Here is a 72,089-nt window from a genome sequence, read left to right as displayed (position 1 = left end):
AGTAAGTACCTGAACTCAGTGGACTGAATTCTATTACAGACTTTTAATAAAATCTCAAAAGAGAGAACAGAGACCTGGCTGTTCAAAAATGACTACAGTCAAACTCTAAACTTCCCACATCTTCAAAATACCAAAAGTACATTAATAGCAAAATTTTAGTTCTCAAACTGTAGCTCAAGAGAGGGTTCCTACCAATTATGAGCAGTGTCAAGGAAGATTCACTCTCATTGAATAGGATAAAATAGAAATTATGGACAAAGCTGCATATAGTAAGCATGAGAAAGAAGAAAATATGTAGCCTAGCAATTAATCTAATTTTCTAGAGAAAAATAACGAAAAAGAAAAGACAACAGAGATTCCAGAGGGTAAACAAACATTACACAAGGAAAGGGAAATTAAAAAAAATTTTTTTCTGCTGTTAAAGCTATAAAATTTGTTTTTATATGATAAGCACACTTTGATGTAATAATATTATATCACAATGTCCCATTTATGGAACAATGTCCCATTTATGGAAATATATGAATTTTATATTTATAATATACATTGCTCAAAACTCTCAAAACTGAATTCTCAATTCAGGGGAAAGGGATGGTGTAATGAGAGCAAATAAAGAGAAAAGAGGCAAAGAGATGAAAGCAGTTAAAGATAAAACAGAGGAACCAAATACTTGTTATCAGAGTCCCTGAGGCAGAGTACCAAAAAACTAAGAAAAACTATGAACAAAAGTATAATTTAATAATTTTCCTAAAATAAAGGGAGAAGTGGGTTTGGAAATCAAAGGAACTTGTGTTAATCTAGGAAATCGTGGTATAGAATGACCAACATTGAGGCATATACTTCTTAAGTTATTGAGCCACATTGGTAAAGAGTTCCTTAGGTATTCAGGTAGACTAAAGCAAGTCACTTAATAACAAGGTGAATGAGAAGCAACCTAATCAATGTTGTAAGATGATTGAACAATTTCCATATTGAGGAAAACATTTTCCTGTTCAGTTTTAAAGACATCAGACTACCCAAAATATGAAAGAATGAGAGACTAGATTCTTTTTAATACAATAACTGGCAGTGATTGCAGTGTTCAGGTAACAGATGATGGCATATTGGATCAAGATGGTAATTGTAGAAATGGAAGAAGGTGGAAGGAGTCAAATTCTGGATATATTATGAATGTAGAACTAATGGGACTTTTCTGATGAATGTTGGCTATGAGAAAGAAGAGTTGAAACGATTCTAAGATTTATTTTTGCCTGAGTAATTGAAAGGATGATGTTATCATCATTTGAGATGTGAAGAACAATAAATAGAGTATGTGCTTTATTTATGTATTTACTCCTATTCATTCATTTATTTACTGTTTGGTTTGTTATCTACTGAAAATATAGTTTTGGTCATGTTAGATTAGAAGGATTTATTAGACATCCACATGGAAGTGCAAGTAAACAATTGGATATATGAGTTTGGAGTTTAAGAAAGACCACAGGACATGAGTTATTAGGGATCCAATATACACTTGGTTTCAAAGCTATGGATGTGAGTATAAATAGAGAAGAGGAGCAAAAGATTGAGTCTTGGAACTCTACAATATTGAAACTGAACTACAAACTGAAGGTACAAGCACAGGAAACAGATTTGTGAGGAAGTCTGGTGTCCTTGAAACCAAGTGAAGAGTTTCCAGGAGAGAAGGATCAATTGTATTAAATGCAGCTAATGGTTCATGTAAAATAAAGACAAATAATTTAGGATGGGATTTAGCAATTTTGAGATCTAAGATCATTAACAAAGTGATTTCAGTAGAGTGGTTAGAGTAAAAGTGTGATTGGAGTGTTTTTTGCTGTTGTTGTTTTGTTTTTGAGAGAGAGAGAGTGGGGGAGGGGCAGAGGGAGAGGGAGAGAAAGAATCCTAAACAGGATCTGCACCCAGCGCAAAGCCAGATGGGGGGGCTCAAAGTGGTGCTCAATCTCATGACCATGAAATTATCCCCTGAGCCCAAATCAAGAGTCCCATGACTAAGAAACTGAGCCACCCAGGCACCCCAGGAGTGGGTTTAAGAAAAAATGGGGAAGAGCATTTGGGGACTGAATACACTAAAAATAATTTATTTGGATGACAGATGCAATTTTTTTCAAAGTAAAGGGTCAATCAATACTGTATAAAATGGAGAAATAGTGTTAAAACACAAAGATTCCATTTATTAGTGTTTATTAAACTTTTTAGATCTTTTAGGAAAAACCATAAATAAATTATTATTCATTCTATTTTAACTATATCTGAAGTTTAGCAATTCACTTAGCTTTGCTTAAGATTTTTCTTCTATGAAACTCAAATGAAATTAATAACCTATATAATATGATACCATTTACAAATTTTTAGTTTATTTAATTTCTTTATGTGCATACAGAGATGAATAGAATGATGTTCACTTAATGTTAATGTTTTTGGTGAGTTACTCTGTTCCAAATTTAATAAATAATATATTTTACTTTTCTAAAATATAATAGATCATTCTGTAGTTAAGTTTTTGAAAAGAAAGCAACACAGAAAACATTACACCATGAAGGCAAACATATAATTAAATCCTGCTATGAGGGCCTTTAGGCTAAGTTTCATTTGCTGTCCTCCAACTTCTCCATCTGTGCCTATTAACCACTTGCACCCAATACGAAACACAGACAGGGGTATACTCCATTCAGAACTACTACATTTTAACTTTTTATCTAATATTTCTGACCAGTAAGTAGATGATAGCTACCCCCTGAAATTGTCAGAACTCTTTGGAAAATGTAACTGATTTAAATAAGTCACATTGTTTTGAATCCTTTTATGTATTTAGTGGTACCTAAATCTTCCAGGTATATTTATTGTTAAGAGTTTGTTAATAATAAATAAATATCTGTGAAAGTGAAATTTCAGCAGAGATATTTTGAAACAAGATACCTTGGGCAGGGTCCATGGGACATCATTTGAATTATATCATTGCTGTATAAAATCAGCCCAGCTTAGAGTGTCCCTCAATTTGTTATGTCTACAAAAATGCTACTAAACCATTGTCACATTTTCAGGGTGAAGAACCTGAGTGTCTAGAGTGAATATAAATGTCACCATATTTATAATTTTCTATACTGAATATGAATATAGATTCAATTGTCAGAATCACTATGTATACAAGCAATTCAATAATATCATTTTGATATAAGAAAGAACTGCCATTAAGCTGATTATAATGAAGTGTACTCCAGCCTTCGAAAATTCAACATCATTGTATATACCCTGCCCAAGGTATCCTGTTTCAAAATATCTCTGCTGAAATTTCACTTTCACAGATATATATTCTTTATTAACAAACTCTTAGCGATAAATATACCTGGAAGATTTAGGTACCACTAAATATATAAAAGGATTCAAAATAATGAGACTTATTTAAATATAATGATGTTGAATTTTCAAAGGCTGGAGTATACTTCATTATAATCAGCTTAATGGCAGTTCTTTCTTATATAAAAATAATATTATTGAATTGCTTGTATACATAGTGATTCCTACAATTGAATCTATATTCATATTCAGTATAGAAAATTATAAATATGGTGACATTTATATTCACTCTAGACACTCAGGTTCTTCACCATGAAAATGTGACAATGGTTTAGTAGCACTTACACAATGGATTACTACTTGGCAATGAGAAAGAATGAAATAGGCCTTTTGTAGCAACGTGGATGGAACTGGAGAGTGTTATGCTAAGTGAAATAAGTCATACAGAGAAAGACAGATACCATATGTTTTCACTCTTATGTGGATCCTGAGAAACTTGACAGAAGACCATGGGGGAGGAGAAAGAAAAAAAAAAAAGTTAGGGAGGGAGCCAAACCATAAGAGACTCTTAAAAACTGAGAATAAACTGAAGGTTGATGGGGGGGTTGGAGGGAGGGTAGGGTAGGTGATAGGTATTGAGGAGGGCACCTGTTGGGATGAGCACTGGGTGTCATATGGAAACCAATTTGACAATAGATTTCATATTTAAAGAAAGAAAAGAAAAGAAAAGAAAAGAAAAAGAAAATTCAACATCAGTGAATTTTCAAGGAGAAAGAAAATTACATCCAAAATTTATTTTTTAAATTTTTTCGAGAATCACTAATTCAAGATGTATTTATTATTACTTGTAGTTTACTCAAATGGAGCTAAATGTTTACTTTAAACTTCTACTGAACATTTTGAGAACAGAAAGATGTGTAGTGTGACATGGTACAGGCAGGTTTTTCTTGGATTAAAGAGAACAACTTATAAAACAACAACAAAGAATTTTTGGAAAAGAAGTTTCTACTAAGGGATGTTATCTTTTTATCCTGTTTTTTGAATTCATTCATCTCATATGCCATTAAAATTCTTCAGTAATTCAAAAGATGATACTTTGAGTTATAAGTCTTTGATAAGTTATGGGGACTGAGATGTTCTGTGGTGAGACAGAAATGGACTACAGATGAACAGAGCTCTAAATTGTAGAGAAGATGCTGGAAGGTTTAATGGAACAAAACCTTTCATAACAATTTTGAAATATCTCATACATAATATCTAAGTTCTTACTAAATCTGTTTTCTGCATTTTCTTCTATTATTAATTCAAAATTGAAATGTTAATCTCAAACTTAGTATTATAAATCCCATTTTTAAAAAATTTAAAATATCTATTTATTCTGTTCATGTGAGCTAAGAAAATATGACTAAGAAAATATGTGACTTAAAAATTTTCTGCAGAACTTTTGTTAATTGGTTTAAATGAATAATCAGGATAAATAAATAATCAGAATAATCAGGATAAAACATTTGACTGATACAACATTTAAAATCGGGATTAAGCACAATATAGATAAAGAGATGAGACCATTTGCCAATGAAGACCCAAAAATTACCTTTTGAGGGAGTAATATCTGAAGAAAGAAGGTCAAAAAAATAAAAATGAACATGTTGGTGGCATTTCAAACACTTTAGAACCTGATGAAGGTAATTTTTTTCAGTCTACTATGGAAAATACATTTTTTAGCCACAATGTCAAAGACATGGTGGTGTGCTGGAACTGAATTATAACTCTAAGCTCCACTCATGCTGAACTTTTGTGTATTCTTTATCTGCTCAGGCTGGCCATTAAACCCCTTTCCCAACAGGTTAGGCAGGCTATAAACAACAGAAGTAAGCTACTGACAAGCTTCAATAAATTTTCAAATGAAGAGCACATTTCCATATGCCATATATCATCAAATAAATATGCTTTCCTTCTTTTCCCCAAATCCAATGTGTCACATATTTCATGTACTTTAGTTAAAGACAACCCAAGTCTCCAAAAGTAGCAGTGAAACAACTCTAAAGAATTACTTGTTTTTGCATGTCAATATCATAGAAATTATATATACATTTTTGAAATAACCAAGTATCAATGAATCTCACAGATATATGCAAAATGTTCAAAACATTAGCAGACTATAGTTTGGTTATATGGGTCATATCTTCTCTAATTACTTTTTTCCTGCATTATTCTCAGGTTAAAATTCTAAGATTCTTATACTTGTTGAAAATATAACTATTGTTTGTTCATAATATAATTTATTCACTAGATAGTGTTGCATCCACATGAGTCCTGAAACAGAATGCTACGGGCACCAGTGACAGTCACAACAAAGTTTATTGCAATGAGAGGCAAGGCCTACCGATTGGGACCCACACTCTTGATCAGAGTGCAGCCTCAAACAGCCGGGGTACAGAGTTTTTATTGCCAACCACATCATCTTATCATCACCTGGGAACAGAACAAAGAAATAGTTCCCAGATGGGGGTGGAAACAGTTCAGACCTTCTGTGGTTAAGCCGGTTAAGCGGTCAAGCTGCAACCAGTTGACCTCCTTGACCCTGCCTCTGGCCCACTTTTTGGAAGTTCTCAACATGCCCTTGCCCCAATCCAATCAAACACCAATCCAGTTGATTTCTCTTGAATTTTTGTTCCCTTGATTGATAGGACAAGGCTGTTATCTCTTAACCTACAGTGTCAAAACAAAGCTGTTATTTCCCAAGGCTACAGGTTAGCCCTACACTACAATTTAACCCTTACACATAGTACCTCATAACTTAAATTTGGATAGTCACATCCCAAATATACGTCTTCTGGTCAATAATTAAAACCTATTGATTACAGAAAAAATCCAATGGCCACACTAATTCAGCACAAATTTTTACAATTATGAGGAAAGTCTTGCTTCAAAAAGGTTAATTGCTTTTATAATATTATTTGGTGTTTTGAAAAATGTAGTTCTTCATTTCTTATTTCTTATAGATAAAGGTATTTGCTTATTTGTTTTTTAGTCAAAATCATAAATGCAAATTTATGATGAATCACAATGCAGTTTTTCTTTCTGATTGAATTTTCAAAGATGTTTTAGTTTTATAGATGATTTTTCTAATCTATTCATTCTAGAATCTTTTTGTTTCTCATGATAATAGACCTAATTTTCTTGATTTTAAAATTAAGAAAACTGAAAGATATTTTTATCCTGCTCTCCTCTTCTATTGTAAGACCATTGTGGTTTGATATCACTTGGCTACATACAATTTGATAGTTTCAATGACATGTGTTTTAATCCATTTAAATCTTCATGAGATTGTTTGTTTTTTTTCCCTCAGATAATGAGAATGGCTGGGGTGATTTAGAAGGCCTATTTTTTTCTCCAAAAAATGACTAACAAAGGCCACATGAAGGAAATCCTTTGTTCACTAAAAATGCAAATCTTTATATAATGACTACATGAATGTGTATATTTATCAGGCTATATTTGCTAAAAGCTTAAGCACTAATTGGCTACTCAAAAAATAGTCTAAATATTGGAGAGAAAAATTAAAACTTATCAGAAAATCTATGAAATCTTTATAGGGCAAAATAAAAATAGACGAAAAAAAGTTATCTAAATTGACAACCCATTTCCACTAAAAATTTTATTCTGTCAAGCATCCTTATTTACTTTTTTCTCATAAGAGATTTGTAAATTAGTTACATTTACCATTTTTCCTTATGTGAATATTTAAATTATACCACATTCCTGATGTACATTATGATTATAGCAGAATAAAAACTTTGAACCATCCTGTATATATGATGTCATTATAAACAAATAATATTTACAAGGCATGAAAAGTTACATGAATAAATTATGTGTATACATGATTCCTGCATTAAGGAGGTTTAAACTTGAGTTCCTGAAGCATGACATAAATAAAACACATAAAATAACAAGGGTCATGTCATATGATAGCATGATAAATGACAAATAAGAAACGTTAAAAGAGTTTTAATATGTCATTAATCTTTTGGTTGTGGAAAATTGAAGAATAAGTCATGAGAAAGAAGAAATTAGCATGATTGTTGAAAGACACCTGGGTCTGAAATATAATAAATCATTGGAGAACATTCTAGCCCAGAAACACATGTGAAAATTTTGAGATTCAGAATCATTTTGGCTGCTATAAATGGCTTCTTTGGGTCTATGTTTCCTTATTATAAAATAGATTAGTGTTAGATTAGATAATGTATGTGAAATGCTTAAGGGTGCTAAATACAGAGTAAATGTTCAATATGTGGATTATCTATATTGTGAAATAAAATTGTAGAGATAGTTTTGGATTCCACTAGAGAGAACATTTAATGCCAAGCTCTACAGTTTCAAGCTTATTCTTTATACCTTATTTCTGTAGGAAGTTGAAAATTATTGGGGTGCCTGGGTGGCTCAGTCGGTTAAGCGTCTGACTTCAGCTCAGATCATGATCTCATGATTCGTGGGTTCAAGCCCCACATCAGGCTCTGTGCTGACAGCTCAGAGCCTGCATTCTGCTTTAGATTCTGTGTCTCCCTCTCTCTCTGCCCCTCCCCTACTCTCTCTTAAAATTAACTTTAAAAAAATTAAAAAAAAAGAAAATCATTATGACTTGTTGATCAGAGAGTGGATATGTAAAAAAACAAAACAAAACAAAACAAAAAAACCCCCAGGTATCAGGAAGATTAAGTCACCCTACCCTGCTATTGGCCATTGAAGCAAAAACATGGAAAAGGGCAGTGTTTAGGGACAGTTAGTAGGCTATTTGGCAGAGACAGTGTTAGTGGACAGGAACAAGCAAGGATAGTCATTTTAATAAGTATTTGTGGAGTACCCCTTAGGAGCCATATACTTTCTATACCCTGGAGATAAAATAATTAAAAAGACAACTTGCTTCCCAAAATGCCCATGAAGCTATATTTTTTATTTCCTAGTACAAATTACTTTTCTGTACCTCAATTTCTACATCAGAAAAGTGGGAATAATGATAGATTCTTTCTCATAGGGTTACTGTGAAGATTAAAAAATATTACACCATTAAAGCCCTTTGGACATTGCCAGACATGTATGTGTTTGTAGCTATTATTATTATTATTATTATTATTATTATTCAGAAGATGATAGTACAAAGTATAGAAGCCAAAGTATAATTGCCAGAGAAGGCAATTAATAGTTAGGACTGGAGCATCATAGGTGGGAGGAAAAGGAAAGACTTCACTAAAGAGGTGATAAACAACCACCGTGGATCAGCATAGTTCACTGTAACTTTGGGATGAAGCCAAAATGAAAGCTGAATCTTAAGTCTACTAATATTTAGTGAGTTACTTAGTCTCTCTGTGCCAGTTTCCATATTTATAACATGGGAACAATGACAGTACCTATTTCAACAGATTGTGGTAAGACTCTAATGTAGGTTTGTGAATACACACTAGTATACTAGTGCCAAGCCCCTAGACAGTACTTCAGAATAAGGGAGCTGTTATTACTAATAACAAGATTTTGAAGGATTGCTAGACTTTTTCTAAGCATACCAGTAAGAAAGTACATTCTGAGCTGATGAACAGCCTATACAAAAGCACATAGTTTTGAAGATTGTGTATGGCATTGCTTGTAAGCTTAAAGGCAGGAGGCTAATGGTAGGGGAATCCAGGTGTACAAAGTTCACTTTGGAGAAGGGATATTCTTTTTAAAAAATTTTTTTTTCAACATTTTTAATTTATTTTTGGGACAGAGAGAGACAGAGCATGAACAGGGGAGGGGCAGAGAGAGAGGGAGACACAGAATCGGAAACAGGCTCCAGGCTCTGAGCCATCAGCCCAGAGCCCGACGCGGGGCTCGAACTCACGGACCGCGAGATCGCGACCTGGCTGAAGTCGGACGCTTAACCGACTGCACCACCCAGGCGCCTCTGGAGAAGGGATATTCTTAAGGACATGCTCAATGTCTTGCTCCATCCGTGAGGCAATGGAGAGGTAATTATGGGGTGTTTAATGGACAGTAATGTGAAGTGTGCAAACATCAATTTGCTGGCCCAAAGTGAGTGTATTGCAAATGGTGAAGGTAGCCACCAAGTGCAAGAAAGGTTTGAGGTTTGGAGAATGGGTATCAGTTAAGATGATTTTTAGGGATTTTTTTTTGTTTTTGTTTATTTACTATTTCAGCGTGGGATGACAATAACACTTGAATTAAGGCTGGAGATGGATGGGATTGATATTAAGAAGGTAACATAGATGAGTGGAGGAGAAGCAGAAGCAGTAGATAACAACATGGTTTCTGGCTTTAGAGATTAGGTGGATCGTGGTATCATGAATTAAGGAATATGAAAATATTTGCAAATTTACGGAAAGCAGGATGATAGTCATATTTATAAAGGCTGAGTTTAAAATTCCTCTAGGTTGTCAGGCCTGGTAGCAATATAAAATAGGCAAGTTTTTTTTTTTTTTTTTAACATTTATTTATTTTTGAGAGACAGAGAAAGTATGTGAGCAGGGGAGAGGCAGAGAGAGACGGAGACACAGAATCTGAAGCAGACTCCAGGCTCTGAGATGTCAGCACATAGCTCAATGTGGGGCTCAAACCCACGAACTGTGAGATTGTGACCTGGGCAGAAGTCAGATACTTAACCTACTGAGCCACCCAGGTGCCCCTAAAACAGGCAAGTTTTAAAAATAAATTTAGTTACCTGCATAGATGATTGGTTCATTGGAGACATAGAATATATACCAAAGATTTGTACCAAGCATTTGGTGATATAAAATTTAAGCTTAGGAGAGAGTACAAAGATGTAGTTACAATTGGACCATGAGAAGTTTTACATTTCTATAGGAGACATTGCATAGCAAATAACAGACATTTAAGGACTGACTCTGGGCTATGGCCTAAAATGAAAAGAAGTGGATTCACTACAAAATGCATAAATGGAATGGAGTAAGCCAACACTAGGAGAAAATATGGACAGTGCAGCATCACTGTGGTTAGAGCACAAATTCTTACAAGCTCCATTTCTATTTAGTCTCTATTTTATCTCCAAGGATTAAGATGCTCAGTTACTATTTGCTAAGTTGTTGAGTATGTAGATAATGTTTTGGAGATGAAAATAACCATGCCTACTATGTGCCATATAGGATGGAATTTAGTTAGGGGCTTTACTTATGTTACACTGTAATCCCAACCATAATCTTAGGATGTGGGCACAGCTATTCCCATTTCACACATAAGGTAAATGAAGTGTAGAGAATTTAAGGTAAAATGTGTATTAGAATGAGAAATCGTTCTAATTATAAAGCTCAGGTCCTAACCACTGAACTGTATTATCACAACAGCATGTTGTAATGACAGCACTAGACCAGTGATCAACAGACATAGGCAGTCATTAGATGTTGTGATTTTACACTCTTGATTTTAAAAGTAGGATAAATACTGCAAGTGATAGTACTTCAAATAAGGAGAAGTTCTGTTCTAATAGAAGATATTACAAGGAAGTGATGGCTGATCACCTATGCCAAATGCTATAGACAGCTCAAGAGATAAGCTTTAAGAAAAGGTCATCGCATTTAAAGATCAGGAAGTCACTGGTGATTTCTGCAATGGCAGTTTCATAGAACAATGGGGACAAACTTTTGAAATAGTGGATTAAAGAGTGTGCGGGGAAAGGATAAGGCGGTAAGGGAGGTGAATGTAGTGTATGTTTGAAGAATTTTAGTTGTAAAAACAAAATAAATGGGATAGCAGTTTGTGAGTAGGTATCAACTTAAGTAAAATGTTAAAGATAGCAGAATTATGAGTAGATTTGTAGATGAAAGGAAGGAGAAGAGAGCAAATGACCAAGGAGTAAAAATGGGAGCAGTGTGACAGAAAAGATTTTGTCATTTACCTCAAATATGTGGAAAAAGACTATGGTCTTTGACACTAGATGACAAAAAAAAAAAAAAAAAAAAAAGATAGACTGAAAATAGGGAGAATGATGATCTCTCACATTGGTGAGAAAGAAGAATGATGACACCATGCATTTGCTATCTTCTTTCACTTACCTAAAACAAAACTATTTCAGGTTGAAAAGGTCTGATCTCTTATTGTCATTCCAGTTATACTATAATTCCATGCCATAGGGTCAACTATGATATCAATGCATTGTTGAATACTTTTATTTTTTTCCTCAGCTGGCATTAATGCTATCAATTCTAAAATGATGTTTTAATTTCTAGGAAAAATAGACATAACTACTCAAATATAAACATAATACATTTGCCAGGTGTCAGCCCAAATTGCTTTTGCTTTTCACTAGTCGATCCTTCTGTTCACCAGCTTTACTTGTCCACCAACTCACAAAACCAATTTTTAATTCATGTTTCTACATAAACCATTTGCACTGATTGTAGCTTTGGTATAATGACCAAACCTTAGAATCAGTTCACCAAGTCATATATATGGCTTATTGTAGGGGTGGACAAAGAGAAGGAACAATGGAATTTTTCTTTAATTGGTTCCATTTGGAGATCTAGGGATTCAAATGCAAAAATGTAAATACAAAAGCAAGAGTGGTAGTACTGGGGACTGAAAATAGAAAATAGGCCAAAGGTAGAATTGAGACACACATAATGCCATTGGTAAGTGAATTTTTAGGCTGTTGGCCCAGCCCAAATTTCAAAACATACTCAAGAAACTGAAAGTCATAATTGCCTACAATGTATTATCATTGCCTTCTTACAGGCTTTAGAACATATCTTGGAAAACATTTGGGTTTGTTAAGATGTCTCCCTAGTCAGAAATCAATGATTAGGAGTGCCTGGGTGGCTCAGTTAGTTGAGTGTCCAACTTGAGCTCAGGTCATGGTCTCAAGGTTTGTGAGTTCAAGTCCTGCATCAGGCTCTGTGCTGACAGTTTGGAGCCTGGCGCCCGCTTTGGATTCTGTGTGTCCTTCTCTCTCTGTCTGCCCCCTGCTTGTGCTCTCTCTCTAAAATAAACATTAAAAAAAGAAAGAAAAGAAACCATATAACTCATGTCCTAAGTCATTCTATTTTATAGTGGTTCTAGCTCTGGGACTTATGAAGGCAGCTTAAATGTGTCCTTCAGTCTGACAACTTTAAACAGGTTTCTTCCTGGCTCTAGGCCTTTACCTCCCTTTATATAAGAACATCTACCTTAGAAAACTTGCTATTGCAAATTCTTTCTCTGCTCCTGTGAGATCTACATAAATCTCATGTAATGTACATAAGCCTCTTACCAATTTTATTTATCTCCCAGTTTCTGGAGGATAGGGTAAGAACATATCTTTGGTGGGTGACTTGCTCCAAGTTATAAAACTACCTCCTGTCATGAAGATACAAGAAAGTTTACTTTTCCTTTGGTCAAAGCAATTGGCAAATCACTTGACCTGTGTTCCTCCTCTCACCCCACTGCTTAAAAATCCTTTCTCTGTTTGAGGTGCCAGGGTGGCTCAGTTGGTTGAGTGTCTGACTTTGGCTCAGGTCATGATCTCACAGGCTCTGTGCTGACAGTCAGCTTGAAGCCTGAAGCCTGCTTCAGATTCTGTGTCTCCCTCTCTTTCTGCCCCTTTTCCACTTGCACTGTATCTCTCTCTCTCAAAACTAAAGTAAACATTAAAAAAATAAAAATAAAAATAAATCCTCCCACTGTTTGTTCCAGCAGAGTTGTTGAGTTCAGACTTTAGTTCTGGTCTCTGTCCCCTGTTGCAATAGCCTTGAATAAAGTCTTCCTTGCATGTGTAATTGTTTAGTGCAGTTTTTGCTGTGACAAACCTCATGGGCCCTCATCTAGTATCTGATATCTGATATCCTTGTGGTTACTCAAGCCTATTTGAGTTTAAACACTGTACATAATTGAGTTAAACACTGTACAAAACCAATGGATTAGTAACTCTTTAAATTTTTTTTTTTAACGTTTATTTATTTTTGAGACAGAGAGAGACAGAGCATGAACAGGGGAGGGGCAGAGAGAGAGGGAGACACAGAATCTGAAACAGGCTCCAGGCTCTGAGCTGTCAGCACAGAGCCCGACGCGGGGCTTGAACTCACGGACCGTGAGATCACAACCTGAGCCGAAGTCCGACGCTTAACCGACCAAGCCACCCAGGCGCCCCGGATTAGTAACTCTTTAAAGGCAGAACTTCACCAACATAAATTAGTGAATATAAACCCTGAGTCCTAGAACACTAAGCCTTTGGAAAACAACTGAAATTTATAAAACAAAATCATTTCCTAAGACCCAGTATCCTCAAATTTATTACAATCATACTATTCTAAAATCTATCTTTTTGTTGTCCAGTTCTTTATAGCATGGCTTTATACAAGCACAATCACAGAGAAAGCATACTTTCCCCTCTGTTTCTTTTATCTTTTCTTTATGTTTAACTGATATATCAATTTGTTAAGCCTAGTATTGGGCATTATGTAGACTAAAAATTTGATTGAGTGATTTTTTTTTTTTTTTACTTTTCATCCAGGAAAGTAAAGTTTGACGTAGCAGTTTTATTTTTCTGCTAGTTTATCAGAAAGTCAATGATTAATAATGATTGAGTCAATAATTAATAATAATAAATTGTCTTAAAAATATTCTTTACTTGCAATTGGCTCATTTCTTTTGATATCATAGTGGTGTAAGAATTTAAAACAAAGGTCTATGTCTAGCATACTAGGTCTATTCTTGACACTATAGTCAAATATCTTTGATGCTTATACAGCCTCATTAGCAAATTTTTAGAGGTTGTCTTTTCTTTTAGGTTTTTTAGTTTTTATGTTTTCTGATATTAATTTTGAGCTGCTTGCACATTCATGGTTTTTACTGTAGCTTTTCCAGGTTGAAGAGATGCATCTTTGTCTCCAAATACATGTGCCTTCTTTTTGCTCGCATTTTTGTAAGTAACAAAGATTAGGCTCTTCTGAACTTGCATAAAGAGAAGACTTGGAGTAAACATTTCTAAACAGACTCACTGTCATTCTTTCTTTCTTTTTTTGAAACATATATTTTCTTTTAGAGTCTTTGCTCTTTGATTCTTCATGAAGATGTTCTTTTCCATGTTGTTTAAAGGAAGAAAGGGCAATAGTTGGTGTTAAAAAGTTTGGAGATCAAATAGTTCTGTGTTTAATTCCTGGCCTCTGATATCGGTTAATTGCATGCCCTTGGATAACTTTAAACTTCTTGAGTGTGTGTTTCTACATTTGTCAAGGGGGAGTTTGATGAGGTCATTTATATGAAGCACTTAGCAATGGGTATAGGCTCTTTAAAAATGTTAATTTATTCTCTTTTTAGCATCTCTGAGAAAATGAACTGATTTGATCATCAAATTGCCTATCCATCTCTTCCCTGGTATGAATAATGGAAAGAATGAAGAGTTGGTCACTCAAATTTAAGATTATGATGAATGACAGAGATGTGTTTGCTTCAACTCCATCCAACAAGTATACAACTTGTAACCCAACTCTAGATCTATGATTATGTCACCATTAATATCAGTTGTCACAATGAGTTCATTAGACAATACCCCAGGGAGTGCCTAAAGCAGCTAAACCTTTGGCAGGCCAGAAGTAGCTCCCTCGTGAGGCGACTTTTGGCTGAGGAGAGAGGAAACACTGTCACTCCTCTGAATGGAAATGACACACAGTGAATTACTTAAACTGAGACTGCCAGGCCAGCATAATCTAATGCAGTGATGTGTCATTATCACTCCTGGAAAATTAACCGCAGCTCCACACTTCTGTGACCAAGAGCAGTCTACTCACTCTCCAAAGAATATTTTAGAAAATATAAATTGCCTCTCCAACTATTGTGACCACTTTTTTTTTTTTCCAAAAGGAAAAATAGAATAAAAGCTTTGCAAGTTTGTGGAGGAGACAATGGATATTTAAAATAGAGTATTACTAACCATTTCCTTTTCATTTTATTTTTATTATTCTCATGTGATTTTGTTTTCAAAAGAATGTTTTCTTTTTACATGATTGGATAATGATATGAATTCAGGAAATTAGAATTAACACACATAAACCAAACTGAAAGGGACTTCAACTATGAATTTGAAAAATCTTTGTAATATAAACCTTTACATTGAAATTAGACCCCAGAATGCCTTAAAAACTGTTATGTCTAGGTGAGGATAGGAAACTCTTGGCCCTCTGGAGTAGCTGGTTTTTAATAGATGAGCATTTACTGTTGAATGAAAGATTAAGTGTCCTAGCCAGCCTCATTTATTCCAAATAATTGAATCAGTGCTAAAAAATTCAGGATTATTATGATGGTAACAGAATCTTTGTATAAGTCTATTTTTGTGAACATATATTTTCATTTGTCTTTGGTAAATGTCTAGCTATGTAATTTCTGCGTCTTATGGTAGATGCATGCTTAATTTTTTAAAGAAATTGCAAAACCTTTTTTGCAAAGTAATTGTGCCATTTCATGTTCCCACTAGCAACATATGAGATCTTCAGTTGCTCTATATTCTTCCCACATTTGGAAGAGTCAGTCTTTTTCATTTTAGCAGTCCTAGGGTTTGTGTGATGGTGTTTCACTGTGGTTTTAATATGCATTTCTCTAATGATGTTGAACACCTTTTCAAGTGATTATCAAGTATTTATATATCTTCCTTTGTAAGGTCTATGTTTTAGTCTGACCATTTTTAAAAACTATATATTATTATTGACTAATAGGATTTCTTCATATGTGCCAGAAACAAGTCCTTTGCCAAATACATTTTTTGTGAATATTTTTCTCTAGTCTTTTGTTTGCTTATTCATTTTCTTAATGATGACTTTTGATGAGCACATATTTAAACAACTTTTTTTTTAATGTTTATTTTTGAGAGAGAGAGAGAGAGAGAGATTCAGGGAGCGAGCAGGGGAGGGGCAGAGAGAGGGGGAGACACAGAATCTGAAGCAGACTCCAGTCTCTGAGCTATCAACCCAGAGCCCCATGAGGGGCTCGAACCCACAAATCGTGAGATCATGACCTGAGCTGAAGTCAGATGCTTAACTGACTAAGCCACCCAGGTGCCCTGATGAGCACATATTTTTATTTTTGATTTTAGTCTATCAAATTCTTATTATTTCCTTTTGTAGTTATTCCTATTTGTGATGTAGCAAAATAGCCTGTGGTTGCACCTATATCATGAAGATAATATTCTATGTTTTTTAGACAGTTTATAGTTTTAGCTTTTATATTTGGGTCTATGATCCATGTCAGGTTGATTTTAATGTATACTGTAAAGTAAGTATTGAGGTTCTTTTTCTTTCATATAAAAATTTACTTGTTTCAGCACCACTTAATGAAAACATTTCATTTTCTTTAATAAATTACATTGGCACACTTGTCAATATTAAGTGAATGTGTTTTCTAAATGTCTCATTGATCTATTTATCTATTTTTATGGTAATGTCACCCTATCTTGATTACTGTAGCTTTATAATAATTCTTGAAATCAGGTAGTATAAGTTCTTAACTTTGTTTTGCTTTATCAAGATTATTTTTTTCTACTATAGGTTTTTTTGCATTATCATATAAATTTTAGAATCAGACTTGTCAATTTCTATAAAATTCTTCAGGGATTATGATTGGAATTCTAATACATCTGTATATCAATATATGAATATCTTAATATTTATTGGGTCAATTCATGGACATGTTCTGTCTCTCAATTTATTTTTATATTCTTTAATTTATCTCAGGGCTTATTGAATATTTTAGTTTAGAAGTATTGTACAAATTTTATTAAATTTATAAGTATTTTTGTGGCTGTCGATGTTATTGCAAATGGAATATTTTGCACTTTATTTTTCATTTGTTTCATATGGCTATACAGAAACAGGTATTTTTGTGTATTAATTTGTATCCTTTGACATTGCAAAATTCACTTACTAATTCTAGTAGTTATTTTATAAGTAGTTTGGTTATCTAAAAAAAGTTCTTTAATGTTTATTTTTGATAGGCAGAGAGAGACAGAGCATGAGCAGGGGAGGGGCAGAGAGAGAGAGACATACAAAATCTGAAGCAGGCTTCAGGCTCTGAGCTGTCAGCACACAGCCCAACTCAGGGCTCGAGCCCACGAACTGTGAGATCATGACCTGAGCCAAAGTTGGATGCTCAACTGACTGAGCTGTCCAGGCACCTCCACTTAGTTATTTTACATAGACATAGTTATGTCTACTATGAATAAAGTTTTATTATTTTAAAAATCTTTATGCTTTTATTATTTTTCTTGTCTTGTTGCATTGTCTAGAACCTCCAATAAAATGTTACAAGTAATTGGTGAGAAGTTACATCCTTGCCTTGTTCTAGATATTAGGATGCATTATGTCTTTTGCTTAGATGTTAATTGAGACCTTTCAGTTTCCTTTTATCACATTGAGGAAGTTTCAATTCCTAGTATACAGATTTCTGTATAAAAAGCGTTTTGTTAAAATGCTTCCCTGAATCTATGAAGAAAATATTTTTTCTTTTTAGTTTTAATAGAGTGAATTACATGGATTGCATTGGAGATATTAAATTAACTTTTCATTTCTGATATAATCTCTGGTCATGATTATCTTTTTATGTATTCTGATTTTGTTTTGCTAATATTTTTTTTAATGTCTACTTAATTATTTATTTAGAGCGAGAGTGTGTTTGTGTGAGTGAGGGTGGGGCAGAGAGAGGGAATAAAGAGAATCCCAAGCAGGCTCTTCACTATCATAGAAGAGCCCAATGCAGGGCTCTATCTTATAAACTGTGAGATGATGATGTGAGCCGAAATCAAGAGTTAGATGGTTAACTGATTGAGCCACCTAGGCACCCCATGTTTTGCTAACATTTTATAAAGGAATTTTAAGTATATTTTCTAAAGTGATATTTGTCTGTAATTTTATTTCCTTTTAATGACACAGATTTTGGTGTTTGTGTTACACTGGCCTCTATTTTGTGAAAAGTTTGTTTAATATTGGTATTGCTCCATTGTTAAATTTTTATAAGATTCACTCATTTATCCATCTGGGCTTCGAATTTCTTTATGAGATGACTTTTTATAATAAACTCAAATTTTAAAAGTAAAGAACAATTCTTGTTTTTCTATTTCCATTAACTTAGTTTTAGAGAGGTGTTGATTTTTTTCAGGAATTTGTCCTTTTCATGTAAGTTGCCAAACTCATTGGCAAAACTTTTTGTAACCTTCTTTTGTCTTCTTTTAATGTCTACAGAATCCTTAGTTCAGTCTCCTTTTATTCCTTATATTGATAATTTGCTTTCCCTCTTGTATTTTTTGAGCAGTTTTGCTAAGTGTTTATAAATTTACAAAGAACCAGCTTTAGGCTTTATTAATTTTGCTTCTATTTTTGAACTCATTGAATTCATTCCTTCTTTACTATTTCATTTTCTTTCTTTTTGTTTTTAAATTTTTTAAAATTTATTTTGAGAGAGCATAGTTGGGGGAGGGGCAGAGAGAGAGAAAGAGAGAGAGAGAGAGAGAGAGAGAGAGAGAGAGAGAGAGAGAGGGAGAGAGAATCCCAAGCAGGTTCTGCACCACTAATGTAGAGCCTGATGTGGGGCTCAAACCCCACAGATTATGATCTGAGCCAAAGTCAGACTCTTAACTGACTGAGCCACCCAGGCGCCCCTCATTTTCTTTTTTTCTACTAATTTTGATGTTAATTTGCTCACCTTTTTCTAATTATAAGATAACAATTTAGATCATTAACTTTAAACTTTTTTCCCTCTTATAATACAAGCATTTAAAGCTACAAATTTCACCCTGAGTACTGCTTTTATTGTAGCTCACAAACTTTGTTTTGTAACATTTTCATTATTATTCAATTGGATTCATTATTATTCACTGGTGATATCATGTTTTGACCATGGGTTGTTTAGAAGTGAGTTGTTTAATATCCAAATATTTGAAGGTGTTGGGGAAATATAATTTTTAAAAAAAGCATTTCCTTCCAATCCAGAAAACTGCTTCACAAAGCTAGAAGAGAGAAAATAATCTTATTCTTGTATTAGAATTAAACAAGAATGTTATGCACATGTCAGGCAATCTGCTAAGAAATTGCAAAGATAGAAAGAAATGTCACCTATTTATATAGCCAAGCAGATACAACCTATTATGTAGGTTTTATCTCAAGATAAACAGTAATACCTTCAAATACTTGGATATTAAACGACTCACTTCTAAACAACTCCAAGTGCTCATCCCAAAGAGTGTCCTCCTTAATGCCTGTCACCCATTTAACCCACCCTCCAACCCCCTCGCATCAACCCTCAGTTTGTTCTCTGTACTTAAGAGTCTCTTATGGTTTGCCTTCCTCTCTTTTAATTTTATTTTTACTTTCTGTTAAGTTTCAAATTCCACATATGAGTGAAATATATTTATTTTTCTCTGACTTATTTAACTTAGCATAACTTCTGAAGGAGCCTACATAATACCCTCCAGTTCTACCCATATTGTTGCAAATGGCAAGATTTCATTCTTTTTCATCATCAAGTCATATTCCATTATGTATGTGTGTGTGTGTATACACATTTATATATACATATTATATATATATATATATATATATATATATATATATATATGAATTTTTAAAAAGTTAGTACATTGAGGCACGTGGCTGGCACATTGGGTAGAACATGTGACTCTTGACCTCAGGATCATGTATTCAAGCCCCACACTGGAAACGGAGCCTACTTAAAAAAAAAAATCTAGTACGTTATTTGCCTTGGAGGAAGAATCTTTGAATGTATCATACTAATGGTGTATGGTTAATCAAATTATTTTTGAAATTGAATTATAATTTACATACCATATCTTGTTCGTTTAAGGTGTACCTCATAGTGATTTGAAATTTCTGTATATTACTAAATGATCTTCATAATAAGTCTAGTTAGCATCTATCACTATACAACATTACAAAACTATTGATTATATTTCCTGTGCTGTACTTTACATCTCCATGACTTATTTATTTTATAACTGGAAGTTTGTCTCTCTTAATCCCCTTCACCTATTTAGTCCACTCCATTCCCTTTCACAATGGTAACTAACAGTTTGTTTCCTGTATCTGTGGGTCTGTTTCTGTTTTGTTTCTTCACCTATTTAGTCCACCCCACCCCTTTCCACAATGGTAACTAACTGTTTCCTATATCTGTGGGTCTGTTTCTGTTTTGTTTATTTTTTACATTACACATATAAAGGAAATCATACTGCATTTGTCTTTCTCTGTCCAATTATTTCATTAGCATAATACCCTCTAGGTCTATCTATGGCAAGATTTTATTCTTTTTTATGGATGAGTAATACCCATACACATACACATGCACACACAGCCCAAAACTTCTGTATCTATTCATCTATTGATGAACACTGAGGTTACTTCCATATCTTGGCTATTGTGAATAATGCTGCAATGAACAAGGGGTGCACATATCTCTTTTAATTGATATTTTTGTTTCTTTTAGATAAGTTGTCACAAGTGGAATATCTGGAGTATACAGGAGTTCTATTTATAATGTTTTGAGGAACCTCCATACTGTTTTCTACACTGGCTGCACCAATTTACATTCTCACAAAGGTTCCCTTTTCTCCACATTATTGTTGACACTCATTACTTTTTGTCTTCTTGATAATAGCCCATCTGACAGCTATGAGGTGATACTCCATTGTGGTTTTGATTTGCATTTCCCTGATGATTAGTGAAATTAAGCATTTTTCATGTGTCTGTTGGCCATCTGTATGTCTTTTTGGAAAAAAAAAATGTCTATTCAAGTTCTTTGCTCATTTTAATCAGGTTGTTCCTTCCTATGGTATTAAGTTTTATACATTATTTATGTATTTTGGATATTATGTATCCATCCATAATCCATTTTGGATATTATGTATCCATCCATAATCCATAATCCAATATGTATTATGTATTGGATATTTATGTATTTTGGATATTAACCTCTTTGGATGTATTGTTTGTAAATATTTTCTCCCGTTCAGTAGGTTGCCTTTTAGTTTTGCTGATGGTTTTCTTTGCTGTGCAAAAATGTTTTAGTTTGATGTAATCTCATTTATTTAATTTTTGCTTTTGCTGTCTTTGCCTGAGGAGACTGGCAGAAAAAAAAATATTGCTAAGATTGATGTCAAAGAGTTTACTGCATGTGTTCTGGGAGTTTTATGGCTTCAGGTTTTACATTCAAGTCTTTCCATTTTGAATTTATTTTGTATATGGTATAATATAAAGATCTGGTTTCATTCTTTTGCATGTAACTGTCCAGTTTTTTTAATACAATTTGTTGAAGAGACTGTCTTTTCTCCATTTTATGTCCTTGCCTCCTTTGTCATAGATTAATCAACCATGTATGTATGGGCTTATATCTGGTCTGTATCTTATTTTTGTTCTTATTTTGTTCTTATTTTTGTTCCTTTGATCTATGTGTCTGTTTTCATGCCAGTACCATACTATTTTATTACTATAGCTTTTTAGTATAATTTGAAATCAGGGAGCATGGTACTTCCAGCTTTGTTCTTCTATCACAAGATTACTTTGTCTATTCAGGGTCTTTTGTGGTTTTATACAAATGTTAAGATTATTTGTTTCGGTTCTGTGAAAAATGCCATTGGTATTTTCCTGGGGATTACATTAAATCTGCAGATTGCTTTGGGTAGTATGGATTTTTAAACAACATCAGTTCCTACAATCCATGAGTACAGAAAAATCTTTCCACTTATTTGTGTCATCTTCAATTTCTTTTATCAGCGTCTTATAGTTTTCAGAGTACAGGTCTTTTACCTTCTCGGTTTAATTTAAGGTTTTTTAATTCTTTTTGATGCACTTGTTTTGTTTGTTTTTTTACAATTTCTGTGCTATCTTTATGACCAGTTTCTTTTTTTTTATTTTTAACTTTTTAATATTTAAATCCAAGTTAGTTAACATATAGTGTAATAATGATGTCAGGAGTAGAATTTAGTGATTCATCACTTACATATAACACCCAGTGCTCATCCCAACAAGTGTCCTCCTTAATGCCTCTCGCCCATTTAGCCCATGCCCCCACCCAACACCCCTCCAGCAACCCTCAATTTGTTCTCTGTGTTTAAGAATCTCTTATGGTTTGTCTCCCTCTCTTTTTTTATATTATTTTTACTTTCTTTCCCTTATTTTTTCATCTGTTTTGTTTCTTAAATTCCACATATGAGTGAATCATATGTTATTTGTCTTCCTCTGACTGACTTATTTCTCTTAGCATAATACACTAGTTCCATCCACGTTGTTGCAAATGGCAAGATTTCATTCTTTTTGACTGCCGTGTAGAGTAGTATTCTATTGTATATATATACCACATCTTCACCCATTCATCAGTCGATGGACATTTGGGTTCTTTCCATACTTTGACTATTGTTGATAGTGCTGCTTAAACATTGGGGTGCATGCGCCCCTTCAAATTAGCACTCCTGTATCCTTTGGGTAAATACGTAGTAGTGCAATTGGGTATAGGGTAGTTGCACTAGGTATAGTGCAACTCTAGGGTAGTTCTATTTTTATTTTTTGAGGACCTCCATACTGTTTTCCAGAGTGGCTGCACCAGTTTGCATCCCCACCAACTGTGCAAAAGGGTTCCTCTTTCTCTGCATTTGATGCACTTGTAAATGAGATTGTTTTCTTAATTTCTTTTTCTGATAGCTTGTTATTAGTATATGAAAATGCAACCAATTCCTGTATGCTAATTTTGTATCTTGCAACTTTACTGAATTCACTTATTTATATATTATTTATTTTATATATATGTGTGTATAGTGTATATATATATATATATATATATATATATATATGGGTGCCATTTATATATATGTGTGTATATGTGTGTGTATATATATATATATATATGTGTATATATATATATTAATATAGGGGCCCTGTATTAATATAGGGGCACCTGGGTGGCTCAGTCATTAAGAGCTTGACTCTTGATTTTGGCTCAGGTCATGATGAATCCATGACAGTTCATGGATTCAGACCCTGCTTTGGGCTCTGCATTGACAGTGCAGAGCCTGCTTGGGATTCTCTCTCTTCCCTTCTGCCCCACCCCCCTCAAATAAATAAAACTTAAAAAATATTAATATATATTTTCTGGAGTCCTTAGGATTTTCTATATATAATATTATGTCATTTGTAGATAGTGACAGTTTTACGTCGTCCTTTCCAATTTTGATGCCTTTTATTTATTTATTTTTACCTAATTCTTACCTAATTTCCATTATTATATTGAATGAAAGTGCTCAGAATGGGCATTCTTGTCTTGTTACCCCTCTTAGAGGAAAACTTTTAGCTTTTCACCATTGAGTAGGATGTTAGCAGTGAGTTTGTCATATGTGACTTTTATTATGTTGATGTATGTTCCTTCTATACCCACTTTGTTGACAGGCCGCTACAAGATTAGATTTTCATATATTCATCCCAAATATGACAGAGAACTAATACTCCTTTAAGAGAAAAGACTGAAGGAAACATTCCTGGCTTCCCATATTTTCAGATCATGTGGTGGTACTGACAGGATTTTAGAGCCGATATTACCCATAATATTCAATCATAATAGTGAATTTGGAAAGGATATTTCATCTAGCTAGTATTCCAAACAGTGGAAAGCTAGAATTTATAGAGATTCTCCTTTCTAGCTTTCTCTTGTTTGGAATACTAATATGACTATTGAGTGGTCACAGACTGTCAGCTGGTCCACTGTTTTCAGGAACCACCAGACATCTAGGAAGGCTTACACTGACAACAATTCTGTTGTTTCAGTGGGTACATTCCATTTCAGATCAAAAGATGGGATGACACAGTCCCTGTTTTCATTTTACATATGGCATACTCTTCCTTCAACCCAATTCCACAGGTTGAATGTCTGTTCTTCCTGTGAAGTTCTCAGTTGTGTGAGAGTCGATACTAATTGTGAGTCTTATCACGATCCAGATTCAATTAATCAGCACCCAGAGGCTGGAAAACTGCTCTTACATCACAGATTCTAATAACCATCTTAGTAAAGGCTCCCAGGAGAACTGATCTATACAGAGTAGCAAACTAGCTCCATTCCAAACTGTATTCTTTAGTTTCTGCCTTTTAAATTTAGCTAAACCGTTAGTCTCTATTGCATCGCACCCACCCTGACCTTCAGCATGGACATTGCCTTCATTACCTGCAATAAGCTTGTGTGATTTTGTTGCCCACCTTGTTTGTTATCCTCTTTCAGGAATCAGTGCTGTGCTCTCTGAAAACAATTGTTTTATATATATTGTTATATACATATTGTTATAAATGTATATTTTGGTTTGGGTTTTTTTCAAATATTTTATGTTTTTAAAGTAATTTCTATACCCAACATGGGGCTTGAACTCACATTCCTGAGATCAAGTCACATGCTCTATTGACTTAGCCAACCAAGCACCCCCATATATATTTTGTTTTTAAAGTTAAGATGGAAGAAAAATTTTAATTCTTGTTAGTCCATTTTGGTTGATAACTATAGATTTTGTGTTGATAGATATTGTAATCTTAGTAGGACAGAGAACTTTCTTACAAAATAAAAAAGAATCCTCATCTCTTAGTGAATAAATTTCCTGAAATTACAATAAGGAACTTCACCAAGTTTTTTTCCACAAGATTTAGGATATACTGCATAGCTATTACTTGGATCAAAAATTAATCTTGGGGGCACCTGGGTAGCTCGGTTGGTTAAGTGTCCAACTCTGCATTCGAGCTCAGGTCTTGATCGCAGGGTCGTGAGTTCAAATCCCACTTTAGGCTCTATGCTAGGCATGGAGACTACTTAAAAACAAACAAAAAAAAGTTAATCTTGCATCCTTTTCTGTTTATAAATTATAGAATCTAATGTAATAAAATCATTTGCATATAATTTTATCTAGATGTTTTGAGAACTGACTTATGGAAAAAAAATTGAAATTTTAAATATCCTTTTAATTTTTCTCAGATTGATTCCCCAAAACTAAATACATTATTCTACTACTCTCAGTGGCTAAATGTCTTTCATAAATAATGTAAATTGGGTTAAATAGATATTCATTAACTTTTACAAGAAAAACCTTTGTAAAGGTTTTGTAAACTTTGTAAAAAAAAGTGCCTGAAATGGGCATAATTAACAACCATGCCTAAATGAGTCCCGGAACTCTGTGAGTCCATTCATCTTTTTATGCAGTCTTTTTTGGTTAAGAAAAATAGCCATGGAAAAAATGATACTGAAGAGTAAATTAAAAGACTAGTTCAAAAGGAAGACACATTTCTCCTCTTGTTATAGAAGTACCTCTTAATATGATTTTGTTTAATTCTGACTCTTAAGCTTAAGCAGAAATTCCAGTGAAACTAAGTGATTACACTTTAATTATGACCTACTTTCAAACAGAGCAGATTGGCAGAATTCTGTGCACTTAATAAGTAGCTGTATCTTGAAATACATTTGGACCAGCCATGGTTATTGCACACATATTCATTGAATATTTCAAATTTAAGCAGCTGGCTCTATGGATAGGTTAAATGAAGATCAATTTACATTCTTTTACTACTCTTCTCCTGCAGTTCTCAAATATGAAAGCAAAATGGTATAATTTCTCACCATAAATAGAGCAACTCTAGATATTTAGAACCACACCAATTCCTAGCGTTGGACTGATCATCAGAGATGTGACTTACAAAGGCATTTTACATTTTAGGTTGCTTGTTTATATTAAATTGGGGGGGGCAAAAGTTGCACGTCTACTTGTTAGTAGTTCTGCCAAGAAACAATTCATACTGGAGGAGATATATACAAAATAGTATGGTTATTTTTATTTTTTGTGAGTATTTTGTTATTTGTGGCCCGTGTTATTTCTCTTCATGGTGGATAATTTAGATTCAATTTTCTTACAATGAAGGTAACTAGTTACTTTGGTGCACAAATAAACGAAGGTAAAGAGAGATAAGATAAAGTGTTAAGTAAAAACTGTTTTAGGTGAAATCAATAGAAACTGTTCACTGAGTTCAGTCAAGTGAACTTTTAAACTTGAGAATAGAGCTAATCAATAAGTATACAAAGATGTTTTAATACAGTAATAATTGAGATGAAAATATTTGGTATGAAAAAAATAAGGACTTGTCAGAATAAAGTTTAACTTGATCTCAGGATAAGTATGCCTGATAGTTATCTGTCTAAGCAGATTTATCAAGATTTCATCAAGAAATTAACAACTAAGTAAAAAGTGCTTTTTAGTTTTTAATTCATTTTTTAAACTACTAGGCAAAATTAAAAATAACATAAGCTGATAACTTCTTGAGAGAGCCTTCACTAGTTGTGATTCTACCCCTGAATTTCTTCACAGTCTGCATGACCTTGACTACTGCTTTCCTGAGAAGGGACATGAAATTCAGCAGCATCTTTTACCTTCTTCGAACACTTTCTCAATCTCTTCATTTTTGTTCTCATAAATTAGTAACTGAGCTAAATTGCTGTAAGGGTAATAGCCTCCAAACTGATGTCTCTACCTCCAGTATTATCTTCTGATCCATATTACATGTTGCTGGGACAATTATCCTAACATACAGTGTGAAAATGACTGATGCAACTCCTTTACTGGCTCTTAACTATTTATAGGATGAATTCAGTCACCATGAATATGATATACAAGGTCCCTCAATGAAGGATACTTACCTTTTTTTTTAACAGCTTTTTAACTTGTGACAATTTTCCATATATATACACAAATACTACCTGTCTACTCAAGTCATGTTGAATTGATTACTATTTACTAAATCACAGTGACATTGTCATACCTCTTTGTAGGATGGTTCCTTCTAAAATGCTACCCTTGATGATCTTTATCCTTCAAGATTGTTAAGGCTCAATTGTCATCTCCCCTATGATGATTCCTTCTGTGAAGGAGAGAGAGATCATATTTAAAGAGATTTGGAAAATGCTATAAAAAAAATTAGGTGCCTGGGTGGCTCAGTTGTTTGAACAACTGACTCTTGATTTTGGCTTAGGTTTTGGTCCCAGGGTCATGGGATCAATCCCCGCATCAGGATCTCTGCTGAGTGCTATGTGTGGAGCCTACTTAGGATTCTCTCTCTCTCTCTCTCTCTCTCTCTCTCTATCTCTCCCTCTGCCCCACTCCCTGGCTTATGCTCTCTCTCTCTTTCCATAATAAAAAAAATTTAAAAAGAGACTTGGAAAATGCTAAATTAAATGTAGTTCTTAAGTATGTTTCTAGTAATAGCAAATATCCAAGTAGGAATATCTAGTGTGCACCTTCCCCAACTGATTTTGCCACAGAACACATTTTTGGGCAGAACATCTTATGGATCAGATTCCATGAATTCCTAGTTGGAAAAAAAGTTTTTCAAAACCTTTTGGAAAAACACTTTTCCAGCTTGATATAAAAATGCTTGTCTGAAAAGACAAGTTGAAGTGATTTATACATATTACCTCATAGCCCCTTTTGATGAGTCAAGAAGCCCTGGATAAAATTTTTATACCTAGAAACCTGTTCTACCTTAAATAAGTTAGTGTCTTATTTTTTTTAATTGTTAACATTTTTAAATTTATTTTTGAGAGAGAGAGAGAGAGAGAGAGAGAGAGAGAGAGAGACAGAGCACAAGTGGAGGAGGGTCAGAGAGCGAGGGAGACACAGAATCTGAAGCAGACACCAGGCTCTGAGCTGTCAGCACAGAGCCAGATGTGGGGCTCAAACTCACAAGTAGTGAGATCATGACCTGAGCCAAATTCAGACGTTCAACTGACTGAGCCACCCAGGTGCCCCAAGTTAGTGTCTTTAAACAAGAACATTTTTTTGTGTGTGAACTTTACTGGCAAAGTATTAAATTAACATATTTTTTAACGTATTTAATTAACATTAAAAATAATGTTTAACATTAACATAGCTGCTGATACAAAGGTGGCAGCCTTCATTTCCTTCTTTCTACTAAATGCCACCACGTTGTTGGTTCTGTGAGTCATTTCCTTGCTAATACTGGTGGAGAAGGGGAGAAGGAGGTGAGAACCTTTGATCCTTGACATAGCAAGAGATTGCTTTTTCTAATGCTTTTGATGAATTCTTATCTCTTTCCCATTTTGCAGAAATCTTAAAGTTACTGTGTAATTATCAACAGTTAGAGCTCTGTGGAGTTATCTTTCTCTTGAAACAAAAAGCAGGGATTAAATGCAAAATCCTTTCACTGTGAGGAAAGAAAACCTTATTTCTTTTTATATTTTCAACTTTAATTTTTTCTCCTCTTTATAGTTTTTTTCTTCATTTATCTGAGGTCACTTCTGACCCTCTTACATCTTATCCCCCAGTCAAACTTTTAATCCTTATAGCCTGCAGTTATTGCCCTTATTTATGAAAATTACTCTAGACAGATAGAATCTATACTCATATAAGAGGAGACCTGGCAAGGTGGGAGCTACATCTCACATGCAGACCAACTGAGTAAATCCAGTGGTCAAGTATCTACCATGTTTCAATACCAAGACTCAGCTAGACGCCTAGACAGAGCCAACCATGAGGATCCAGATGTTTCTCTCCAGATGCCATAATTCCCACAGTCTATAACTGATTTATACATTTTATGATTCTTAAGGTGTCATTTATTTTCCTTCTAAATTTCAATATTCATTTTAACAAAATGTTAAAATTTATAATAGTGATACCATTTACATAAATGCTGGCTAAAAACCTGCTGCATCATTATACTTCTTTAGAATCTTTCTGTTGTTTTCAAGGTAACAACAACAAAAAAGACCTCTTCAAATCAAAATTTGTCAGTTTTTTTAAGTCATATAATTATGAGAATACCAAACTGTCCTTGTATTTCAACCTGAAGTAAATTGAATTTAGGAATGATGATAATTTTGCCCATAGGAGGCTGCCTCTTGGAAATAAACATCTTTTTGAAGCATCTGCAATATGTCATTTGAAAAAGCCCTTTTATATTGCCTATAGTCTTTGCATATCAATCTTATTTTAGGGCATTACTACAGTTTTGCACCCCCAGTCATATTTCAGCTATAGATTCAAGAAATTAAATTTAATAATAATAATAATAATAATAATAATAATAAAAGTATTCAAGAGCTAATTTAATTCAATTAATTCTATTTAAATCTCTAAAATATTGAAGGGAGGGGAGGTAAAAGATGAGAAAGGAGTGTGGTAAAGTGAATGTTGTTTTATTTCTTGCCTTGGTTTGTAAGTTAATATTTTGACAACAAGGCATTGATAAATAAAAAAAGGACAAAAACAGGTGTGGACTAGCACTGAGAGAATTACATTTGAAAGTTATAACATTGTATGTTAATTATATTTCAATAATAAATAAATAAAGGAAGGAGGGATTGCAACATGCTAAATTGTCACTGATTCGACACAGGGAACATTATGTTGAGTTTTAACTAAACAAAAAACCTTAACACATTTTTTTTTTTCAACACACATGATTCACAGTTAAAATTATAATCTTTGTCTTTCCTTTGGTACCCCAAATCATTTTATTTTCATGGAGAGAGCAAAAATTAACAAGAGAAGTGAAAGTCCATCAGGTTCATAAGGCCCAATATCTATATAAGGACTATATTTTTTTCCTCCAGATTTCTAGGACAATCCTAAATAAACAAAACCTGAGATCATCATTTAATGTTTTATCTTTCAAAAAATCTGGGTCGGTAATAGTAGATAATCTTCATAAATATACTTTTAAGATAATGTGTTCATGAGAAGCATGCCCACTTTGAAACATATTCTACAAACTGCTATTTAGACTTAATTGCCACGTAACAGTAGCAATGAGCTCTGCATGCAGTCCTCGTGGTCTTCTTCCAGTACTGGAGCTCTTTCAATGAAAAAAGCTACATGAAGGATCCAGATTTTTTTTTATTATTATTGTCAGTTACATCTTGTGTATATTCTGTTCTTTGTATAAATGTTATTTGAGCTGGACTTTCACAGTATTAACATGGGAGTCTCTTTAGATGGAAACAATATTTCCTGTTTCATTTTGCAATGCTCAGATGCCTAAATTTCAAAATGTATTCCCTTAAATTTTATTACCACATTAATTCCCCTCATTTATATTACATATTTATTGTTATTGATAATTATTATTTTATTTATTTGTTTGTTTATTTTAAAAATGTTTTTATTTATTTTTGAGACAGAGAGAGACACAGCATGAGCAGGGGAGGGGCATAGAGGGAGGGAGACACAGAATCCAAAGCAGGCTTCAGGCTCTGTGCTTTCAGCACAGAACCCGACACGGGGCTGGAACCATAAACCACGAGATCATGACCTGAGCCGAAGTCGGAGGCTTAACCGACTGAGCCACCCAGGCGCCCCAGATAATTATTATATTATTAATATTTATGTTGACGCTATCATGTCAATATATTCGTCAAATTATTGGTATTTATTATCAATAGCTATTGATGACTTTATTATAATTAATAATATAACAATAATCAAAGACAATGATGATGAAAACCAGTAGGTAAATGCCTATAGTATGACAAGCACTATACTGGTTTATTTGATGTTTAACAGATCACTGCTTTTGTTCACTAGATTAATTCTCTCCCCATTCCCAACTGGTATTTATTTCACAGCCAAGAATAGAAATGATGCTTGGTCTTGAGACTTGCTTTCTTATACTATACTAAGATTATGCCAATTGTCAAGATTAGAAGCATGCCAGGGATTATTGATAGTTTAGGTGAATCTCATTTATCTGAAGGGCCACTGTGAATCCCAACAGGAAATTTTTTCTAAAAGTCAGAAACACAAATGATATTAGAGAAATATATTTTTGGTCAATCCTTTCTAAATACACTGATTCTCAGGATCTTATGGAGAAATTTTGAAAATGCAGATTCCTTATTTCTATCTTGAGTGAATTTACTTAAAAACATTCAAACATTATTTTGTGAATGTCTGCTTTGTGCCAGGTGATATTCTGGAAACTGAAAATGCAGCAGTCAGTGAGAAATGTCCATATTCATATGGAGCTTGATTTTTTTTATAATGTTTACTTTTCAGACAGAGAGAGAGGAAGAGAGAGAATGAGCAGGGGAAGGACAGGGAGAGAGAGGGAGACACAGAATCCGAAGCAGGTTCCAGGCTCTGAGCTGTCATCACAGAGCTTGATGTGGGGCTCGAACTCATGAGCTGTGAGATCATGACTTGAGCTGAAGTTGGACGCTTAACCAACAGAGCCACCCAGGTGCCCCCATATTCCTATGGAGCTTAAATTCCAGTAGGAGTACGTGTTTTGTCTTCTGCTACACTTTCATGAAGCCTGAAATTGATTGACAGGACACTGAGCAATGTTTTATTTCAATGGAAATATTCAGTAGACTAATAGGGAGATGTGATGTATAAGCCTTAGTTTGAGAGTTTTTAAATTCATATTTATTAATTTACTACTGGCATCTCCTTCTTTTCAAAGCTATTACTGCTGTACACTAAGGAAAAAATAGGAAGTGGACTATCTATACCAGAATCAATTTCTTGTTACACACCAAAAACACAAGAACAAAAACACCAAAAAAAACAAAAATGTCAATCAGCTTCATGATGTTGACTAAAGTTGGGCTTTACAGAAGTTTCATCAAAAAACAACTTTGCAGCTTCCCTCCATTCCATTGGAATATACTCCATTTGATATATTGTAGTTTATCTTACACAAGTTAGTTTTTTAGGTTAAACACCCACTGGCTTACAATGAATCAGACTCAGATTTAATGTCCAGAGCCATAGTAATACAAAATGCACAATAATCTAGGCTGTTGTGTATTAGGATATGAGGCAAAAAATATTGTGTTTAGAAAATTATTGGGTTAGAAAATTGTTGCACAATTCTTTGTTCATGTCAAAGCATGGAAAAAAGAAGAAAGAAATATGTAAATAAATATTACATGTGATCCTAGTTAAGATACAATATACAAAATTAAAAATCATTTATCTCCACCCTCATCCTGAATCAAAACAGAAACATTTTCATATGAAGATGTTAAAATAAATTTAAAAAAATTCCAGCACCATTTCTACCATCAAGGTCTCAAAGATCAAGGTCTTAGGGACACCTGGGTGGCTCAGTCTGTTGAGCTTCCAACTCTTGATTTCAGCTCAGGTCTTAATGTCAGGGCCATGAGTTCAAGTCCTGTGTTGGGCTCTGTGCTGAGTGTGAAGCCTATTTAAAAAAAAAAAAAGAAGAATAAAGAAAATATCAAGATATAAATCATAGATATAAAAGATCGTAGATAAAAATACATAGATACAAAAACTTGATATATTCAATAATATTCAGAGAATATTTATAAAAGAATACACAAAAAGCTTTTGTACCTTTAGGTAAAAATAAATATGGATGTTATTGGATCCAGTGAGTCATACTAATTGGTAAGAAAAGTCTTCCTTTGGAATAGATTAAGATCTGCAAGTGAAAAATAGATATTTTAAAAATATTTTAGCAGAGGGGGCACCTCGGTTAAGCTTCCAACTCTTGATTTCAGCTCAAGTCTTGCTCTCAGGGCCATCAGTTCAAGCCACACATTGGGCTATGCACTGGCCATGAAGCCTACTTAAAAAAAGAAAAGAAAAGAAATGTATATAATATTGAGTTTTATAAATTATTTTTGGGATCTAAGAATATAACCCATATAAGGAAGTGATGCCCAAGTATCTCAATCTTGCTACCCCAACAAGTTTCTCTAGAAATTCTTTCTGTGGTTTTCTGGAAACGTCTTGTATTTCATTGAGTCTCTACAACTCTTTTCAAGTTTTCGTACGATAGAGGACTCTCAGACTAAGAAAATTCCCTGGTTCTTTTATTTTTCTCTGTGTTTATTTATGTCTAATTTTCTTCATTATTTATTTTTTTAATTAAAATATGACTGTAACAAGCAAAAACAATCAAAAGATACACTAAGAAACAGATGATCTTCCTGATTCTGTGATTTTGACAAGAGAACATTCGTCATTTCATCATGACATTCTTCATTGTAGATACTCATTGTTTTCTAATAAAGTAGTTTAAAACTAAAGAAAAGAGCCTCCTTGTTGTTTCTTTGGGAACATGGAGCAGTACAGTGCTGCGAAGTCATGAGTCACGCCAGGGACTTAGAGGTTTTCAAGTCTTTCGTCAAGAGAGCCATCGGGGTGACAGAGGGACCCAATGACTGGTTGGTAGAGATGAGCCTGAGCATGAGTCAGGAGGGGCAGACATGAGCTTGACTATCTTTAGCTCATTAGCCATGAAAAATGGTTCTGAACCCAGTATCAGCTATGCCAAGATAATGCTATCATGGGACAAAAAATATACTAAGCTATTTTTTGTCACTGAACAGTATACTAAAAATGCATTTAACCTGATGACCCCATTTATTTTTTATTTTCATAAGAAAGAATAAAAAGGAAATGCTCTTGGATGATATCCTAAAAGTACAGTTATGTAACACTGATTTTTCAGGGCCTTTTAAGTGTCAATAATGGTTGTTCTCTGTTTACAGTATATTGTAAATATTACTGTATGTGGATTTATATTCTGCATGCATATCTCTTTATTGTATATGTAATCAAAGTTTCTATCCAGCCTATCAATATGGAATACAAACTTAGACCATTGATATTTTCAAGATTCTTAAGCTATTTACTAAAAATTTTATGCTTGCTTTCTGCCCTATGTATAATCAGTGACAGATTTCTAACTGGTATTAAAGGTGTTTACTGCCTCAATCTACATATTTACGAACAGAGTGTGGTTTATACATATTCAGTTGTTCTTATACTTGGGTAGCTGTCTCCATAATGTTGATTTACAGGTGCACTGATAAAGAAATATGTGCTTGAATATAAATCAAGGTAACACATGATTTAAATATTAAATTTCAATTTTGATTACAAGTTTGTTTTCTGGTAGCTTTACTTATTTAACAGAAACATAATTTACAAAATAGCAATGTGTCTGTGATTTTATAAAGTTCAGTAAGGATAAGTTAACAAAGATGCATGTGGGAACAAAAATTTAAATGAAAGAAATTTAACTAAAGAAATCTTGGGAGAATGGATACCTATATAAAAAACAGAAAACAGAAGTTATAGTGAATAGGGGTGTCAGGGTGGCTCAGTCAGTTAAATGTCCAACTCTTGGCCTTGGCTCAGGTCATGATCTCATGGTTCATGAGTTTGAGCCCCACATCAGACTCAGTGCTAACAGCACAGAGCCTGCTTGGAATTCTCTGTCCTCAATCTTCCCCTGTCCCATTCATGCTCTCTCTCTCTCTCTCTCAAAATAAATAAATAAACTTAAAAAATAAAAAGAAGTTATAGTGAATCGCAAGCTAAACTTTAGTTACATAAAATTCACAGTTCAAAAAACAAGAAAGAATAAGCATGATACTGACAGACAGTGAAAAACAGAATACTGACAGGGCTCATCTATCAGAGGTCTGTGTAAACCTTTGTTTCCATGATTTCTGTAGGCAGAGTGATTTTTTTTAGAAAATTAGGACAATACTGTCTTATCTTACCATCATTGACTACTCTTCTCTATTCTAAAAAAATGTTAAGTTTTAAATAATGCCACATTTACCTTCTACATCTTGAAAATGTACTATCTACCTTAGCCATTCATTAACAATTTCCCCCTTTTCATTTTTATTTTCCTTTCAGATCTCTGCTGTCTTTCTAAACACCTCATTTAATTCTGATCATTCACAACCTTTCATGGCAGTGGGCCTTCAGAAGTCTGTTTCTTGCCTTTCTCCAGTCACTGAAAAAGGCCTGTTATCAGACAAAAATATAAGACACCAGTTAAATTTGAGCTTCAGATAAACACGGGTTTTTATTTATATGTCTTATGCCATATCTGGGATACACTTCTACCGAAAGTTAAGTATTCCTTACTTTTCTGAAGCTCAAATTTAACCTGGAGTCCTTTATTTTACTTGCTAAATCAGGCAACCCTACCACAGGGCCATTGTCACAATGTAGCATTGAAATGCTACTTACAGCAGATGCCAATCATGACACATATTTGTGAATGACTTTACCCCAGGAGAGGATGTTTCAGATGATGTTCTTCACTGTTCTTTGAAAGAGGCAAGAGTGGTGACAATAATCAGAAAGCACCATAATTTGGGGCACCTGGGTGATTCAGTCAGTTAAGTGTCTGACTCTTGATTTCTGGTCAGGTCATGATCTCACAGTTGTGAGATAAAGCCCCATGTCAGCCTCTGTGCTGGGCATGGAGCCTGCTTAAGATTCTCTCCCTGCCCTTCTCCCCAACTGGGTGCCCTCTCAAGAAAGGAATGAAGGAAGAAAGAAAGAAAGGAAGGAAGGAAGGAAGGAAGGAAGGAAGGAAGGAATAAAGAAAGAAAGAAAAAAAGAAAGAAGAAAGAAAGAAAAGAAAGAAAGAAAGCAAGCAAAGGAGGAAAAGAAGAAAGAATCATAATTCAATTTCCCATTGGGGTTTCAAACTCACCTTGAAGGAGTTGGTTAATTTTTCAGCAACTTAGATGAAACTTAGGGTAAGTCTCATGACATTCCTGGTTACTTTTAAGTAATCAAAAATTTTTGATAATTTTTATTCATAAAAAAAGCAGTTTCAGTTCAGTAATTACTATGTCCAGTCTAGAATAATGATCAAATGCCTATAGCTTTTTCATTTATGACTTCACTCCTTCTTTAGCACAGGCCTTCTGATGACTACTCTCCTGAGGTAGAAAAGATCAGACAGCTTTTCCTGTATTTGCCCACCTCTCCTTCCCATTCAAAAGGCAGCCTCTGGCTTCTTTGGTTTGAATGCAAGTGGAGAGGTGGCTGTGGAGGAGAGGAAGTGGAGGTAAGGGGTGAAACATTTGTGAATTTTCCAGGACTAATGGTCTGGCCTTGGCCTCTCTGAGCTTGACATGTATTTTGATTAGGCACTTTTAAAGGACGCTTTGAGACTCATTACTTGATATGAATTCCTAACTCTAAGCTCAGTCACTGGGGTCTCCATCTGCCTAGTTGTTTTTTTATATCTATCTTTTTAGCACTACAGAGGCCATGGTCCACTCCCAAGTTACTTTCTGCTGAGTTCTTTCTATAATTCTAGGTGGTATTTTTGGAGAGCAGTGAATATGATCATTACTTCATTATGATGTGTGCACATTTTTTTCCATGGGGAATATACCTATCTATCCTTATCTCTTACAAAGGCGTGAAGTGAGGCATAATCTTGGTCTTCTTGTCTGAGTAGTTCTAGTGATGGTCTTTTAGATTCTCATGCTTGAGTCAGTATCAGCTACTCTGACTCAGAGCTCCAAGGATCACAATATAAGCTTTTTCCATGAGCTCACTGAACCCCATTCACTTGGCCTGAGATGTAGAAAAGCCACTCCAGCCTGCTCTTTGCCCATTGTGGAAGTCAAAATGCACAACATTTTCTTACCCCAAATCTTTAGTCCTTTAATGTGAATGAGGGAAAATAATTGTAAAAATATTTTTTTGGCACTGTCCTTTGCAAATAATGAATTAATACCCTGCATTGGATGTAAGAGGGTTGCTTTCTATTTCCTAGCAGCTTTGAGTGAAACTAAGACAAAAGCCAAAGACTTTGGTTTAACTGGGTTTTATTTATATATTAATTTAATAATGGTTTAATTTAGTTATGCTATTAAATGTATTTACCTGGATTCTTTGATATTCTTACAGTTAGTTGGTAAAAGTTCTGGACTTCAAGTTAAGATTATTAACTAAGGCAATGTCCTTGAACACAAACTATCAACTGAAACAATGTTTCAAAGCACATTGCCACTGATCCATGATGTAGTCAAATTAAAATGTGTATGTCTTCCGCTCATTTCTGAACCAGTGGCTTTGTCAAAACAGTGAGGACAGAAATATTTTACAGATTAGTGCTTACATATACACAAACTGTTTTCTAAAGAAAGAATACTTAGATGGGGGTCATAATGTGTAGGTCAACACTTGATCCATTTGCCCTTTATACTAGGAAAGGAAAAAATTCAGACTGTAAAAATATCAAACAGTACATTGGCATTCATGGAAGGATGCTGGCATTAACAAAATTTACAATGTTTTTGAAGAGAAGTAATGAGAACTTCTCTGCAGCTTCAGTAGCAATGTATAACGCAGTACAATGAAAAATGGTATTCTAATTTTCATGCATGACCTCCCCTAAAGGTGTTAATCCTGTGCTAGACCCTATAATTCTATAACTGTTTTAGGTGAAAGAAAAATGATATTCCATGTCTTTCATAGATAGATAATATATTTTGGGGAGTCTAGAGGTTGAGAGAATCTATGCATGTATTAAATAGGAAGGACCATGTGGCAAAATCCAGCTGTTTTTCCATTGAACAGGATATTAAACAATGGATTATTCTATCAAGTTCTAAATTTAATAGCATATGCTGCCTTTAAAAATAGGTTAAAATGTAAAATTCTTAAAATTTGATCGTGTTTACTAAAGATTTGGTGATTAAATTTTTGATATTTTATATTTAAAATAGTCAAAGCATTTGCCAGCCATCAAAAGTTTTTACAAAAGATGACTTTAGAGGGCTGAAAGTAGTTTCTGAGTAGAAAGGAAAGTCAGATTTTTAAGTAAGAGATGTTAGTGCTGAGAGACTTGGAAGATAGAACCTGAAAGCTGAGTGTGCTTTGTATCATTATTATGCTGAGGACAATAAATGGACATTTTAGGAATTAGGGCAGGAAGTCAAAGCCTCAGTAGGATTATTTAGAATTACCCATCATATTAAGAAGTTGGATGGGATGTAAAGGTCATGAGGAGTTTGCAATGTGAATGGCAGATGGGCAGGATGACCTGAGGAACAGGAAAAGAAATCGGACACATATTGGAATTATTGTGGACAAAAGAATAAGGATAATGAACAAGATTTGAGATGTCAAAGGGTGGGTGTAGCTATAAGGACTTAATCTCCCTCAGGCCCACAGAAGGCTGCCTTGTTTGGAGCTGTGGTATTTCTGGGCAGCAATGACTTTTCTAAAAGATTGTCTCTTTATTTTTCCAAATATAGAGGGAATCTAAATCAGTGAGTATCAACACTGGCTGCATGTTAGATCAAATTGGGAACTTTTTAATAAGCTTTGATACATGGATCTTACCTCCAAATATTTTGATTTAATTCCTTGTTAATGAACCCAGGCATCAGGATTTTTATGAAAGCTCTTCAAGTGATTCTAATGTGGACTTAGGGTTGATAACCACTGCTCTAGATGAGGATAAAAGTGGAAATAAAAAATACCTTTCTCTCAGTGGACAGATAAAACATAGCTCAAACTGTTGGCTACCAAGTCTCTGATAGTACCCAGGAAATGTCCTTTTTCATCAGGATGAGTGCTCACATCAAGTCTACCAGAGAAAGGAGTGAGAGGGACTCAACCCAAAGTCGCTTCAAGCTTTATTATGTTAAAGACATTGACACATGAATGCCAGATAAGGATCAGGTACTCAAATTCCCACAACAAGCCATTTGGAAAAATTAATAAAGCAAGCAGCCTATGAGTTGGTGGGGTGGCACTAACTACGAACTCATTGTGAGGGAAGTTCTGTAATGGTGGGTCCTAGAAACCACAAAAGGAGGCACCAATTACTCAGCTCTGCTAATTGTAGCCATCCATGTAGACTGGCAGCCCAGCATCGCTACATCTCTTAATTAAAAAAAAAAAAAAAAAGAAAGTCAAGTCTTGGATTTTTATATGAAAAATTTCAGTGGTTGAACATTGGGAAGAAATTCAATGTTTTCTGAATACCGGTGGCCAAACAACACATCTGTGGGCTTGGTGTGACCTGGGAGATACAAGTTTGAGACCACTGCTCCACATTTATCTGTATGTCTCAAAGAGGGGCTCTTGCCCACAATGCCTCAGGATTACCCTTGACTCGTGAATCTGCTGAGATGCTCCCAGCCTTCTTCCATGAGCATCCTTTATTGCTCTTTATACTCACACCCTTGTGTCTCTGAATCTACAGCAACCTTTTGAAAAGTCTGCAATTCATTCAATTATGTGTTTTTCTTATATTGAGTAAATATGTCCCAGCTTATGCCTCTTATTTTAAAATGTTATAAATGGTGCTTCCATTCACTCTCAAAAGAGAAAGTTGATAAGATAAATTACATGGTTATCCATTTATATATGGTAAGTAAAACAATAGCAGCAACAACAATTAATTGTGGGTTTAGTAGTTTTTTTAATGACTTGATTAAATTATCTGGATATTGTGACTCTTCAAATACTATAGATAATGAAGGCCAACGTATCTTTTCTTTAATATTGTATGGAAATATATAACCAACAATTAAAAAAAAATGGTCCCTCCAGGAGTTGAAACTTAATTAAACTCTGCTTGAACATAGGCTGGACTTGGTGATTCATTTCCACCAAATAGGGTATGGAAAGGAAAAACATCAGACACCACCTTAACCAAGTGATCAAGGTTAAGAGTATCAGAGTAAGTAATGTTGATATCATCTATTGATGAACATTTTACAAAATACCTGACTGGTAATATTCAAAAGTGGAAAGGTCCTGAAAAAGAAGGAAAGTTTTAGAAACTATCACAGACCAGAAGTGACTAAGGAGACATGATGATTAAATATCATATAGTATCCTGGATTAAATTCTGGAAGAGAAAAAGTAGAAAAACTGGTGAAATGTGGATAAAATCCATAAATTATTGTTAATATTCTACTAATCTACTATTCTATTAATTTTTTAGTTTTGACAAATGAACTGTGGTTGGTTGTAGAATAGGTTAGCATCAGGGGAATCTGGATGAAAAGGATAAGGGAACTCTGTACTATCTTTGCAGCTCTTCTACTACACAAAACTTATTCCAAAATTAAAACTTTATTACTGAAAGATAATAGTCTTTTAAACATAGAAGTACACTTAAAATGGTTAAGCTGCAGATATATACTTGAATTTTACACTAGCTATAACCTAACCTTCAGGGCAGACAATAACGATGTTCACTGAAAGAAAACAAGTTTTGAATTGTTAATGCTCAGCGCTGTGTAGTTTAGAATAATTGCTAAATAAATACTTGTTACATAAATAAATGGATCATGTTGGTTTCTGCTTAAGTTGCAAATTCAGCACTTGGGGCCTTTACCTGTCATTTATCTGAATAGTCTGGATCACTAGGCTTCATTCAAAAGGTGTGGTTAACTACCAGAAACAAATAGCACTCTTTGATGTGAATTACCCTTTACTTAAGTCTGTATGAAAATAAGTAAAGCAGAGTAATAGTAAGGAATATTATGGTTAGAAGTGAATTAAATTCCAGGATAAGATTTAAACAAATGAACTAAGTATTTGGACACTTTTATGCATAATTTATGCTAATAACAGATTTATTTCCTGGCATGAAGGAAGTGATTATCTCTAATGATTTATCATTCTTACTTTGGAATGAATCCTATAGAAAGATCACTCTGCCTTGGGCCTGCTTGATATTAAAATCTTTCCCTGTGATTTGGCCTTTATATAGAAATAGCTTTCTTTGTTTCAGCTGTCATAGGCTTTTAATAAAGCTTTGACTCATAATTTCTTTCCAGACTTGTTCTCTTTATGAATGGAAGAAATAGGGAAGTTATAAACATGTAATGCATCAGAAGCTGGACCTCCCTCCCTCCCATCACTGTTTTACTGTTGTTGTTGTCGTTGTTGTTGAAATGAGTATGAACTTAACATTTTGGTAAGGGAATTGACAGGACCTCTTCCAATTCTCCTTTAGTTTTTTTATCTTAGGTTTATGTTTTTGTTTGTTCTTTGTGAAATGAAATGAGCATTGGATTTTTCAATCCTCTTTAGACACTATTTGCAACTTGTCTCTAACATAATTTGAAATTATAAAAAAAAGTTTTCCCAGAGTTATTTGTATTTTTCACATACAAACCACTTTTAAGCAGTTATGAGGAAATTATTGCTTTGCATGTTTTTCTAAATGTGCTATCTTTGGTCATATCCAAGATATAATTTTAAGTCATGAAAAGAAAATGTCTGGTCTCTTTTAAAGCCAATGTGTCAGCAAAAATACCTAAATCGCAAAAAAGTTAAAATTGTTCGGCTAGCAGAAGAAACCTATTCAATGCGAATAAGCTATTAAGGTAAGGAACTCTAGTTTGGACAGTCTAAAGGAAACTATTATGGTACAAACATGCAGCTTCATTTTAACTGAAATCTGTAACTCCTAGTTAACTTCTTCACAGCTGGAAGTTAAAATTCATGAGATTGGGATTGAGAACGTAGATACTAAGAAGGCAAGCAATGCCAAGAGTTCTTTCCTTATGGATACGTAATAGGTTTTAAGTCTAAGAAGAGCATTTTTGTTTGGTCTTATTTAAGGTTAAACCTCAGTACAAACAAACAAAAAACAAAGAAAAGAAAAAGAACAGTTTGAGCACAATCTGAACATCTGAAGATCAGCTTTGAGGATGCTGTAAAAGAAAAAGACAGAAAATTACATTCCAGGAAGAGTTTGGCTCACAGAGATCTATGGACTCTCACTGAGAAAAGTTGACATCAATCCACACTTCCCCCTGAAGGTGCCTTGTCTCTTTGGCTCCCAAGAGACCAGGAAGGGACTGGGTGGCAAGATGTCCTCATTGCCCAAATCTGATAGAACAAGGAGACAGGAACAGAGGGATTGGCTGCATGTACCTTAGCAGGGAACAGTGATCTGTTGCATCTACACCAGCAATCCCAAGAAGTAAAGAACATTTCACCTTCCAAATCTGGGAGATAGCTATCAGTTAAGATAGGACACAAGATCTGTGAATCTACAGAGGAAGAACACAACACATTTAGGTTTCATCTGTTAGAATGAGGAAATTTAGGTAGAACAAACTATATACATCCAGTGAAATAAGATTGTGAGGGAGATATCTAAAAGCCTAAATAAAATATATATCTATATCTATATCTATATATCTATATATCTATCTACACACACATGTTAGAATCACTTCAGTGAATCAAATCAAGAGTTAAAAGAGCTTTTGGAACCTAAGATATAATTCCCTAATAAACAAATGAAATAATATAAGGAAAAGGAAATTGATTTTGAGTTCTAAAATATCTGTGCTATCATCTCAGAGCCTAGAGCCTGCTTCGGATTCTGTGTCTCCCTCTCTCTTTGCCCCTTCCCCACTCACATTCTGTCTCTGTCTCTCTTTCTCTCAAGAATAAATAAACATTAAAATATATGGTGAAAAACATATATTGTGTGAGGTATGTTTGCAATATATGCAAAACATATATTGCAGTGAGGTAACAACATAGTGGAAAAAATAAATATGGATAGTGTATTCAGGGGACCAGAGTTCTGGAAATAAGGAAAAAAACAATTATGGAGATATCAAAACCCAGAAACTGCTAAAAAAAAAAAAAACAAAAAAAACAGATCAGTAAAATTGTATTTAATGAGTTTATTGTGCATAGAACAGTACACAAATGAGGAATCTTCAAATCAATCGTGAAATGAAGCTCAAAGGCATGTTGCTATAGGACAGTTTATACACGTATTGCAAAGTATTAATCTTTGTAATAATTAATTTTATAGAATTGGGGTTTTTGCAGTGGCAGGGTATTGGTTAAAAGTGGTTATCTTATGCCATTTTTAAAAAACATTTTAGGTTTTATTTATGATTTTTAGAGGCATTTACAAGAAAAACCCAAGTTAAGTTTCGCTTATGTTATAGGATATGCTAAATTAGGTTTTGCTTAACCTAATTTTTGTCTGCTCAGGGAATTTTCTTTCTTTTTTTAAAAATTTTTTATTAAGTTTATTTATTTACTTTGAGAGAGTCAGAGAGAGAGAGAAGCAGAAACAGAGAATCCCAAGGAGGCTCTGTACCATCAGCACAGAGCCAGATGTGGGGCTTGAATTCATGAACCACAGATCATGGCCTCACCTGAAATCAAGAGTCAGATTCTTAACTGACTGAGCCACCCAGGTGCCCCAACTCAGGGAATTTTCAAGTCTGGTTCCCCTTTTATATCTTATATTAACAGAGATGATAATTAAACACATAATGAAGATAACTTTCTCTGAAGTTGAATGTACCTGGACATAGATTGTGCTATTCTGAAAACGCAGTCATCTTCATCACCATTATCGTTATCATCATCATGCTACAGGCTCTAGAAAATTTAAAACATTTCTGCAAAATCTTTGGCATTTCTCCCATTAACAGGTGGATTCTAATGCCTCTTCTCATGAGTTTAGGAATGTAGGCTGGCCTTAGATATTTGCTTCGAATTGTGACTTTTCATCCTGGATCATAAAAGGCCTTATACCGTATGCTTGGCCTCTCTCTCTTTATCTCTTTCTTTTGGAATGTATGCCTTTGAAGGTAAGAAGTCCAGCTTCCCTGAAGCAGCCATTCTAGAGACACCGTACAAGACGTCTACTTAAGGATAGAGAAAGAGACTTTAAGAGGGGCTCTTTTAGACTCTTGTTTGAGTTTTCAAATTATCAACTTCCACACATCAATAGGTGAGTGAATGAGCCTTCAGATTACTTTAGCCCCCAGCCTTCCAGAAGCTCCAGACAATACCAAGTAGAACAGGGATGGGCTGTTCCTGTTGAGCCATGCCCAAATGCAGATTCAAGATAGAATAAATGTTGTCAGTTTGGTTTTGGAGTGGCTTGTTATACAGCCACAATGGGTAGAACATGAATTTGTAGGATGATTTAATAAACAAAGTATTTAAGAAAATTGATCGACACTACCCAAATGACAAATGAATCAGAATGGAGACTTCGACAAGATGAAAAGGAAAGGAGACAGTTGTGAGCAGTGAAATATATATTCTAGAAATATACAGTCAAATATACTTAAAAGTACCTTTTATAAAAATGTGCTAAATAGGACTTTAGAAACAGAAAAAAATGACTTTGCGTGTAACACATTTGGATACCTAAGAGTTGGAGGGGGGAAGAAAATACAGACAAATAAAACTTTCTAAATGGTTTAGAGAATGAAAAGAAAAGAGAGAGGAGGAATAGAGAAGGATCAATGAAAATATCCCAAAGACTTAAGCTTATTTATTTGGGAAAAATAATAGCTTTTTTAAAAAATTTTTTTTTTTAACGTTTATTCATTGTTGAGAGACAGAGCATGAGTGGGGAAGGGGCAGAGAGAGAAGGAGACAAAGAATCTGAAGCAGGCTCCAGGCTCCGAGCCGTCCTCACAGAACCTGACGTGGGGCTCAAACTCACAAACCGTGAGATCATGACCTGAGCGGAAGTCGGATGCTTTACCGACTGTGCCACCCAGGCACCCCAATAGGTATTTTGTTTTATGTTAAAATAGAGAAGTATGTGTGATTTTTGAGAGTAGATAAAGGGAAGATGGCCACTAAGGAAATAAAAGAGTACAGTAGACCTTTCAAAATAACAATAAAATACAAATCAGTAAAACTAAGGGGAAGACAAATAAAATAATCAACATAAGGTAAGGCCATTCTCTAAACTTGAGCCTTCAAAATATTATATAATTAGATAGCTTCCTAATTAAAGCACTGTCATATACTGTTTACAAAACTGCATATGGAACAAAGTTACAGGGGCGCCTGGGTGGCTCAGTCAGTTAGGCATCCAGCTTTGGCTCAGGTCATGATCTCAAGGCTCATGAGTTCCAGCCCTGCATCAGGCTCTGTGCTGACAGCTCAGAGACTGTAGCCTTCTTTAGACTCTGTCTCTGTCTCTCCCTCTCTTGTCCCTCCTCCACTCACACTCTCTTTTTCTCTCTAAAAATAAATAAACATTAAAAAATTAAAACTTACAAGGAAATATTTTAAAATAAAGTGATAGGGAAAGAGAGACTAGGCAAAGAGAGAGGGTGGGGGATATGGGAAATATGAATGAGCAAGAATGGTACTACAAATATTAGATTGGTTGGTTTTAAAATAAATATTTCTAAATAGGAGAGAGTAGGACTTTTACAAAAAGATAGAAATATAGTTCTGTACCTCCAGCTATCAAAAACCTATATATATAAAATAACAAGCCAGTTAATTATACAAAGCAAAGTTTATTAGTAATTTAAGAAAAAGCTGCTTAAAATATAAAGAAGTACAGATTAAGATAAAGATTTTGTTTTTTTATTTCCTCCTTAACTTTTAGAAAAACTTAAACTTTTTTTTTAATGTTTATTTTTGACAGAGAGGGACACACACACACAGAGCATGAGTGGGGGAGGGGCAGAAGGAGAGGGAGACACAGAATCAGAAGCAGGCTCCAGACTCTGAGCTGTCAGCACAGAGCCCAACTCGGGGCGCGAACTCAGAGACCGGCGAGATCATGACCTGAGATCAACCGACTGAGCCACCCAGGCACCCCAGAAAAGCTTAAACTTTTTAGTGCCTCCCAGCTTAATCTTCTCCCACTCAGAGTACCAACCTCTATCTTTAGTTCTTCCCTTTAGCCCTGGAACACAGAAGCTCTCTTCCTGACTTATGCTCCCTGTTCTATCATATCCCTGTATTCTTAAGATATACAAAGCAAGTTACATTCTGGGGTGAAGCTGGAGAAAGGGACTGCTAACATCAGTTTACTTCTTTCTTAATAACTCACCTTGGTTTATGTGGGTAGGATCGATGAATCTTAATCCATTCAGAAGGATGCTTTGAGGTTCCTTATGCATTACACTGGGAACTTTGGAATTTCAGGATGATGCTGTATTTGTTTTTAATTCTCTACAGAATATAATAGAGCAAAGCTTCAAATAATTGGAATTATTATAGAGCATGGTAATTAAGATAGTATCACTTTGATTTTCACATATACTAGAATTTTTTCTTTTTTTAAAAAGCTATTGTGGGGGCGCCTGGGTGGCTCAGTCGGTTAAGCGTCCGACTTCAGCCAGGTCACGATCTCGCGGTTCGTGAGTTCGAGCCCCGCGTCGGGCTCTGGGCTGATGGCTCAGAGCCTGGAGCCTGTTTCCGATTCTGTGTCTCCCTCTCTCTCTGCCCCTCCCCCGTTCATGCTCTGTCTCTCTCCGTCTCAAAAATAAATAAAACGTTAAAAAAAATTAAAAAAATAAAAGCTATTGTGATCTTATTGAGACACTTTAGTAAAAATGTATTTGGATATTTAATCTCTCCTTGATGACTGAGGATAGTACATATATCCTCAGGGTTACTGCTCTCCATACTAGAGTTGAATGTATATTGATTCCCCAAATTGACAAAAAGTTACCTATAATACATTATCATTGAGTTGGGAAACATTTTTCTATTAAAGGAGGATAAGAAATGCACAGAAATTGCAGAGAAGACATTATATGGTAGTTAAAAAAATACTGACTTCTCCAGTGAAATTTTTTAGTAGGGTTTATTCTTGTTTTGTAACTCCTGGGATATCTTAGAATCAGAAACCAAACTGGTTGGTGGGCTTATCTAAAGGCAAGTTTTTGTTTTTGTTTTTCAAGAACAATAAGCAGTTTTTCTAGCCACCCCCCACTCCCACCCTGAGCTTTTTTTTCTCTGAGAAACCACCATACTATTTTCACAGTGGCTGTTCAATTTATTGAATAAATTAGACATGTAAAATTGTATAAATCCAAGGTGTACAGCAAGTTACTTTGATACATTTATATATTGTAATATGGTTGCCAATGTAATGTTACTTATCACATTATATAGTTATAGTATAATATTGTTGTCTATATTCCTTATACTGTGCTGTGCATAGGAACTCTATGGCTTATTTATTTTGTTACAAGTTTGTACCATTTAACATCATCATTCTTCTCCCTCACTCCATCCTCTGGTAACTACCATTTTACTATCTATTTTTTTTACAGATTTAGGCTGTATATATATCCATATGTAAGTGATATAATTCAGTACTTGTATTATTTTTTCTTACTTCCCTTGCCTAAAATAATGTGTTCAGGGTCCATCCATGTTGTCACAAATGGAAGGACAGACTCTTTTTCATGGCCAAATAATATTTCATTGCATATATGTACCACATCTTATTTTATCCATTCATCCATTGATGGGCATTTAGATTATTTCTATATTTTAGCTCTTGTGAATAACGCTACAATAAGCATGGAGAGTGTACACATTGTCACAATCCTGTTTTATTTTCCTTTGGGTATATACACAGAAGTGGGATGTCTGCATAGTACAGTAGATCTATTTTTAATTTTTTAAGGAACTTCCTATTGTTGTTTTCCATAGCAGTTGGGCCAACTTACATTCCCACCAACAATGTATAAGGATCCCTTCTCATCACATCCTCAGCAGCATTGTTGTTTCTTGTCTTCTTGATGATGGATAGCTATTCTAACAGGTGTGAGGTAATATCTCATTGTGATTTTATTTTGCATTTTCCTAATTATTAATGATGTGAGTACCTTTTCATGTGTCTGCTGGACATCTCTACATCTTCTTTGGAAAAATGTCTATTTAGTTTTTTTCCCCCTTTTTAAAATTAGATTGTTTAATTTTTGTTGTTATTAAGATGACTGAGTTCTTTATATATTCTATATATTAACCCCATATTCAATATAGAGTTTGCAAAAATTTTCTCCCATTCTGTAGGTTGTTTTTTTATTGTGCCCATTTTTATTTTATTTATTTTTATACATATATTTTTGCTGTGCAGAAGCTTTTAAGTTTGATGTAGTCTCATTTATTGATTTTTGCCTTTGTGGTTTGTGCTTTTGACATCATGTTCAAAAAATCATTGCCAAAACCAATATCTAAGAGCTTCTTCCCTATGTTTTCTTGTAGGAGTTTTATGATATCATACTTTATGTTTAATTTTCTGATCCAGGTTTTGAGTTAATTTTTGTAAGTGTTGTGAAATAGGGGTCCAATTTCATTGTTTTGTATGTGTTTCTCCAGTTTTCCCAGAACCATTGTTGAAGAGACTACCTTCTCCCCATTGGGTATTGTTGGCTCCCTTATCAAGTATTAATTGACCGTATATGCTGGGATTTAATTTTGAGCTTTCTGTTCTGTTCCATTGATCAGTGTATTTATTTTTGTGCCAGTACCTTTCTGTTTTTATTTTTATGGCTTTGTAATAGTTTGAAATTTGCAAGGTATGATACCTCTGGCTTTGTTCTTTTTACTCAAGATTGCTTTGGCTATTTGGGATCTTTTGTGGTTCCACACAAATTTTAAGATTGTTTATTTTATTTCTGTAAAAAAAAAAAAGAGATGCCCTTGGTATTTTGATCGGGATTGGAATGATCTGTGGATGGCTTTGGGTAATATGACCATTTTAACAATATTAATTTTTCCAACACACAAACCAAGGATGTCTTTCCATTTATTTGTGTCTTCAATTTCTTTCAGCAAAGTCTTGCATCTTTCACTTTCTTGGTTAAGTTTATTCCTAAGTATTTTATTGTTTTTGATGCTATTGTTAATGGGATAGTTTTCTTTATTTCTTTTTAAAAGCCTCATCATTAGTGTAGAGGAATGCAATTGATTTCTGTATGTTGATTTTGTATCCTGCCACTTTACTGAAATCATTGATTAATGACAACAATTTTTTGACTGACTCTTTGGAATTTTTTTTTTATGTGTAATAAGATCATATCATCAACAAATAGTGACAGTTTTTCTTCTTCCTTTCTAATTTGAATTACTTTTATTCCTTTCGCTTGTCTATTTGCTCTAGAAAGAACTTCCAGTACTGTATTGAATAGGAATGGTGAGAGTGAGAATCCTTGTTTTGTTCCTGATCTCTGAGGAAATACTTTGTTTTTCTCTATTGAGTGTAATGTTAGGTATAGGTTTGTCATAAAAAGCCTTTATTATGTTGAGGTATGTTTCTTTTATATCCAATCTGTTAGGGGTTTTTATCATGAAAGAATGTTATATTTTGTCAAATACTATTTCTGTGTCTATTGAGATGATCATGTGATTTTTATCTTTCATTTTATTGATGTGACCTACTAGATTTATTGATTTTCATATGTTGAACTATTCTTGCATCCCAGGGGTAAATCTTACTTGATCCTGGTTCATAATCCTTTTCATGTATTCTTGAAATTGGTTTGTTAATATCTTGTTCAGAATTTTGCTCTATATTCATCAGGGATATAGGTCTATAGTTTTCTCTATGTAGTTTTCTACAGTTTTCTTGTGGCATCTGGTTTTGGTATCAAAGTAGTGTTGGTTTCGTAGAGTGAGTTTGGAAGTGTGTCCTCCTCAACACATATTTTAGAAGATTTTGAGGAGCATTGGTATTAATTCTTCTTTAAATATACATAGAATTCTCCAGTGAAGTCATCTGGTCCCAGAGTTTTCTTTGTTGGGAATTTCTTGATTACTAATTCAATCTTTTCTTGGTATTTATCTGTTCATATTTTTTTTATTTCTTCCTGATTTAGTCTTGGTAGGTTTTTTTGTTTTTACAAATGTATCAATTTCTTCTAGGTTATGTAGTTTGTGGGCATATATTTTTTCCTACTAGTCTCTTATTATTTTATGCATAATTGTAATGTCTCTTGTTTAATTTTTAATTTTATTTGTTGGAGTCTTCTCTCTTTTTATCTTATTCTTGCTAAAGGTTTGTCAATTTTGTTTATCTCTCAGAACACCAGCTCTTACTTTTGTTGACCCTTTATAATTTTTCTGGTCTCTATATCGTTTATTTTCACTTTGATCTTAATATTATTCTCTTCCTTTTGCTAACTTTGAGCTAAATTCATTCTTTTTCTAGTTCCTTGAGGTGAAAAGGTAGGTTGTTTGAGATCTTTCTAAGATCTTAAAATATGTGTTTATTGTTATAAATTTTCCTCTCAGAACTGCTTTCTCTGTGTCCCACAATATTTATATTTCCACATTTTTTATTTTAAGATAAATTTACAAATTTCCATTTTGATTCCTTCTTTGACACAATGATTGTTTAGAAGTGTGTTGCTTAGTTTCCACACATTTGTAGATCTTCTCACTTTCCTTTTGTTTTTGATTTCTAGTTTCATACCCTGATGGTCAAAGAAGATATCTGGTATGATTTCAATCTTCTTAAATTTGCTAAGATCTGCTTTGTGGCCTATCACTTGATCTAACCTACAGAATGTTCCGTGTGCTCTTGAGAAGAATATATGTTATGCTGATGTTGGATGGAATATTCTGTATATGTTTATTAAATCCACTTGTTCTAAAGTATGGTTCAATTTCAACATTCCCTTGTTGATTTGCTGTCCAGATTATCTATCCATTGCTAATAGTGGGTTATTATCATATTATCATATTATCATATTATTGTCTGTTTCTCCCTTAAGATCTGTTATTATTACACAGCATACTCTGGTGCTAGGGTGTTGGAAGAAAATATATTTAAAATTGATATACTGACTCTTTACCATTCCATAATGACCTTCTTTATCTCTTTTTCCCCTTGTTGGCTTAAAGTAAATTTTATCTTATATAAGGTGTCTACTCCTGCCTTCTTTTGGCTTTTGGTTCCTTGGAATATTATCTTCCATCCTTTCACTTCAAGCCTAGGCATGCCTTTAGAACTGTGTCACCTGTAGGCAACATATAGTTGGGTCTACCTTTTTTTTTTTTTTTTTTAACCTTTGCAGCCACTCTGTGCCTTTTGATTGGTGAATTTGATCCATTTACATTAGGGTGATTAGTGATATGCCAGGATTTACTACTTTCATTTTATCTTTTGCCTTCTAGGGTTTGTTGTTTCTTGGTTTGTTAGAATCACTATTGTTTCATTTTCCTTTTGTTTCTGTCTACCTTTGTAAGTTAGTGGCTTTTCATGGTGATTTGTTCCTTTTATATGTTTCATCTGCTTGCTGTAGATTTTATGTAGCAGCTACAATGAGGTTTATACAACATTACATAGATTAAAATAGTCATTTTTCTGCTTATAGCAATTTATCTTTATATACCTATAAAAGCTCCATTCTTTTACTCTTCCCCTTATATATTTTTGACATCACATATTATCTACTTTTATGCTGTGATTTTGTTACTGAGTTATACTAGCTATGTTACTTTTAATGCTCTTTTTCTTTAACCTTTATTCTGTAAGAGTTTAATATACTATTCTTACAAGACAGTTACAGTTTTATAATTCTATTACTTCAGTCAAAATTCTGTAATTTTGTGTCTTCAGCTTGAAGGTCTCCGTTCAATATTTCTTATGAGGCAGTTCTGATAGTGGCAAATTCTGTCAGCTTTTTTTTTTTTTTTTTTTTTTTTTTTTGCCTGGGAAAGCCTTTATTTCTCTTTCATATCTAAAGGGTAACTTTGCCGATAGAGTATTCTTGACTGGCAGTTTTCAATCTTTCAGTTATTAAATATGTCATCCCACTCTTTCCTGGCCTATAGAGTTTCTGCTGAAAAATCTGCTGATAACCTACTGGGGATTCCTTTGTAGGGTACTGTCATTTTCCCCCCCTGGCTGCCATTAAAATTCTTTATTATTGACTTTTGACAGTCTTACTATGATGTGTCTTGGAGACAGTCTTTTTACATTGAGATAATAAGTTGTCCATTAGCATTGTGAATTTGTATGTCCAGTTCCTTTTCTAGGTTCAGGAAGTTCTCTGCTACTATCTTTAAATAAATTTTGCCTTGGGACACCTTGATGGCTCAGTTGGTTAAGTGTCTGACTTTAGCCCAGGTCATGATCTCTTGATTCTTGAGTTCAAGCCCTGCATCAGGCTCTCTGCTGTCAGTACAGAACTCACTTTGGATCCTCTGTCCCTCTCTCTTTCTGCCCCTCCTGAACTCACACTCTCTCTCTCTCAAAAATGAATAAACATTTATAAATAAATAAATAAATAAATAAATAAATAAATAAGCAAGCAAGCTTTGCCCCTTTCTCCTCCTTTTCTCTTTCTCAAATTCCCACTATTCTTTTTTATTTTATTTTGTTTTCTTTTGTTTTGTTTTATTTTATTTTTTAATATGAAATTTATTCTCAAATTGGTTTCCATACAATACCCAGTGCTCATCCCAACAGGTGGCCTCCTCAATGTCCCTCCCACCCCCATCAACGGTCAGTTTATTCTCAGTTTAAAAAAATTTTCTTTTTTTAGTGTTTATTTTTGACAGAGAGAGACAGAGCATGAGCAGGGGAGGGACAGAGAGAGAGATACACACATTATCCAAAGCAGGCTCCAGGCTCTGAGCTGTCAGCACAGAGCCCGACGCGGGGGTCGAACTCACAGACTGCGAGATCATGACCTGAGCCGAAGTCAGACGCTCAACCGACTGAGCCACCCAGGTGCCCCTGTTCTCAGTTTGTAAGGGTCTCTTATGGTTTGCCTCTTTCCCTCTCTGTAACTTTTTTTCCCCCTTCCCCTCCCCCATGGTCTTCTGTTAAGTTTCTCAGGATCCACATAAGAGTGAAAACATATGGTATCTGTCTTTCTCTGTATGGCTTATTTCACTCAGCATAACACTCTCCAGTTCCATCCACGTTGCTACAAGGCCACATTTCATTCTTTCTCATTGCCAAGTAGTATTCCACTGTATATATAAACCACAACTTATTTATTCATTTATCAGTTGATAGACATTTAGGCTCTTTCCATAATTTGGCTATTGTTGAGAGTGCTGCTAGAAACATTGGGTACAAATGCCCCTATGTATCAGCACTCCTGTATCCCTTGGGTAAATTCCTAGCAGTGCTAATGCTGGGTCATAGGGTAGGTCTATTTTTAATTTTTTGATGAACCCCCACACTGTTTTCCAGAGCAGCTGCACCAGTTTGCATTCCCACCAATAGTGCAAGAGGGTTCCCATTTATTCACATCCTCTCCAGCATCTATAGTCTCCTGATTTGTTCATTTTGGCCACTCTGACTGGCGTGAGGTGATATCTGAGTGTGGTTTTGATTTGTATTTCCTTGATGAGGAGTGATGTTGAGCATCTTTTCATGTGCCTGTTGGCCATCTGGATGTCTTCTTTATAGAAGTGTCTATTCATGTCTTCTGCCCATTTCTTCACTGGGTTATTTGTTTTTCGGGTATGGATTTGGTGAGCTCTTTATAGATTTTGGATACTAGCCCTGTGTCTGATATGTCATTTGCAAATATCTTTTCCCATTCCGTTGGTTGCCTTTTAGTTTTGTTGGTTGTTTCCTTTGCTGTGCAGAAGCTTTTTATTCTAATGAGGTCCCAATAGTTCATTTTTGCTTTTAATTCCCTTGCCTTTGGGGATGTGTCAAGTAAGAAATTGCTGCGGCTGAGGTCAGAGAGGTTTTTTCCTGGTTTCTCCTCTAGGGTTTTGATGCTTTCCTGTCTCCCATTCAGGTCCTTTATCCATTTTGAGTTTATTTTTGTGAATGGTGTAAGAAAGTGGCCTAGTTTCATTCTTCTGCATGTTGCTGCCCAGTTCTCCCAGCACCATTTTCTAAAGATACTGTCTTTTTTTCCATTGGATATTCTTTCCTGCTTTGTCAAAGATGAGTTAGCCATACATTTGTGGGTCCAGTTCTGGAATCGCTATTCTATTCCATTGATCGATGTGTCTGTTTTTGTGCCAATACCATGCTGTCTTGATGATTACAGCTTTGTAATAGAGGCTAAAATCTGGGATTGTAATGCCTCCTGCTTTGGTTTTCTTCTTCAATATTATTTTGGTTAATCGGGTTCTTTTGTGGTTCTATACAAATTTTAGGATTGTTTGTTCTAGCTTTGAGAAGAATGCTGGTGCTATTTTGATTGGGATTGCATTGAATGTGTAGATAGCTTTAGGTAGTATTGACATTTTGACAATATTCTTCCAATCCATGAACACAGAATGTTTTCCATTTCTTTATATCTTCTTCAATTTCCTTCATAAGCTTTCTATAGTTTTCAGCATACAGATCTTTTACATCTTTGGTTAGGTTTATTCCTAGGTATTTTATGATTCTTGGTGCAGTTGTGAATGGGATCACTTTCTTTATTTGTCTTTCTGTTGCTTCATTATTAGTGTAAAAGAATGCAACTGATATCCATACATTAATTTTGTATCCTGCAACTTTGCTGAATTCATGTATCAGTTCTAGCAGACTTTTGGTGAAGTCTATTGGGTTTTCCATGTATAGTATCATGTCATCTGCAAAAAGTGAAAGCCTGACTTTATCTTTGCCAATTTTGATGCCTTTGATGCTAGAACTTCCAACACTATGTTAAACAACAGCGGTGAGAGTGGACATCCCTATTGTGTTCCTGATCTCGGGGGAAAGCTTTCAGTTTTTCCCCATTGAGGATGATATTAGCTGTGGGCTTTTCATAGATGGCTTTTATGATGTTTATGTATGTTCCTTCTATCCAGACTTTCTCGAGGGTTTTTATTAAGAAAGGATGCTGAATGTTGTCAAATGCTTTTTCTGCATCGATTGACAGGATCATATGGTTCTTATCTCTTCTTTTATTAATGTGATTGTAACACATGGATTGATTTGCGAATGTTGAACCAGCCCTGTAGCCCAGGAATGAATCCCACTTGATCAGAGCGAATAATTCTTTTTATATGCTGTTGAATTTGATTTGCTAGTATCTTATTGAGAATTTTTGCATCCATATTCATCAGGGATATTGGCCTGTAGTTCTCTTTTTTTGCTGGGTCTCTGTCTGGTTTGGGAATCAAAGTAATCCTGGTTTCATAGAATGAGTCTAGAAGTTTTCCTTCCCTTTCTATTTTTTGGAACAGTTTGTGAAGGATAGGTGTTAGCTCTGCTTTAAATGTCTGGTAGAATTCCCCAGGGGAGCCATCTGTTCCTGGACTCTTATTTGTTGGGAATTTTTATATTCTTATATTGGCTTTTCTAATGGATTCAGATAGTTGTTGCAGCACTTCTGCACTTTTTAAAAATCTGAGTCCTGTCTCTAGTTTCCCCTGAATATTTCTAGGTTCTTATCTTCCAGCTTACTAATTCTGTTTTCCATCTAATCTGCTCTTTCTAGTGCATTCTAATGCATTCTTTATTTCATTTATTGAGTTCTTCAGCTCCAGAATGTCTGTTGTTTTTTGTTTTGTTTTGTTTTTCAATTTCAATGTATTTGGTAAAGTACTCCTTCCATTTGTTAATTTTATTTTTGAGATCATTGTATTGCCTTTATGAGCTTTCTTATAGATTGTTGAATTTCTTTATAAGAGGTAATTTGAATTTTATCAATTAGGTAGCAATATTCAGTGTCTTTGGGTTTGGTAGCTGAAAAGTTGTCACTTTCTTTCTTGTAATGCTGTATTACCATGATTTCTCATGATGTTTAACAAAAAGTGTTTCTACGACCATATTTGAAGTAGTGATTATTTTTTCTGTTAGGCAGGGTTTTGTTTATTTTGATTCTTACAGTTCAACAGTTGGTAATTAAGAGATTTCCTTTTGTTTTCAAAATTGACTCCTGCTAAGGTTGAGGAGCATGCATATAAAAAAAGCTGCTGGGAGAAAAGGGATGCCAGTAGTGTGGGAAAAGGTATGTACTAAGCACTAGGGCATGCCTGATAGGCAGATCCTTAGGTAACGCATCTCAGAAGTCCATGGGTGGTCCTCTTGCTAGAATCTCTGGGCAAAGAGCAGGAGACACTTTTTTTGAGTTCTCTTTGTCGCCTATTTCCCTTTCCCTTCCTTCCACCTAGTCACTGCTGTCTCTTTTCAGAAAGATCCGTGGGACCACCACCCACTGAATGTGGGCCAGATAAACCCCATGCATTGCCTTTACCCTTCACCTACTTTTCCAGAAAAGTTGCACTGTCCCAGTGCGGGGTCTTCTGCTGCCTTCTCTGCTACCACTGCCTCTGCTGCTACCAGCTCTCCTGCCATTCCCCTCACTCTGCAGCCTCTTCCACAGCCCAAACCTCTCACATTTGGATGCACAGATAGAAGGATCTCTTGAGTGTTCTGGTATGCTGTGCAGAGGTCCCTTTTTTTCAGTCATGGATGTCCATGTAAGTTGTGAACTGAAGGGGAGAGAATAAAAGAATGACTCATGTGGTCATGATGCTGATGTCACTCCCCCATTCTTATTTGAGGAAGAGATAGACTATTCTTACAAAATTAGGAAGTTCACCCACCCTCTTTTTTGTTTTAACTCAAGAAATACTGGGTAAATATCTCCCGTATGGGAGTTACTGAGCTAATGTGCTGGACTTTGCCAGGGTATAAAGAAGAGAACTGGGAATGTATAACAAAGGTAAGATAAGAAGTACAGAAGAAACATGGCAAAGATATATGAATTTTCTATTCTTCTGGGAAATAATGCAATAGGCTAGCTGGGGTTAAACAATCATGGTGATACTGAAGTTTTAAAATGAAGAAGATTGAGTCTTAAAAACTGGAATGGCACTTTTAATAACTGAAGGTGACAGGAAAAAAGGTATAGAATCAGACTGAGCTTCCACTAAAGATGACTGCCCATTCAACAGGAAAGGGTGAGGACTGAATAACAGATGAGAGTTGGTAGAAGTCATTGGAAAAATAAAATTGTTCTGTGTTTATACCCCTATGAGTCAAGACTATTTAAACTGACTGTACTTATTTGCACACTGTCTCTTGTGATTTGTCTCTTTGTCCTGAAAACGAGTGTCAAAACAACTCTCTTTCCTAGGGGTTTTATTGGTCACTGATGAGTGGAGATGGCGCCTTCAGTATATAGACTGATTGTTCCCATCACTCATGGAATAAACTAAGACTTAGGGAAGGACAACATGTTGCTCTTTGGATTATAATGCTGGAAAACATATATAAAAATTACTGCAGTGGTGAAAGAGTTGAATTTGTAACCATAAAGAAGTATTAGGAAAACTCTATAGCTCTGTATTTGTGAGTGAGTGAGTGAGTGTGTGTGTGTGTGTGTGTGTGTGTGTGTGTATCTGTGCACCTAATGAGATTTTTAAGCTATCTTCAAAGTACATGAGTTAAGTAAGAAACTTATTTTAAGAAATGTTTATCCCCTAACATAGCAACAAATGACTCATTTAAAATTTAAGGTGAAATATACATGTATCTAAATTGGTGATATAGTACATATATATTGTGGACCATAACGTTAGTATTTTGCTATTTTTTATCTGAATTCAATATTTTTGAATCATGATAAAGTTTTATCATACTGGCACAACTGGATGATTCAGGACACCTGATTCCAAACCTTCTATTTTGATGTCCCCATGAATTTGTTGATCCTTATCATTCCAGGTATCCTAGTTTTTAGGTAAAACTGCTTTCTACCAAGATTGCTAGCCAGATATTTTAGCAATCATATTTTAATATGAGATGTTCTCTATTAAAATCCCACCTTGGTCTAGTTTCACATCCTACTCTAGAAATGATTATTCATTATAAAGTAATAGTCATAAAAAAGAGTAAGTGAAACTATTTTCTTTCTGTTTCTGAATTTCATTTTATCTGTTGGTGTGCACTAATTTCCAAATTGTGAATTTCTCAGTGATAATACATTTATATAGAAATAGTTGTTTAAAGAAAGAAAAAAACATAAAGATATGCCATTATGATTTGGTGAAAGTTAGTGACTTATACCTCATTCTTAGTAGTAAGGATCTGTACCTTAGGAATTTATTTTGAAGTATATAATAGTAATACTGATTATTTTTAAGATGAATTTTTACAGATATAGCACTTCATAGCTGAACCCACATTATCTGCATTATAAAGACACTTTCAAAAAGAAGTCTCGAAATAATCCATTGTTAAATTTTCTCTGATAATTTAACTTCAACAAAAGTTAATGGGAGAACTGAAATAACTCTCCTAAATAATTAGAAATAATTTCCCCAAGTTCACTGGAATAAAACTATGCACCTTTGGGAGAACATAAGAAATAAGAGGTATTTTATGAAAATTGTTTAGTTAGAAATTTGTTAAGCACAAGGACTTTCTAAAAAATAATTGAAAAAATAGAGCAATCAATTTATATTTTTTTACATAATCATAATTAGAGTTGGGAATGAAAATTATCAGAATCAATATAATAATAGCTAACATAATGGAGCTCTTAATATGTGCTAGGCAGTGCAGCAAGTACTTTGCATGTATTTGCATGTTTAATACTAATAATAGTCTTCTGAGGTAAATAAATTTAGAGATGTGCAAGAGCAGTGTTGTACTGGCTTAGGAGAGCCAGGAGCTCATTTTTCAAGGAATTTTATAAGTTGGTTCATATCAAGTTGAAGTAGTTTGAAAATGGCCATAGTGTAATAATTTATACCATGGAAATCAATAAATACGGTAAACTATGGTTTTCCTCCCTACCTCAGAGAGCCAGTTGTTAAACATTTACCAGCTGCCTCATTCCCCTAGAGCCAGTTGTTAAAATATGTATCAGCACATCACTTCATGGATCCTGTTATTATCCCTATTTTACAAATAAGGAGTTTGAGACAAAGAGAGGCTAAGTTTTCCAAAGACTGAAAACTAAAACAACATAGTAGACATGGAATCAATCCATGTAATCTGCTATCTTGCTTAAGAAATTCCAGAAAAAAATCTAGTAAATTTAGAGTATAATGGACTCATTCCAGAGGAGCCTATTTTTCCATTCTCTGTGGGTAACATTTGTTTGAAACCCATGGTGAAAGCCTTTCTGCCACTTAGACTAAGATTCCACTGGAAAGGTACTTTCCATGGGTGAGCTGTTCCACACAGGATGTCACTTCATTCTCACTGTCACAGTTCAGGGCATCATGTGCTCTCTGCTGAAGGATGATAACATATTCTTCTAGGTTTATTGTTCAAATCCATTCTTTTTTTTTCTGATCATTCAAAGCACAAATCTGGTCATGTCATGATGTTTAAATACTTTTAAAGATTTTCCATTGTTTTCAAGATCAAGTCCAAATTTCCTGATCATTGGTATTTGGGTCCTGCTTCCCATCTCACTTTATTTCTTACAGTTCTACGTATTATGTGGTATTCTGAGCTACCTGTAATTCTTTTAATGTCTACTTCTGCCTCTACACCTCTTACTGTCTCTCTTAGTGTCCTAGCACTTTTTATTGAAATCTAGCAGTTCTTGAGATTTTCTAGTATTTTAGGCAGCATAGGAATTAGGATCATGGGAACATTTTCTGCATATTAAAAATATAGCTTGTGGGGCATCTGGATGGCTCAGTCGGTTAAGCATCTGACTCTTGATTTCGGCTAAGATCATGACCCAGGGTTGTGCAGTTGAGCCCTGCATTGGGCTCTATGCTGAGCATGGAGCCTGGTTAAGATCTCTCTCTCTCTCTCTCTCTCTCTCTCTCTCTCTCTCTGTCTCTCTTTCCCTCTCCCTCTCCCTCACTCATGCTCTGTCTCTAACATAAAAAAGTGAAAAAATATAGTTTGACAGGTGTTACATAATATATATATGTAATATTCATATATAAAAAGTCCTTTTCTTCTATTGTATAATAGTGTGATGACTTGATAAGTAGTAGCTAGCACTTTTTTATTATAAATATTGATTCAAGTTTTGTTAATTTGCATTTCTATATACTATTGGGTCTTTGTCCCTCTCTCTATCAAACTTCTACTCCAATAAATTGAATTTCAGACAAATGTAGAAACATGAAATACTAGGAGAAAATTATTTCCTACCTCCATTTCCTATGGCTGCATTTCATTTTTAATATTGCAGCTACAAAAAAATGGACCTTTGAGACTGAGGTCTGTTTTAGCATTCCAATGTGACTGACACTATTGTTCAGCAAATATCTATGGGATCATATAAAAGACTGAAACTCCCATTCAATCAGCAGGAAAATTGTGTTGGCTTCCTCAGTGCTTTTCCTTTTTTGACTGCTGTCTAAAAGGTCCAGGCATCTCAATATTCATATCCTAATAAATAGATGAAAGGAGATTAAAAACAATTAATGAAAAACTTCCATAGGAGATATCTACATGGCTGAAAAACATCTAATCAAAGTAAAAGCAGCATATCCATAGTAACTCCAATATGATCACGTTTACCAGTAAGAGAGGGGATGTACTGAGAAAAAGACCTGAAAGAATAGACATGTACATGTGAATCCTCATTATACCTGGGTAATGGGAGTATCAGGGACGATTATTTGCTTGGTGCTTTTCAAGAGCAAATATACTTACCTGTTGTCATCTGTAAATAAGCAAAATACAGGACAGATTTTAGTTACACATACACAAAAAACAGTATTTGTAGTTAAAAGAAAGGAAGACAACATCAAAAAATTGGAAGACTGATTACTCAGATTAGTACCCAATACAATTTATATTAAATCAAAATTAATAACTAAAGCCTTTAACTCCAATGTAAAGAACTCAATTTTAAAATTGTGGAATACTAGGATGTTAAATGATCTTTAAAGCATTTATCATTTCTTACTTCATTATTGGAAATAAAAATTTCAGGGACAGGGAACTGGCATGTGGAGCTTAATGGTGGGAAAGGAAAAAAAAAACTTCCTAGGAATGGTGGTTAAGATTTTTCCAGGCGATATTCAGCCTGGAGGATAAGTTCTGCCCCTAAATTCAAAAAGGTCTTTAATATTCCTTCCATTTAACCAGCAGAACAAAATATATTTGAAAAAGTTATTCAAAGACTGAAAGGATTTTACAGAACACATTTGAATCTAAGGTGGATTTTGCATATCTTGAGATTTTAACTTGCCACTGGTGAAATAGCAAAATAGGAAAAGAACAGCTAAAGCAATAAAATACAGTTGATCAAAAACTGTATTCAAGGTATAAAGTCTCTATATTATAAAGAATAGATATGAAGCAGTTTCAGAGAGTCTTTACAATTAGCATATCATTTCTGATATTACCATAGAGCAGTGTGGTCCAGCATAGAGAAGAGAAATAGGCAAGAAGGATTCGAGGGAAAGCAGAACAAGAACAAATAAAGAAAAGGATCTTGATTATCCCTGAGCCTTTGCCATTACTGAAATTAGGAAATTGGTAAATTTTATTTAGTAAAGATTCACAAACACATATTTGGATTTTTATATATGTACACACACACATGAGCATGTATATGTGTGTCATGTGTGTATGTGGAGAGAGATAATCCTATATCTATGTCTATAGACCTGTTTAGGCATCCATTACCTCTGCTGCCAGAATAGCATAAAAGCATGCTCAATTTTAGGACAATTTGCTTATGTCTATAGTCTATGTAAAAAGATGATTTAGGGTTGAGCCAAGACCATAATGGAGGTATAGTTTCAAGAGAATACATTTGAGGTACTTAACATGTATAATCAGTGGAATTGAGTGACTGATTCTAGTGTGGATGCTGAAGTCCTCCATGACTTCCATTTTCCATGTTTTAGAAGCAGATGGCTCAGTAGATATTTGTCTCACACATTTACAGTGTGCCATTTTGAAATCACAGTGCAACAGATCCCAGTGAATAGGCAATGAACATATCATTCTGCATAGGATGGATAGATGTCTGTCTTACATTACAAGTCCTTAAATTACAAGACTTAAATCCAAGTCCTAGGATTGCTCTAAAATGACTCTTTTATAAAACTGTTAGTGAGAAAGATAGTGTGTAGCAGAACTGACTGTTTCTACTCCTTAATTTTCTTCTGCAACTTTTAAGTAGTAAATTTACTTCTTAGAATTCTGAGTACCAGAAATCATAAGATTTACATGGAACACTGAAATATAGGCATACTCCATATTTTTCTTTGGTGCCCCCAAATCGGTAACAATCTATTTTGGTAGATCGAAGGAAACTTTTATTTTTTCAATATACTTGGAAACAGAATCTTCAAATGAATGAGAGAATTATTAGCTTTTTAAAGTTAATTCCACTTTTGTGTTAAACAAGGCAATGTAATCTGCTATATATATATATATATATATATATATATATATATATCACAGTCCATATTTATATATTGTGAATTATTGACTAGGTAAAGAGATTGTCATAGAATTACCTTACTTAAACAAATACTTGACTGTTTAACCTGTATTTATAGCACTACCTGTATGAAAAAAGAGGGAAAAAATTGATTTATCAATATAAAAATAAGTTTGTATCCTAGGGGTGCATGGGTGATTCAGTCGGTTGAGTGACCAACTATTGATTTCATCCCAGGATTATAGGTTGGAGACCCGCATCAGCCTCCACACTTAGTGTGGAGCCTGCTTGAGATTCTCTCTTTCTCTCTCTCTCTCTCTCTCTGTCTCTCTCTCTCCCTCTGACTCTACCACACTCGTGCGCTCTCTCTCTCTCATTCTCTAAAAATATTAATAATGACAATAAATGTGTATCCTATATTTGTGAAATTTATTTATTTTCCTTATGGGAAATTATTGAAATAGGAAATTATTATTTTGCATTAAAATGGTGAACATTGGGGCACCTGGATGACACAGTTGGTTAAGGGTACGACTCTTAATTGAGGCTTAGGTCATGATCTTGTGGTTTGTGAGTTTGAGCCCTGCATCAACACAGAACCTGCTTGAGATTCTCTCTCTCTTTGACCCTCCCCTGCTCCCACTCTCTCTCTTTCTCTATCAAAATAAATAAATAAACTTAAAATAAAATGGTGAAGATTTAACAGGATAAATTTTATTAGAAGGGTGAAAGAGAAAATTTGTGGCTTAGATTTAGTGCCCAAAATATTTCTTTCCTAATTGCCCCAAATAAAACCAATAAATTAAAGTTAGTACAAAGTTTCTGAGACATTTTCCTAGCAGCAGAAAATTTCAGACAACCCCAGCGTTGATCTAGGAAACATATATATAAAATAGCACCTCCCACTCTTAAGAAATCAAGTCCTTATTAGTAAGCTGGAAGATCACAAATATTTTAAGTCTATAATTTAACTAAAAGAATTTGATAAATATTTGATGATTAAAAAAAGAAACCAAGAATGGCTTCAGGTTAAATTGCAAGAATGAGAATAAGTACTGCCCCCAAATGATCTCCTTTGTCTTCTCTTGGCTGTAATGTATAATTTAAGTTCTAGCTTCCCAAAGCCTATCCTTTGTTCAAGTTCCATCTCTTCTTCTGTAACATCTTTTCTCTTTTCTCAGCCTTCATTTATATCTTTCTGTAAAACCATACAATAAAATGTTTAATTATACACTACCTTGTATTTTTCACTCTGTTAGGTTTTAGTGTCCTCCCCCCCCAACCAGGTTATGAACTTCTTCAAAACAAGAATGAAATCATATATCTTTCTTCTCCTTGCAGGCTCATCAGAGTATTGAAAAATAGGTACCCAATAAATCCTGTTGGTTATCATCTTGAATATTAAAGATTCATGAGAACTAATTGTTTTCTGATGCTAATATATCACTGTCCAGTAACGCAGGAGGATAATGTAAAGTTAGAAAGTAGGATATTAGAAGCAGATGAATTCTGAGAGAATTTCTAAAGTAAATTTTTACCAGATGTTCATGTATTCAAAAAATAAATACTAAACAGGAAAATAACTTTCAAAGAGCACAGCAGGTGTTGCAATAAACTCTAAGGGTTGACAGTAGCATTAAAAAAAAGGAAACATAACTAATAAGAAAAGCAAAAGATGTCTCTATAAAATATGCCCATTTTCAGATTAACAGATTAAATTCCTCAAAAAGGTACTCTCAATAATCATTTTCTGTGGAAAACAAGCAGGTGTGAGCTGAGTCACATTTGCATGCCTATGTGACTTTATATATTTCACTTCTGTCTACATAGATTGGGCAATTTATTTAATCAGTTTAAAATTTAAGATTTTATTGTAGGTGCCCTGGAGATTTTTAAGTTGTTATTATATTTCATTAAATAATACGACTTACCATCATTCATATATATTTTCCCTGCCACTCATTAAATACCTTGGTTATTCTTTCCTTTGAAAAGTCTTTGTTACCATGCATTTCTCTCTTCCCACAGCCTTTACCATGGCCAAGACTTCTTTCCTATTAAGTTTGAAGTAGTGCCTCTATTACATACTTTCCTTTCAGCCTCTATTACATAATTCTTGCTACCTGCAGTATTACCCAGTTGATCTGCTTAAAATAGCAATTTCATCTCATTAGCAACACCCCCAAATCCCCTCATAAACACACACACAGACCTTATGTGACTCTTTCCCACCTATTACTTTACATTCTTGTGCTTTGGTTCGATTTGCAAAGATCTTGATAGCATAGTACTTTTTAACTGATCGAACTTTTTTTTTATTGTCCCAATGTAATATACTATGAACATGTCATGATTCTCTCCACCTCTGTGAATTCACTCAAGTACTTTCTTTTTATATATCTAAATTGTTCTTTAGGATTCATTTCAAATTTGTGATGCTGTTATGCTTTCGTTGGCCTTCAGTGATCTTTAACTACTATATGTAATGACCATGCTTATATCCAATGGACACAATCGTATATTTATTTGTTGACTTGGCGTCTTGTACATTTTTTGCATTTAATCATATCTATTTTCATCTAGACTATGTATTTCTCAAAGATAAGGACATTTTCTTATTCTTGTTAGAACAGTGCTGATCACATATGTTTAATATATGTGATCTAAATTATACCTACTTTCATATTGTTCAGCAACAAAGTATTTGATTATGCCTCTTGTGTGTACTACTGAGGTCATCATTACACAGTAATTTATCCTCCCAAATTCTTTACTTCTAGAGTGAACAGAAATCTATTGCACCTACCAGCAAATAAGGCAATATAAAGGGTTCATTCTAATATCAGGAAATATAAAAAATGAAGTATCCCAGGGTGCCATACATAGTTGGTTGAGAGTCTGACTTTTTTAAAGTTTATTTATTTATTTTGAGGGGGATGCAGAGAGAGAGAGAATGAAAATCCCAAGCAGACAACGTGCTGACAGTGCAAAGCCAGACAGGAGGCTTAATCCCATGAACCAGGAGATCATGATCTGAGCTAAAATCAAGAGTGGATGGCTTAACCGAGTTCGCCACCCAGGTGCCCCTGACCAACTTGATTTGGGCTGAGGTCATGATCTCAGGGTAGTGGGATTGAGCTCCACCTTGGGCTCTGTGCTGAGCATGGAGCTTGCTTGGGATTCTCCCAATCTCCCTCTGTCCCTCTCCCCTGCTTGTGCTCTCTCTCTCTCTCTCTCTCTCTCTCTCTCTCTCTCTCTCTCAAATTAAAAAAAAAAAATTCCAATAAAATCTCCCACTATAAAAGCGCTAAAAATCCATATTTAAAGCCAGTTAAATACATAACTAAGTGTCAAAAAGATAGGATTCATAAAGATATATCTGAGAAAGGGCTGGCGTCTAGGATATAAAATGAACTCCTACAACTCAACAATAAAAAGACAAACAATCTAATAAAAAATAAATAAGCAGTAGAATTGAACAGACACTTGGCATGCAAATGGCCAACGAGCACATGAAAAGCTGATAAACATCATTAGTGATCAGAAAAGTGAAAATTATAACCCCAGTGAAATATTGCTATACAATGGTCAAAATGACTAAAACTGAAAATACTTTTAACACTAAATGTTGGTGAGGATATGAAGCATCTTCTCATGGTTGGAGTATAATACGTGAAACCACTTTGAAAGCTCTTGCAGTCTCTTACAAAATTAAATATGCCCCATCCTATTACCTAGCAATGCCAACCTTAGGACCTTATGTAAAAATTGGAAGTTGTTCCCCCAGCAGATGTATATGTGAATGGTTGTAGTACTTTAATCATAAAATCCAAAAACTATATAAAAAAAGTACTGGTGTACCTCAACACGAGAGTGGATAAACAAACTGTAGTAGATTCGTACAATAGAAAACTACTCATCAATACAATAAAGCAAATTCCTAATACATGGAACAACGTGGATGAATCTCAATAAAATGCTGAATGAAAGAAACCTTATACAAAAGACCAAATACAATAAAAGTATCTAATTTTATGGCATTTCAGAACAAATATAATCTATTTTGGAAGAAAAGAAAGAATAAAAAGACACAGAATCCAAAGCAGGCTCCAGGCTCCGAGCTGGTAGCACAGAGCCCAATGCGGGGCTTGAACCCTCGAACTATGAGATCATGACCTGAGCCGAAGTCGGACTTTTAACCGACTGAACCACCCAGGCACCCCTAGATACATGCATTTGTTAAAACCCAGTGAATATACACTTAAAATTTGTGTGCAATTTGTTGTATTTAAAGTTTACAATTAAAATAAAATATTATTTAATTTGTAGGCTGATATATTTAAGGTGTAAGTATGGAAATGTCAACGATTCAGTTTTAAATTAAAAATAAGGGGTATGGTGATAGTGAAATGATGAGATATATTACAAAACAAGCCTAGTAAGCCTAGTAAGTTGTTAATAGTAAGCCCAGTAAGTTGTTAATAGTAAGATATAGATGGTGGATGCATGAATATTATCTGTGAACTTTTAAATTTGGCCTATGTTTATACATTAATATGCCATAGAAACCAAAAATGAATCTAAAGCACCAACTTGACAAAGTAAGAATGTTAAATCTGGTGCCTGTCCTAAGAGAATCTGCTAAACCTGGGAACTTGGAGGTCTCGTTTTACAAGTGAGAAGATGGGCAGAAGTAAAACCTTTAAGCATATACAAGATATGGGAGTGGGGAAGGGAACGTGTGCTACAGTGTCAATGATAATTTGAATTAAAATAAAAAGAAAAAAGTAAGATTACACAAAGGGACTTGTGAGAAAAATAACTGCTTTGACATTAATTTATGTGGAGGAAGAAAAATTTCTGAAAATTCAAAATAACAAACTGACTCTCTAAGAGGACTGAAACTCAAATTTATACTACCTACATCATCTGAAACCCATATAGATATTAATGAAAGACCAACAAAGTTAAAGCAAGTCTTTGTTTAAAGACAACCAGATGGAATTAAAACAAAGAAAAACAAAACAAACAAAATAAAAAACATTTCAGGCACTGAGGCATTACCAAGGTTGGTGAACAATAAGGAAGGTGACATAGGAAATGGTGAAAAGGTGACAAGGTTGGTGACATAGGAAATGGTAGAACTCTGGGATCTAGAAAAGTGAGCCCAGTGTTCGTGACTGTTTTACCTTGGGCTAAGAAGACAAAAGCTGAATTTTATGATTTGGCATTGGTATTATTTCTCCAAAATATCTTTTGCCTTAAGTTTTATCTTTGTGGACTGAATAAGTAAATAATATCTTGCATAAAATGCAACTTAGCCTCATGTCATCTGAATGAACCAGAAGGTGTCGATTCCAGAAATAGTATTGAAGTAATATGAAAAGATTGTGTTTCCAGTGACCTGGAAAATCAAATGAAAATGTCTGGATGAAAGTAACATCATTTTAAGACTCAAAATGTTTTTTTTATTTGTTTTTGATTAAAAAAATACAAAGTGGATAAAAATAACCAGATATATAAGGCTTTTTGTTTTTGTTTGTTTTCAAATTACTGATTTCTGGTTTCCAGCTAGGATGTATAAAACTAAAAGAGCATCATCTTCACCCTAACTGCAAGAAAATCTTGATAATCTACAAGTTCGTGATTTTTCCTGAATTCATCAAAGAACAGTTTGCAAAGCAAGCAACTAGACTGAAATCTAAGAAGAGATAAAACATGAACATTGGCTTACCTATGACAGAGTTTGAAAAAAAGAGACATCATGACACAAGTGGATAACAAAATTCAGCTAAACTTTTTAGTGAATGAAGGCCAAATGTGGGATAGCATGAGAGTATAGAATTCCTTAGGGCCAAAGATACAGGATAGTTAACAGTTGTTTACAGGTTTTTCTCTATGGCCCTGCACAGGGTGCTCACAAGGGAGGAATTGGAGAAAACTTTCTTTGGTTGGGCAGACCTAGAGAAAGGATTCAGTTCCTCCTTTGGGAAAGGCATAAGAGCCTTTGGTCACTAAGGAAGAGCAGTAGACCCTGTTGTCCCAGAGCACATTGAAGACTCATTGTGGGTGAAAGAAGGAAATAGAAAAATGCGTTTATGTCTGAGAGAGGGGAAACCATTTGGGCCCAGACAATCTTAGTAATCTTTTCATCCGAGGGGCAACCCCATAGTTGAGACCCAAGGATAAGTCTGAAGACCCAATGATAAGTCTAAGACTCAAGGACCTGCGTAAGTCTGAAACTGTACCCAGGAAAACAAAGGAACCTCACCATTAGTCTACCAAGCAGCAAATAACAAACAACAGCAATCTATCTCTGGGAGAGTTGCAGGAACGTGGAGAGAGACCCTTTCTGAGGATTAAGAACCTATGGAGGATCTGAAGTTGAGAGCAGAGCAGGAACAATATTTCCTTGTTTAACTGTAGCTCCTTAGAAAAATAAATACTATGTGTCTCAGTCTTTATGGTCCCACACTTGATTTCAGTGTTCAAAAAAACAATTATGAGACATAAACAAAAACAAGTAAAAATATCCCACTTCCCAGAGAAAGAGAATCAAAAGAACCAGACAAAAAGATTAGCCAGGTTTTGGAACTTTCATCCAGGGAATTAAGAATTAAATTAACTATGATTGATATGTTGAAAGTTCTAGGGGAAGAGGTGAATAACATGCATGAGCAGATGTGAAATTTCAAGAGAGATAGCTATCACAATATAGGGTCAAATGGAAATCCTAGTATTAAAATAATACGGTAACAAAAGCAAAGAAAGCCTTGGATGGTTTTATAAATAAACTTCTGATGGCCAGAGAATAATCCGTCAACTTGAAGAGAAGGCAATGTAATTTGCAAAGTGAAACTAAGTAAGAAAAAATAATGACAGAAACAAATAGAGCACCAAGACCTGTGGTGCATTCTTATATGTTCAAATAGATAGTTAATAGGAATTGTATAAGGAAAAGAGAATTTGAACAAGAAAAATATTAAAAATTAAAATCTGACTACAGATCCAAAAATTTTAGAGAGTCCTAAGCAAGATAATTTCACATGATCCCTCTCTCACCCAGGACAAGGAAAAGGAACACACACACACACACACACACACACACACACACACAACTCCTATAAATATTTTTAAATAACCTCAAACAACATAAAAAATAATTAAGATAAGCAAAGAATAAAAAGAAACATTACATGCAAAATAACAAAAATAAGAATTGCAGCAGACTTCTCATTTGAAGTCAGGGAGATAACTTTGTTAGAAGGCTAAATAAAAATAGAAGGAAAGAAAAGAAAATCTTGTCAGTTCAGAACTCTATAGCCAGAGAAAAAATGAGAAAGACTTTTTTAGACAAATAAAGAACCGAAAGAATTAACTACTAACTTGTAAAATATTAAAGGAATGTGTCCATCTTTAGGCACATGGAATATGATACCAGATAGAGACAAATATACACAAAGAAAAAGAGCCCAGAAATGGTAACATTAGGGAAAATAATAAAATTCCTTGTTTTTAACTTTAATGTTGATCACTCTAAAGGAAAATTGTCTAAGTCAGTGAATATCACTAGATATTCTACAGAGATAAAAAGTAAATGAATATTTATCATGAAAACCTTTATGGCCATAAATTCAATAATTTGAATGAAATGGTCAAATTCCTTAAAAGACAGCAAGGTAGCCAGACATTACTCAAGGCAGAGTAGCTAATCTTAATTTTTCTATAACTATTAAAGAATTTGAATATGTACACACACACACACACACACACACACACACACACACATATTTGAGCAAAACAGACTCCAGTCAGATAGCTTCACAGTTAAGTTCCACCAAACATTTAAGGGGGAAAAAAAGATATTGATTCTACACAAATCCTCCTAGAAAATAGAAGAGGAGTGAGCACGTTTATTTATTTTTTTTGTTTTTTTGTTTACTTATTTATTTTTAAAGATTTTGTTTTTAACTAATCTCTACACCCACTATGGGGCTGAAATTTATAACCCCAAGATCAAGAGTCACATGCTCTACCGACTGAGCAAGCCAGGTGCCCCAAAGAGTGAGCACTTTTAAACTCACTTTTCAAATTTACCCTTACCCTAATATGAAAACAGAAAAGGATATTAAAAAAAAAAGAAAACCACAAAACAATTTTCCTCAAGAACATAGAGGCAAAAATACCCCCAAAATATTACCAAATCTAATCTGGCAATATATAAAAAGAACAATATATCATGATCAAGTGGGGCTTTTCCCAGAAATAAGAGGCTCCTTTAACATTTTACAATCAATATAATTTACAGTATCAACATAGTAAAGAAGAAAATAGGTATTTTCAATATATGTAGTAATGCATAGTGCAAAATTCATTATAATTTCTTTTTCAAAAACTTCCAGAAAACTAGAATTTTCAGAAAGGAATATTTTTGAACTTTTTAATGTTCAAATGTTCTAATTTTGTTTAAGCTAACAACATACCTAATTTGGAAAGTCTAAATACTTTCTAACAAGAATGTTCACTGTAATTACTTCTCTTAAATATCATGTTAGAGGTCCTGCCCAGTGAAATAAGGAAGGATGGAAGTAGAGGGCATATATATTGGAAATCAAGGCATTATTATCTATGTAGAAACCCAGAGAATCTACAAAAAAGCTACTAAAATTAATAATGAAATTTAGCAAGGTCACAAGACACACAGAGAATATACAAAATTCACTATCGTCTCTATATTAGATGAATAATTGAACATTGGAAGTGTAAAAATAAACCTTTTACAGTAGCATAAAGAATCATAAAATACTTAAATAGAATTTCAGCAAAACATGTGCAAACCTTTGATGCTTAAAACTATAAAATATTAATTAAAAATAAAAGAAAACCTAAATAAATTGAGAAACATATTTTTTTCAGAGATTAGAAGATGCAATATTGCTAATATTGTCAATTTTCCCTTCATTAATCTATAGAATCTATGTATCTCCCTCAAAGTATAAGTAGGGTTTTGGTAGAAATTTACAAGATAATTCTAAAATGTATATAAAACTTGAAAGCAACTAGAATAGTAAAATCAATTTCAAAGCAGAGCAAATTTGGGGGACTCATGTGATTTGATTTTATAATTTAATGGTACAATATTTAGGACAGTGTGTTGTTAATGAAAGTTAGAAAAAGTTCATCAGAAGATAAAGTTATGGAAAAAGAGGAAGCTGAGAAAAAGAGAGATAAAAAAATCCAGGAGTATGAGGGGAAAATTAGAGAATTAAGTGATACACTAAAAAGAAATAATATACGCATAATTGGTATCCCAGAGGAGGAAGAGAGAGGGAAAGGTGCTGAAGGGGTACTTGAAGAAATAATAGCTGAGAACTTCCCTGAACTGGGGAAGGAAAAAGGCATTGAAATCCAAGAGGCACAGAGAACTCCCTTCAGACGTAACTTGAATCGATCTTCTGCACGACATATCATAGTGAAACTGGCAAAATACAAGGATAAAGAGAAAATTCTGAAAGCAGCAAGGGGTAAACATGCCCTCACATATAAAGGGAGACCTATAAGACTCGTGACTGATCTCTCTTTTGAAACTTGGCAGGCCAGAAAGAATTGGCACGAGATTTTCAGGGTGCTAGACAGAAAAAATATGCAGCCAAGAATCCTTTATCCAGCAAGTCTGTCATTTAGAATAGAAGGAGAGATTAAGGTCTTCCCAAACAAACAAAAACTGAAGGAATTTGTCACCACTAAACCAGCCCTACAGGAGATCCTAAGGGGGACCCTGTGAGACAAAGTCCCAGAGACATCACTATAAGCATAAAACATACAGACATCACAATGACTCTAAACCCGTATCTTTCTATAATAACACTGAATGTAAATGGATTAAATGCGCCAACCAAAAGACATAGGGTATCAGAATGGATAAAAAA

General features: G+C 34.4%; 1 long non-coding RNA gene across 1 annotated transcript; it reads right to left on the bottom strand.

The window, feature by feature from the left end:
- Positions 1-42,082: 42,082 nt before the first annotated feature.
- Positions 42,083-56,121, bottom strand: LOC125165358 (uncharacterized). Its single transcript, XR_007152076.1, has 3 exons — positions 56,043-56,121; positions 45,957-46,078; positions 42,083-42,156 (listed from the first exon to the last, which is right to left on the bottom strand). It is a non-coding gene; the product is annotated as an uncharacterized LOC125165358 (long non-coding RNA).
- Positions 56,122-72,089: the final 15,968 nt, after the last annotated feature.

Source organism: Prionailurus viverrinus, chromosome B2 (genome assembly GCF_022837055.1).
Source record: "Prionailurus viverrinus isolate Anna chromosome B2, UM_Priviv_1.0, whole genome shotgun sequence".
Lineage (NCBI taxonomy): Eukaryota > Metazoa > Chordata > Mammalia > Carnivora > Felidae > Prionailurus > Prionailurus viverrinus.
The sequence above is the reverse complement of the archived record's forward strand: the minus strand, read 5'-3'. Positions and strand labels throughout refer to the sequence as shown.